Source organism: Macaca nemestrina, chromosome 2, assembly GCF_043159975.1.
Source record: "Macaca nemestrina isolate mMacNem1 chromosome 2, mMacNem.hap1, whole genome shotgun sequence".
NCBI classification, from domain to species: Eukaryota; Metazoa; Chordata; class Mammalia; order Primates; family Cercopithecidae; genus Macaca; species Macaca nemestrina.
In genome coordinates this window covers 32,073,488-32,145,576 of record NC_092126.1, presented here as the reverse complement: position 1 = coordinate 32,145,576, position 72,089 = coordinate 32,073,488, and the positions used below count along the sequence as shown (strand labels likewise).

Genomic DNA, 72,089 nt, shown 5'->3' with positions numbered 1-72,089 from the left:
CCCTGGCACTGGCTGCCAATTTATCACTTTTAGAGAGTCAACGTGATTAATGGCCGAACCATCACCTGACATTTCTAGTGGGTCGGGGGAGAGCCCACTCCTGCCCGGCTCATGCCTAACTACCTATAACAGTTGGGCCAACTCTTAGCCTTCCATTTTGCAGAGTGGATTGTTGCAATTTGAAAACAGCTGAAGTACCTGGGACAGCAGACAGGATTTCAGACACTATTGGGGAAGACATGATAAGAGCTGAGAGGGCTGACCGAAGAGGATTCTGAAGGGAACCAAGATGACTAACAAGGAATTTGAGAAGTCTTTGCTGTGTGGTGTATGAAGTCAATCTCCTTTCCCTTCCCTTCACGAAAATCTTCAGTAAATTACTTGTTTCGTTAACATATTGTGGATCTGTTTTGAGGGATCCATCAAATGCTGAGTTCTGTTTTTAGGAAGGTTTGGGATGAGAACAGATACTGCCCAAGGGAGCCACATTTAGCATACTAGCAAACAAAGGAAAAGCTAAGTAATGAATGGATGGATAAATGCATCCTAGAATTCCTATAACCTTCCACTGGCTAATCATAACCCCTGGCAAACCTGGAATCACTTCTACCTAGCCTCCAAACAAATTCTGGAACTGGCCATTTCTGATCTCTTTCTATCGCAACTTCCCTTTTGCTTGTTTTTTCCCACTTTCACATTGTGAATTTGAGAGTTGAGATAGTTTTTGTAGCATCAACTCTCTGTTTACTTATTCTTTAACTCTTTGACGTGTATTGAATGCTACGTCAGATGCAGTGCTATGTGCAGTGAAGAATTCTGTGAAAACGTGGAACTCATAGCCAGCGGTAAAACTGGAAGAAGCAGTGCCACAGACAAGGCAAGAATCAAATGCTACAACTGTTCAGAGTTGGGGTGTCACTGGGGACAGTGGAGGGTAGAGGGTTGTGAAAAGCTTCACAGAAATGGTGGGCATCTAAGCCAAGCCTTAAATAAAGAGTGACATTTACACATGAAGAGATAAAGATGGGGGTTTTGAGACTGAGTAAGGAAGTAATCCCTGGCCAACCCACTCTGCCTTCCCCATCAAGGTACTGCTGACTTTTACCCATGCCCTCTTGGATCTTTCCTTAGTGTTTTCCTGGCCCCAAAGGCAGCTAGCTGCATTGACATTTTAATAAAAATGGCTCTAGGCTTCTCCATCCACATATCCCTCAAGGTTCCTTATCTATTATAATCTAGAAACAGCTCTCCTATTGAAACAGTCAGTAGAATGAATGGCACTAGTAGAGGCCTGGGATATGAGGAGGGAAACTGAGGTCCAGAGAAGGAACACTGATGCTGTGTTTACTTACCTGTTCTCAACAAATAAATACATTCACGTGTATGTCTGTTTGTTTCACCCTCTAGACTATGAGCTCCTCGAGGGCATGAACTGAGTCTCACCCATCTCAGTACACTCAGCATAGAGCCTGGAATATTGTAAGTGTTCATATTTGGTAGCTGAAATAGCATTCTAGAGCTTAAGGCAGTGATTCTGAAAGTATGATCCTTGGACCTATAGCATGAGCTGGGAACTTGGTGGAAATGCAAATTCATGGGGCCTCATCCCAGACCTACTGAATTAGAAATTATGGAGACAGAGTCCAGCAACCTGTGTTTTAACAAGCCCTCCAGGAGATTCTGATGCAGGTTAAAGTTTGAGAATCTTTGTTTTAGGATATTTGAGCCTAGACTAAGACTTGCTCTGGCCCCCTTTGGGACTTCAAGAACTAAGCTTCTTTTTATCTTTTAACAGACACATCCTTATTTTCTTCTTTTATCTCCTGTCCTTGACAAAAGAAAAATGATAGAAGGAAAAAGGAAAAAAAATACCATAAAGGTATTGCCAGTGACCAGGGAAAATAAGTAAGTAATGGCAAGTTGCTTTCCTTCCTGAAAAAAACAGACCCTTTGCCTGTAAAAAATGTATTCAATGATTTTAAAAATAGGCTTTTTATAGAATAGGAAGAGAGCAAATAAAAATGTAAAAAAAAAAAAAAAAAAAAAAAAAAAAAGCCCTTTGGTTTTATGTGAAACTGTTACTTCTCCCAGACAAAACCACATGCTGATTCTCCTTGTCAATCTCCATTGTCATCCCTGATAATTCCCAGAAGCTGCCACCAGAATGTTTCTTTCTGGAGTGGAGAATCTTATAAAATTCATTATTTTCTTGGGCACTCACAATGCTCCCAGACTTATGGGACAGTCAGAATTGATGGGATCCTCTGCCGTGCGCATGCTTGTACCTCGCAGATAAGGACAACAAATATCCATACAAGATCAATCCCCATGTAACCTGGATCCTCGCTATGTGGTCAATACTGAGGCTGGCTTTGTACCAGCATACATATATAGTTGTGATTTTATTCATATCCTCCAGGAACCCAAAATCTTGTGGGATGGCGTGATAAATACACACAAAATAATTGACTTCACCCTTAGATCAGGGCTTCTCGAGTTTACACAGTGTTTTCACATACAGTTTCATTTGATCCTTAGAGCAGTTCCTGGGAGCAGCACATGGTGGCTGCAGCAAGGTGAGTCCCAAACTTGGATCTGTAGAGTGACTTTGTAATAATCTAAAAGGAACTCTTCCTGACTTACGATTGTTCATTGGGTGGCTAAAGAGGTTAGTGTAGTCTCAGGAAGGCAAGAGGGGATTGTGACTATATCTAAGAGAGTTGAATCCAATCAGTTGTACAAGACATGATTTGAAGGCAGAAAAAAAGAATGTTTATGAAATGTGTCCTTTTAACTGACCCCCACTCAGGGAATTATTACAATAGTGTTTAATTTATAGGAGACAATATTTACTGCGTCTTCCAATGCTTCTAGTGAAAACATACATCAAACAGGGTGGAAGGCATCTAACAGTGTTAGTTACTATCTGCCAATTTTCGAGTGTTGACAACAGACTCAAAAAGTTTTAATACTCCACATTGTCCAAATGAAACCACCAATTTGCAACCCATGCTCTAGAATTGATAATGAAGGAGAAGACATCCTGAAAGAAGACTAGCCAGTTTAGCAGTTGTGCTGTCTTCTCTGTAAAATATACTGATGAATATCCACATCTCTATAATCTTCTGATAGTCCAGTCTCTCCTATGCTCAGCACTTCTGCTCTGACCAATTATGTTACGTGCTTTCTTCCTAGAGTCAGTTGAGTTCGTTCCCAAAAACCTGCTTGTGCCAGTTGTACTATTTTATAATTATACAGCTAAATAAAATCCTAGGCCAACCAATTAAATAATAAGTGCAAAAAATGAGTTATTGCCTTTATGAAAATTAAGTTGGATGCTAGGAAAAAACTTGACAAAAGTGTTTTGATTAAAATGAAGTTGCACGCTGGGTGCAGTGGCTCATGCCTGTCATCCTAGCACTTTGAGAGGTTGAGGCGGGCAGATCACTTGAGCTCAGGAGTTTGAGACCAGCCTGGGCAACATGGCGAAACTCTGTCTCTTTAAAAAAAATACGAAAATTAGCTGGGCATGGTGGCTTGCGCCTGTGGTCCCAGCTACTTGGGAGGCTGAGGTGGGAGGATTGCTTGAGCCCAGGAGGTGGAGGTTGCAGTGAGCCGAGATTGTGGTACTGCACTCCAGCCTTGGTGACAGAGTGAGACCCTGCCTCAAAAAATAAATATATATATAAAATGAAGTTGCTATTGAATAATATGTAAGTGAGACAATGGTGATTATGGCAAGAATTGTAAAAATCTGTAAGAATTCTGCTCTCAGGTTGTTTCACAAGGGTCTTTATATTCTTGATCCACTTTAAAGAATTTCAATAACTGGAAATTATAGATGATACCTTATTGGTGGGCTTTATGTAAGAGAAATAAAGTCAATTTTAAAGAAAAGGCCTTATCCCTATATTTAAAAATTGTCAACTAAGGCCGGGCACCGTGGCTTACGCCTATAATCCCAGCACTTTGGGAGGCTGAGGCAGGCAGATCACCTGAGGTTGGGAGGTAGAGACCAGCCTGACCAACATGGAGAAACCCCGTCTCTACTAAAAATACAAAATTAGCCGGGTGTGGTGGTGCATGCCTGTAATCCCAGCTACTTGGGAGGCTGAGGCAGGATAATCGCTTGAACCCCAGAGGTGGAGGCTGTGGTGAGCTGAGATTGCAACATTGCACTCCAGCCTGGGCAACAAGAGCAAAACTCTGTCTCAAAAAAAAAAAAAAAAAAAAAAAAAAAAAAAAAAAAAAATTGGCAATTAAGGTACAGTTAAATGCTGCAGACTAAAATGTTAAACATATTCTTTTTTATTCCCTCATTTTTTCCAATTAACTTTTTTTGAATTTAGTTTTAAAAATTCTGTTGACGACTGGACGCGGTGGCTCACGCCTGTAATCCCAGCACTTTGGGAGGCCAAGGGGGCAGATCACGAGGTCAGGTGTTCCAGACCAGCCTGACCAACATGGTGAAACTCCATCTTTACTAAAAATACAAAAATTAGCCGGGTGTGGTGGCATGCACCTGTAAGCCCACCTACTCAGAAGGCTGAGGCAGGAGAATTGCTTGAACCCAGGAGGCGGAGGTTGCAGTGAGCCGAGATCACACCACTGCACTCCAGCCTGGGCAACAGAGTGAGAGTCCGTCTCAAAAAAAAAAAGTTCTGACAAACTACATTTCTCAATTTTGTTAGACAAGAGGACTTGTACTGAACTACATCTGCATGGATCTTAGACAAGTAAGAGACAAGGCTTCAAGAGAATAAAAACTTGGTGGTGTTCTCCAGTGCTGACTTGAATAACTGTCCCTTGGAGCTTTCTCTAGTGGAAGGTATGGTTGTTTGAGTTCAATGACATCATGCCATTGATGTCATTGGCCACAATGCTTTGTGTGAACCCTGAAATACAGAGGTACTAACATCAGGTAGCACAGTAGACAGCTGCACCAAGGGGAGTTCTGCTTGCCTTCTATGATACTTCAATAGCTAACAGCAATGAAAATTATTGATTATTGGTGTTTATCATGTATAAGTTTAATTAATTGAATGCATTTAAAATGCATTTAATTTTGGCCGGGCGCGGTGGTTCACGCTTGTAATCCCAGCACTTTGGGAGGCCGAGGCAGGCGGATCACGAGGTCTGGAGATCGAGACTATCCTGGTGAACACGGTGAAACCCCATCTCTACTAAAAATACAAAAAAATTAGCCGAGCATGGTGGCAGGCGCCTGTAGTCCCAGCTTTTAGGGAGGCTGAGGCAGGAGAATGGCATGAACCCGGGAGGCGGCAGAGCTTGCAGTGAGTGGAGATCGCGCCACTGCACTCCAGCCTGGGTGACAGAGCGAGACTCCGTCTCAAAAAAAAAAAAAAAATGCATTTAATTTTTACAGCAAACTTATAAAGAAATTGAGGCTCGAAGATGTGGGCAATTTACCCAAGGTCATATAACTAGTAAGTTAGAGAGAATAGGATTCAAATTCAGATTTAGCCTGACTCCAAAGTCCTTGCCATTGACCACCTTGAGCATATATCTCTCAGTTATAGTAACCACCTGTTGAGTGTAGTAACCACTTGTCTTGTATTCGGCACAATGCTAAATACTTCATTTATATTAACATACTAACATATGTGATTATATTTCATTAAGTGCATGTAGAGTGTTCTAGAACACTTTGAATATCCCTTGGTTACAGCTGGTTCTTTATTTGTTGGTTAGAATAGCATGATGGAGATGCAAGGATTTGATTTTAGCCAATGTATTTTGTAAGTTACCAAATTTTAGAGACACAATGTAATATAGGGCAAAAATGTGGTCTTCGTAGTAAGACTGCTCCATTTGCATCTTGGCTTTGCCACTTTCTGGTGAAGTAGCCTTTATAAATTGTGTTACTTCTCTGGGCCTCAGAGCCCTCATCTGTAATAATGAAGATGATGGTATTTGCTTCGCAGAGTTCTTGTGGAAACAAGAGGTGATACTTCTAAGGCCTAGTGAAGCTTTTGGAACATTATAGGAACTCAATAAATGAAAATTTCGGCCAGGCACAGTGGCTCACACCTGTAATCCCAACACTTTGGGAGGCTGGGGTGGGTGGATCACTTGAGGTCAGGAGTTCAAGACCAGCCTGGCCAACATGGCAAAATCCCATCTCTACTAAAAATACAAAAATTAGCCGGGTATGGTGGTATGTGCCTGTAATTCCACCTACTGGGGAGGCTGAGGCACAATAATTGCTTGAACCCGAGAGGCAGAGGTTGCAGTGAGCCAAGGTCATGCCACTGCCCTCCAGCCTGAGTGATGGAGTGAGACTGTCTTAAATAAATAAATAAATGAAAATTTAAATGTGTGATACATTGCATGGCTCATTGAGGGCATTTGAGGAATGGTAACCATTATAGTTGACACCTGTGTTATAATTGTTTGTTGACTTTTCCCCTCACTTGGTTGATTGATTCATTCATTCAACAAATATTTATTCACTACCCACTGTATGCAGGCACAGAGGTAAGTGCGACATAAATTAGTGTGATTAGGTAAACATGTTTTTGTCCTCAAGGAGTTTACATTCCAGTGAGGAAGACAGAAAATAAAAAAATGTATTAATATATAAAATTTTGACAGTGCTGTAAGGAAACCCAGGATGTGCTGAGATGGGAAAGTGGGTTGGGTAAGTGGACCCAACTGAAATAAGTGGTTGGAAAAGCCTCCCCTGAAGAGGTAACATTTAAGCTGGTATCCAAAGGATGGGAAGTGTGGGATAAGCTTCCCAGGAAGAAGGGAGCCTGGAGGCCTGAGGACTGGAGAAGTGATCTGTGTGGCAGGAGGAGGAGGGTAATGGAGCAGAAAGGAAAGTTGGAGACAGACAGGGACAAGATCTTGTGGGGCTTTGCAGGCCATGGTGAGAGGACAGGATTTTACTCTGAGCACCATGAAAATTCACTGGTGAATTTTAACAGGTGCGTGGCATGATCAAAATGGTATTTTAACAAGATCACGTTGTTTGTTGTATAGAAAATGGATGGGAGCAGGGCAGGAATACAGCAAGGCAACCTGTCAGGAGTGGCTATTTGTAGAGTTGTGAGTGAGGAATGATGGTGCCTCAGACTAGAGTGACCCGCAGAAGTGGAGAAGTGGATAACTCTCAGGTACATTTTAAGATTGTGCACGACTCAAGGGCAGGAACTGACTCAGATTTAATTTGGGGTCACAATGAGTAGTGAGGTGCTTACATTGTGGCCATTCAGTAAGTGTTCTTGAAATTAGATAGTAGAAATTAGTTATTCTGTGATAAGACCAATTATCTGTGCTATCATATAAGCTTCCAGTGTAATATAAACTTAAGAGTGTGGGCTTGGAGTTTGGCAGACTCCCACTTACTGGTTGTGTAACTCTGTGTTTTATTTTCTTCATCTGTAAATTAAAGATATTTGTTGACAAAGATGAAATGACATGATGCACCTAAAATGCTTTAAAATGTGCCTGGTACACGTAAAACGTTCTTCACCTTAATTGAAATTCAGGCAGGTCTCCCTTTCAGTACACTTGTAGCACTTGTGAGTACAATTAGCTCATTTTCCCTTTTCCTATTTGCCATGGAGTCTAGGAGGATTTTATAAAAATCAGTCTCCTGTCAATTCTAAGTCATTGCTCCTCCTGTCTCATAAAAATAAGCAAGATAAACAAGTGAGAGAATATTTCTCCTTTCAAGCAAATACCATTTGAACATAGAAACCTCTACCCTTCCTGGCCATTTCATATTCTTCCTGATAATGCACACACATATTTTATGACCTAACTCCTCTTTTCTTTGAATTGGTTTTGCTGAATAAAGCAAGCAATTTATGCTACATGGCTGGCTCCTTCCTGAAGATGCTCAAATAATTTATTTTGAGGAATCTGGTCTCTGTAATGTTAAAGCAAGTAAATTATGAATACTGTAAGGTGTCATGATAATGATAATTACAGTTTATTGAGGCTACTCTGTGCCAGGCACTTTACTAAGCACTTTATATATCCTGTTTGATCACTTTACTTCAATTGTATGAGGTATATAAACAGTTACCAGATATCCCTAAAAACTCTAAGCCAACATAGGAATAAAGGTATGATTTCCATACATTGATTGAAGCATAAGTGGAAAGAAACTGTAGGAAAGAGGGATGAAAAAAAAAATAAACCAGTGGAGCAGAATGGATTCCCAGAAGCAGCCCCATGCATGGATGGGAACTTTATATGCAATAGATCTGGCATTGTAGATCGGTGGAAAAAGAGGGCCCATTAAATAATTGATGTAAAGAAAATCAGATGTCCATACGAAAAAAATTGGTCCTACCTCACACCTTACCAATAATCGATTCTAGGTAAATCAAATAATCTGAGTGTGAAAAGCAAAACTTCAAAACTTTTAGAAGAAAAATAAGAGAATATTTGTCTGACGTCAGTGTAGGAAATAATTTCCTAAACAAAGGATGAAAAGTGCAAACCATGAAGGAAAGTATTGTCAAACTTAGCTCTGTTAAAATCAAGAACTTGTGTTTATTGAAAGCTGGCAGAAAGAATGTGAAAGTCAGGCTATGACCTGGGAGAAGAAATATGCAAAACATATAACAAAGAAATTTTACCCAGAAAAAACGTATATTTTATTTTATATATATATATATATTTTTTTTTATATAAAGTCTCACTCCGTCACCCAGGCTGGAGTGCAGAGGCATGATCTCGGCTCACTGCATCCTCCACCTCCTGGGTTCAAGCAATTCTCCTGTCTTAGCCTCCTGAGTAGCTGGGATTACAGGCACACACCACCTTGAGCGGCTAATTGTTTTTTGTATTTTTAGTAGAGATGGGGTTTCACTATGTTGCCCAGGCTGGTCTCGAACTCCTGACCTCAGGTGCTCCACCCACCTCAGCCTCCCAAAGTGCTGGAATTACAGGTGTGAGCCACTGCGCCCAGCTTATAATATATATTTTTATACATGACACATAGATGCATTTTATAACAAATGCATGTATCATGCAAACAAATATATTAAAAATCAATAAGAAAAAGTCAGTAGAAAAAACACACAAAGGGCATTGCACAGAAGAGAACCAAAGATGTCCAATAAACAATAGGCAAACATGCTGAAGCTCATTTATAATCAGGACAATGCATATTAAACCAGAATGAGAGACTACTTTATATCCCCCAAATTTATAATTTTTTTTTTCTTTCTTGAGATGGAGTCTCACTCTGTCACCCAGGCTGGAGTGCAGTGGTGCAATCTCAGCTCACTGCAACCTCCATCTCCTAGGTTCAAGCAATGCACCTGTTTCAGCCTCCCGAGTAGCTGAGATTACAGGTGTGTGCCACCACACCCGGCTAATTTTTGTATTTTTAGTAGAGACGGGGTTTCACCGTGTTGGCCAGGCTGGTCTCGAATCCCTGACTTCAGGTGATTCACTGGCCTTGACCTCCCAAAGTGTTGGGATTACAATCATGAGCCACCACCCCAAGCCAATAAGATATTAAAAAAAAAAAAATTGTTGGTAAAGCTATGGAATAACAGAAACTCTTATACACTGTTGGTAGGAGTATAAATTATTTCAACCACTTTTGAAAGTAATTTGGCATTGTGTAATCAAATTGAGTATAGGCATAAAATGTTCCATGAGCCAGCAATTCCTAGGGATGTGTGTGTATATGCACAAATGCATGCATGCACACACACAGACCCCTTAGACCAACTCTTGTACATGTGCAACATGAGCCATGTGCAAAAATGTTCATAATAACTTTTTTTTTTGTAGTAACAAAACCAATAAGAAACAATTTAAATGGCTATTGATAGGAGAATGGATAATTTTTGCTATACTTATTCAATGAATACCTTGCTTCACTGAAAGTGAATGAACTTCAGCTATGTGTATCAATATGAATGAGTTTTTCAAACAAAATGCCAGGTGAAAAAATCCTTACAGAAAATATACACAATGTAACATTTATATAAAGTGTAAAAACAGGTAAATGTAACCATTTGTTGTTTAAGGTGTGTGGCAAAAGTAATGGGATGATAACACAAAATTACTTTTGGGAGAAGAGAAGGCAGGAGAATGGCACAGAGGAGGGGCATAGAGGGGATTTCAAAAGAACGGATATCATTATCTTTCTTGCATATATCTGGGGGGTTCACATTGTTATTGTTAATACTTTATACATTTTATACATTGTTGTAAGTATGAAATGAGGAAGAAAAATGGAGATAAGAGATGAGAAGATGACTAGAATGAATGGCTGTATATGTAATAACCCAAAGAAGCAATATCCTTTGAAGATACCAGCCCAATATTCACTTTTATCTTCTCTATAACCCTTTCTCATTCCTTCTGCTTTCCTCTACCAAAAACAAAAACAAAAAAGGAAATCAAATAAATAACCTATAATAAAGGTACAATCAATCATTTAAAAAGCAAATGAAATACTGATCTGTAAAATAAAAATAACCAAATAGAAGATGCCCTTCTGAAGGCTGAGGGAAATGTTCTACAATGACATTGACTCTTCATAGCCAGGTTGTATTAGGTCATTCTTGTATTGCTATAAAAAAATACTTGGGGCTAGGTAATTTATAAAGAAACAAGGTTTATGGCTGGGTGCAGTGGCTCATGCCTGTAATCCCAGCACTTTGGGAGGCTGAGGCGGGCAGATCACTTGAGGCCAGGAGTTCGAGACCAGCCTGGCCAACATGGTGAAACCCCCGTCTCTATTAAAAATACAAAAATTAGCCAGGCATGGTGGCACATGCCTGTAATCCCAGCTACTTGGGATGCTGAGGCAGAAGAATCACTTGAACCTGGGAGGCAGAGGTTGCAGTGAGCAAGAGAGAGAGTGGTAGGGAGGGGAGATGCCACACTTTGCAACCACCAGATCTCATGAGAACTCACTCGTTATCCTGGGACAGCACCAAGCCATGAGAGATCTGCCCCCATGACCCAGACACCTCCCACCAGGTCCCACCTTCAGCACTGGGATTACAATCCAACGTGAGATTTGGGTGGGGACAAATATCCAAACTATATCACAGGTATACCCTGTGCTGTACGATATGAACATCAGGTGGTGATAATCTGGTGAAATGTAGTTATATAGAGAGAAACCTTGGAGTCAGAGTCTTGAAGAGCTTGTTGTTTAACCCTCAGAGTAAGTGTTTTTGCTCTGAATAACTTGGAATAGCTGGCTACAAAGTCTGGAGTCTCCCTGTGCAGCATGCAGATACCTATGCATTCATCCATTTATCCATCCTTTATCTTTCCTCCAGCACTCATTGAGTTTGCCCTTTATGCCAGGGATAAGGAGGTGCTAGAGATGACAAAAAGAAAAAGTGGAGCTAATCACCGTGCAGGATGATGGTGTGAGATTGGAGTCAGGTCTCCAGCAGAGCTGGGGGTATGAGGTCACAGGTGGTTAGCTCTGCCTGCCAAGAGGTAACAGAGGGCTTCATCGCTGGCCAGATGACTCTGTGCCCTGATGTGTCTTGAAAGACAGAGGAAAAGCTTTCAGACCTGAGGTCTTCAAACGTTTATGTTTTGCTCATGGACTTCTAAAGGAAATCTGAAAAAGCTATGCACTGCATAGTTTTTATGCTGACATCTAAAATTTTGTATCGTAAGTTTAAGTAATTGTAAAGAAATTCTCTGTTATAACAAGTATTGACATTTCAAAACAAGCCCCTGATATTTTAAAAATGTTTCCAGTGGAATCTACATGCTAATTTGATATATAGTCACCCTTTTTAAAAAAAATACAAGAACAAGCTCTTCTTAATGTATTCACATTTTATATATCATTTAAGAAATGTTTCTAATGGAATCTATATACCAGGTGATATCATCATCTTTTTAGACGTAGCAGAACAAGCTCTTCTTAAATTTTACATCATTCTTTCTTCTCCTTGGATTTGTATTTCCATGTCTTTACCTTGCAGAACTTTATCCTATGAAACATACCTTTTGTCATATTTCTCTGTAACGATGAACAAGGGTATACAGTCTACAAAGCTCTAAGTGTTAAAACATCTCTTCTGCATTGAGTTATTATGATGATTATTGGTATACAATTGGTCAAAACAACATAAATATATGTTTTGATGATTATGAAATAAAATTTTTATTGGAAGTTGATCTCTTAATTAGGTAGAGTTTTTTCTTTTCTCTTTTTTGGCAATTATATTTATTGTTGACTATTACTGCTAGAATGAAATAGTATTCAGCATCAATATTCACCTTATTTTTTTCTTTTTTTAATTAGATATAAATGCTGAGAAATTTTGTTCGTATTTAAGCAGTGGAATTGGAAGTGTTGTTTAGAAATATCATTAAGGCTGGGCACTATGGCTCACGCCTGTAATCCTAGGACTTTGGGAGGCCAAGGCAGATGGATCACCTGAGGTCAGGAGTTTGAGACCAGCCTAGCCAACTTGGCAAAACACCATCTCTACTAAAAATACAAAAATTAGCCACGCATGGTGGCAAGCGCCTGTAATCCCAGCTACTTGGGAGGCTGAGACAGGCGAATCTCTCAAACTCAGGGGCGGAGGTTGCAGTGAGCCGAGATGGTGTTGCTGCACTCCAGCCTGGGTGAAAGAGCAAGACTCTGTCCCCCCCACAAAAAAAAAAAAAAAAAAAGAAATATCATTTAATTATTGAATTCTTTTTGAGTTAAAAAGCAAAAATTATTTAGTGATTTTTCTCTTAAAATTATTTTTTAAACAGCTGTTATTATAATTCATATCTCTTGCAACTTTGTTGACAGCAATGACTCAATACCAGTTGACTTGTGAAAGTATTTGTAACCAGTTATTAGAGTTAGTAACTTTCTCAACTATAACACCAGTAGATCTAAAAGGAAGAAGCTAAGACAAAATTACTATAGAGAGTTTATTTGGGCCAAGGTTGAAGACTGCACCCCAGGACACACTTCCAGGTTGCCTTGGAGAGTGCTCTGGGGAACATAGGAGAGGCTCAAGTTTTTAAAGATAAAAGGAACAAATCAAGAGAGTGGGTAATTCTTCAGGAATTCTCATTGGTTTACAGAAATAACATTTGTTAGTGATTGGCTATACCTTGTCGAACTGTAGAATGTATAGCACTTTATGGCTACTTGGCATTAGTCTAGAGCCTGCATAGCAAATGGCTTCAAAAGGTAATTAATTATCTAGCTCAAGGAGGAGTGAGACATGACTACTCTTACATCTTCAATGCCTCTCTGGGCCTGATAATTTAAAGGCGCCCACATACCTCAGATAAAGGTATCTTATCTGAGGTCGGTTTGTTTGTTTTTTGTTTTTTGTCATTCCAATATTTCAAATTGTTCGTTTGCTTGGGAACCTGGAGGTGTCTTCACCCTGAGGCAACAACGCACCACTGTAAGATGTGGGATGGAAGAGAGAAAAGCCTTTCTTCTGTAAAGTGGGAAGAAATCCATTGTAAAAGGGCAGCTTACAGCTTGACCTCACTGTCTCTTAGATTTTAGGAAAGAGTACAAATAAGCTTTGAGGATCTTGAAATTGATTTCCTTAAAACTACTCAAGATTCCACATGTAAAGTTTTCCAAATTGTTGCTACTTTTAGTGTGGTCTGTGGGCCAGCAACATTGGTATACCTGGGAGCTGTTGGAAATGCAGAATCTCAGCCCCAGCCTAGACCTCCTGAAGCTAAATCTGCAAAATCCCGGGGCGATTCACTAGCACATTAGAGTCCAGATTGTTGCCACTTCCTTCCCCTCAAAACCTTGTAGTGCACACATTGGCTGTTATGCAGGTTCCTTCCCAGTGTAGGCCGTCATTTACATACCTCTTGAGCATCCTCTGCTCATGATTTTGGCTTTGATTCTCCAAGAAGTCACTTGTTTTAGTTTCCAGCAGTCTGTGAGGCCTACTGGGCTGGGCTTTCTGACTCTGCAAATAATTTAAACACTGCTTATCACGGTCCCTAAGGAACCCTCCGTAAGTGGTAGCTGATAGTTATCATTTTCCTCTCACTAATCGTCAGATTTGGGTAAGAGATCCTTTTTCCTCCATGAGTGTCACTCGAGCCTGTGATTCTGAATTACTGGATGTTAAGATTGGCAAGACCTGTGTGTGTCATGGAGAGGTTTCCTCCTATCATCCCAGTGAACATTGTGACCTTGTCATTAGGAGAGCTATAAATAGAAGAATTTTTTTTAAGGAAAATAAAAGCCTATTCAAACACAGCATCAAAAGCTGCTGGTTCTAGCAAGAAGAAAATGGCTGATTGTATTTTTCGAAATGTCTTTGCCTTTCCCTGTATTTTTGCTGTGTTGACAGTTGTGCCATCCAGGCTTGACCTAGCCCTCGGCCCTCCTTCTTGGCTCTGCATTCACTTTTTGTATATGTGGGATTCCAGATCTGTAAACAAGGGGACTCAGTGCCAAAGCCTCCTTCTTGGGTGCAAATACCCAAGTGTCAGTGGTGTTTGGAAGCAGAAGAGCAGTCCGTGGGAGGAAGCATTCCCCTACATTATTCTCACTTTGCGCCCCCAACAGGAAATCCTGCAGTATCCTGGGAAGAACGAGGACGCTCAGTGTTCAAATTCTGCCTGGTTACCTAAACTCCCTGGACTTCTGTGTCTCTTTCTCTAAAATGGTCATCAACTCAAATGACTATGGGAAAATTAAATGAGACTGAGCACATGTGCAGATAAGTGGATGCTCTAAAAAAGTGATTTTCCTCCTCCTTTCAAACAAATGGACAGTGCTTCTTAAAATCAATGCTTCATAAAATCATAGGCTCTTAGGCTGGGAATATTCTTTAAAATCATGACTTTTGCTGTAGAAGAAACTAGAGGGAAAAAAGTGAACCTACACTGATGAGCTAAGTTTCAGAATTTACAGTAGTGCCTGTGCACTAATAATAATTTAAGATGATGGTGTCCAGGAAGGGACCCATTTCTCTACAGCTGATTAGCCACAGATCAGTGCTATGAATTATAGAACTAGGAAGGCAGAACATGAATAGACAGAGAGATAATACGTAGAGCAGAAGGAGCACAATACTGAGTCCTTGAATGCACTTTATTTGCTGCTTTGAGCAGCACTTTGAATAGCAAAATTATGCATTAATATCAGTGGTTCACAAAACGTGGTCCCTGATCAGCAGCATCAGCATCACCTGGGAACTTATTAGAAATGCAAATTATCTGGCCTCACCCCAGATCTGCTGAATCAGAAACCCTGGGAGTGAGGCCAGCAATCAGTGTTTTAAGCAGGCTTTGCATGTGATTCAGATGAACGCTAGAGTTTGGGAATAACTGGTTTACATTTTAACAGCTTACAACCATCTTTTCCAATGCAAAGCAAAGTGGAATCATAAATGTCTTAGCATTTTAAATTCCTTACCTCCTTGACATATACTGTGAAAATTCCCAGATATTTTTGTCTTCTGATTCTTGGAGAGATATGCATGAGCACAGTCACCAGGTAGAACTTCCTCAGTTGCTTTGGGTGGCTGTTGTTTAATTATGAAGCAGCAATGTAAAAGAAGGATTCTGAAAATTAAGCAAATGAATCTGCTGTCACTTCTGTTCTTTAGAAATACCTTTCCTAGGCTGGATGCAGTGGCTCATGCCTGTAATCCTAGCACTCTAGGAGGCTGAGGCAAGAGGATAACTTGAAACCAGAAGTTTGAGACCAGCCTGGGCAATGTAGTGAGACCCCATCTCTAACAAAAAAACCCCAAAATTACCTTTCCTCTAGAGTTACAATATATTTATAACCTTATAACAAATTATATACAAATCACTATGTTTTTATTTCTACACCTTCACAATCCTATCTCTAGAAGCGGTTACACCAAAGCCCTGTGTTGTCTGGAGGTGTGATAACAGACTCTCTGGGCCCCTTCGAAGGATGTCATCACTCAGGCCCAACTTCTGCTTATTTTGAATTTCCTGTTTGATGGTTAAAAGTCAAGGAGAAGGCCAGAAGTTAAAAGCTTGTACCACATTCTGTCTCTTATTCATATTCTCTGTCATCATTGGTTGTTTATGTGTCTGCCTCAGTCTCCCAGATTGGGGCTAATCAGGGGCAAGAGTCATCTGTCTCATTCCCCTTCTACAAAATAGGCATGCAGCAGATGTTCATGGACAGGACTGACACCGAAACCAGCAAGGCTGAGTGGCTCGTGGAAGGCCGGGGAGCTCTTCTGAGCATCCACAGCTACTCTCTCCTGCTCACTTTATTACACCATCTCTGTTTATCAAGTGTTTGTTACTTACTTGATTTCCACGTGTCATTATCTAGAGACTTTGTAAGTGTCTGACTGTGTTCACCCCCAAAACTTTGCAGAAGTCAGGCTTTGTAAATATACTGGAAGAAAGGAGATTCACAGCTAAAAGCTTCCTAATGAGGACACTGCGAACATGTTATTTTCAACATTCAACTCCTAAGTTTGAATAATTCATGAAAAAAAAAATCTGTTGAACTAGAAGTGACTGGGCTATTTTAATGAAAGTAGAGATTTGGAATGTTTTAGAGCTGGAGATCGACACCCTCAGTTTTCATGAGAGAACTGAAGGCAGGGAGAGGAAATGACCAGCCCACAACTCAGTGAATTAGCGAGCTCAGGTCTTCTGTGTCCCATGCCCTCAAGGTCACATAGTGGCTAGTGGCCAATCTGAAACTAGAACTCAGGCCTTGAGATTCATACACCCAGGTCTTTCCATGGAGCCACCACAACTTGTCACAGGGACACCAGAGAGTAGGCAGGCCCAAGGTCCCTCTCTCCTGCACTCTGGGTCTCAGAAGACACGGGAGATCATATTTCCTTTCCTTTTCCATCTTCAATGATCAAGCCCAATTGCTTTCCGCTCTGACTGCATAATAGACCCCCTGGGGAGTTTTTAAAAAATTCTGATGCTCAAAACCCACCCTAGGTCAATTAAATCAGTCTGGTGGTGGGGCCCAGGCCTCAGTGTTTTAAAGCCCCCTAGGTGGTTCCAACCTCTAGCTAAATCTGAGAAACACTGGGTCTAGCCCATTCCTCTCGTTTCTCCTACTCTCTTGAAGGCCAGCATCCTTCCCTTGCTCCCTCTGTTACCTTTTTGCTAATCCTCAGGTTATTTTTGTTTTGTTTCGCTTTGTTTTGGAGAGGGAGTTTCACTCTTGATGCCCAGGCTGGAGTGCAATGGCACAATCTCAGCTCACCGCAACCTCCGCCTACCAGGTTCAAGTGATTCTTCTGTCTCAGCCTCGCGAGTAGCTGGGACTACAGGTGTATGCCACCATACCCAGCCAATTTTCGTATTTTTAGTAGAGACGGGGTTTCACCATATTAGGCTGGTCTCGAACTCCTGACCTCGTGATCTGCCCGCCTTGGCCTCCCAAAGTGCTGGGATTACAGGCATGAGCCACTGCGCCTGGCCTAATCCTCAGGTTTTAGCACTGCAATCACATGGTTAAGTTCAGGCTGCTGCCATTCCAAGCTATTTAAGACATTAGCCAAAAATTTAGCTTTGTGGTCCCCTTCTCATCTACTCCTCTCTCACTCAGCTTGGCTGGGTCTTTGCTTCCTTTACCACTGCTTCCTCTCAGCCCCCACTGAGGCCTCACTCTCCCAGGAGGGGCTACCATTTGTAGCCCTTCTCTCAAGACCTCCGTCCTCCTTGGCTTCATCCCCAGATGACTGTGAGGCTGGACTAGAGGAACTGGGAGCTCAGACTGGATGGAAAGCTTTGGGGAAGCTGCTCCTATGATTATTGGTCCCAGAGGAGTAATTCTTCCAGCAGCTCTGCTTTTTTTCTTGCTGGCTAAGTGTGTGGGTGTGCAGCAGGCATTTGCTAGGGAACGTCGGCAAAAAATAAAACTTTTCAAGCTTCAATTCTGCAGACAGATTGAGAGGCCTCCCAACAGTTCAGAATTGCTGAATCTGGCTCCATCCACCCACTTACCCCCCCAGGAAGTGGTAGGTCGAGTTCGATGTGTTTTGATTTGTTAACAGTGGCCTAGCTTATGGGAATTTAACTCATAAGGGTGATGCTTTAGAATAAACTAGTCAACGAATAGTTATTGAACATTCATTGCATGCAGGGCACTGTGCTAGGCACTGATAAAGCCCAAATGGAAAGTCACATCTGCTAAAGGCATTTTGTGGGCAATGGAAGGAGACAGGAAGAGAGGGGAATAGGAATAGGAATGAAATAAAAATCCATAAAAGGGAAAAGGGTTAGGGGTGGCAGGATGATAGCTGTGTGTTTAACTTCCCAGGACTTAAAGTCCTGAACTATCTGTCCAGTCCATTCTCACCAACCATATTGGAGCCACCATATTGTTTTAATCTTGCCATTTGACCTCCAAGGTACTTGGGGGGCCCCTGAGGGAGCTTAGCAAACATTATCTTAAGACAGCTGCAGCTTCTTTCTCAATCCGTCTCCATCTCCTTCTGCGCGTGTGTCTTTTCGTCACTTTCTAACTCCTACACTTTATCTCCCTTGCTATCTCTTGGATACATAACATTTTTTTCATGAATACATAAAGAAATAAATCCAAGCTCTCAGCCATTTATCAAACTAATAGTGAATATTACTGGTAGAAATGACCAACACAAATTAACAGCTAAAACTACACATAGGAAAAAATGGTTATTGATGGAAAATTGCCTGAAGAATCAAATCTTCTTGACAAAATGTAGACATCCAAATATGATCCAGAAAAATTGGATTTGGTAGAAATAATGGCCAGAAAGTAAAATCCATGAAGACAGATGTTGTGATTGGTAAAATTTGACATGGACAAAAACTTGATAATGAATCCAATTTTGTCAGAAAATTTAAACAGAGGAAGGAGGATTCCTTGAGGCCAGGAGTTCAAAACCAGCCTTGGCAACATAGTGAGACTCCATCTCTATTGAAAAAAAAAAAAAAAGAGGCCCGGCGCAGTGACTTACACCTATAATCCCAGCACTTTGGGAAGCTGAGGCGGATGGATCACTTGAGGTCAGGAGTTCAAGACCACCCTGGACAATATGGTGAAACCCCATCTCTACTAAAAAAAATACAAAAATTAGCCAGGCGTGGTGGCGGTGCCTGTAATCCAAGCTACTCGGGAGGCTGAGGCGGGAGAATTGCTTAAACCCAGGGGGCAGAAGTTGCAGTGAGCAAAGATCATGCCACTGCACTCCAGCCTGGGCGACAGAGCAACACTCCATCTCAAAAAAAAAAAAAAAAAAAAAAAAATTTGATACCAATTAGGATAACATCAATAAAATATATATAAAATGGTAAAAACTGGAAACTGTACTGTATGAAAAATTGATCAGTGAATTTCATTACTAATGACATTTGTTCTAGAGGCTCACTTTCTTGATGGAAGTCTGTCAATGTTGGCATAATTCTGATGAAAATATTTATAGTCAGATTTCCACTGAGGTAACAATAACAGTGAAAAATATCATGACCCCACAGGAGCTGCCTGATGAACAGGCGGCAAGGTGAAAGCTAGATCACCACCCACAGAGTGGGACTTAGGAATCTGTATTTCTTTAAACAAAAACAAAAACAGAAAACCTCCATCTTTTGAGCTATAATGTAAATGAACCAACTATTAACAAAATGTTTGGGGAACAACCAGAAAAATTTGAACATGGACGGGATGCTAAAGAATATTAAGCCATTATTATTATTATAGGCATGATGGTGGTGTTGTGGTCATATATTTTTATAGTCCTGTTGTGGACTGAATTATATTCCCCAAGATTCATATATTGAAGCCTGAAACCCCATCATGATTGTATTAGAAGAAGGGCCTTTCAGGAGGTTACTGGGGCTAAATGGAGGGAGGTTACTGGGGCTAAATGAGGACCTAATCTAGTGGGAGTGGGATGGAGTCCTAACCTACCTGTAAGGACTGGTATCCTTATAAGAACAAGAGCCATGGGGTAGGGCACTAAAATAAAGAAAAGGCTATGTGGGGACACAGTGAAAAGGTGGCCATCTGCAAGGCAAGGAGAGAGGCCTCAGGAGAAACCAACCCTGCCAGCACCTTATTCTGGACTTCTAGCCCCTAAAAGTGAGAGGAAAAACATTTTCTATTGTTTTAGCCACCCTGGCTCTGGTATTTGTTATGGAAGCACTAGCAAACGAAGGTGAATCCTTATATACTAGAGATACCCACTGAATTATTTATGAGTGGAATAATATGACGTCTCAAATTTTGCTTTAAAATACTCCAGAAATAAAAATTGAGGATAGCAGATAGATAAAACAAGACTGGTTAATGTTGACAGTTACTGGAGCTAGGTCACAAGTACTTGGAGGTACATTGTACTATTCTCTTCTACTGTGGACTTTGTTTGAAAATATTCAAATAAGTTTTAAAAAATTGACAAGGACAAATGTACAGGTGATTTTTATGTATATTCAAGTAGATAATTACCAAGAAAAGGTTTCCCATAATCTTGTATTCTAACCTGGGCTGCTGTGGCTTGGAATAAAATGTGTTACAAATATATATATATATATATATATATATATATATATATTTTTTTTTTTTTTTTTTTTTTTTGAGACGAAGTCTGGCTCTGTCGCCCAGGCTGGAGTGCAGTGGCCGGATCTCAGCTCACTGCAAGCTCCGCCTCCTGGGTTTACGCCATTCTCCCTCCTCAGCCTCCCGAGCAGCTGGGACTACAGGCGCCCGCCACCTCGCCCGGCTAGTTTTTTGTATTTTTTAGTAGAGATGGGGTTTCACCGTGTTAGCCAGGATGGTCTCGATCTCCTGACCTCGTGATCCGCCCGTCTCGGCCTCCCAAAGTGCTGGGATTACAGGCTTGAGCCACCGCGCCCAGCCTACAAATATATATTTATAAATAAAACATTCACTAAATATAAGGGAAAAGGATAAAAATGCCTACTGCAAACAGCGGAACTGTGGGCAAGGGGCAAGCAGAGTAGGAGGAATCAGCATTCATTGAGTGCCTAACACATACCAGATGCTTTGTAAACATTGTCTTTGGATACTCACATAGGTCTATGAAGTAGACTTATCATTTTCAGTCCTTTAAAAACATTTTAATATGAAGAAACTAAGGCCCAGGGAGGATGAATGAACTCCTAAGATCACACACTAGGAAGTGGCTGAGTTGGGATTTTAATCCTATCTGTCTGCTTCCAAAACTTGCATTCTTTTTTCTGAACAACACCTTTTCCCTAAATATTGCCGAATACCAGATCATAAAGGACAGAGGAATTCTGAAGAGAATAAAATCATAGAGAGAACATTACCAAAGGAGTTGGACTTGGAGGTAAGTCCTGGAGGTGGAGAAAAGACATGCAAGCAACCAAGGAGTGGGGAGGATGGCAAGATGCAGAAACTTGGTCGCAGGTGGAGAATGGGGTAAGAATGAGAGGCCACCACTGCAGGCTCATATTTCTTGAATGAAGGGGTAAACCAGATGATCTTTCAAATCTAAAATTCTATCAACCCTCACCTGAGCCTCTCCACTAGGATGTTCCACCTTCATCTCCAGTTCTACATTTTCAAAACTAGATTCATTACTTTGTCTCCTCCCCCGCTGAAACAATTTCCTCCTGGATTCCCTCACCTGCTGATGGAGTCATCGTTTTCCCACCTACGTTTAACACCTGTCATCTTTACCAATCTTGTCCAGGCCGAAGTCTTGGGACAGCACTGGTAAAAGAATCCTGTTAAAAGGTCGTGTCCCTCCTTTGCTCAAAACTCTAGGAGCTCTCCTATCTGTTCTTTGAATACCTAAGCCATGTTCTGGCCTCAGAACCTTTGCACTGGCAGTTCTCTCTACCCAGAAGGCTCTTCTGCCAGATATCCATCTTAATCTCCTTTAAGACTTTACTCAATGTCACCATCTCAACGAGACCTTCCTTGACGACCTATTTTAAGTTGCACCTACCTCCATCTTCCCCGCTGCATGCCTAATCTCTTATACTCTGGTCTACTATTTTTCCCTCAACACTTGTTTCTTTTTAACACACTATTTGTTTTTCTTTTCTCTTAAAAATTGTGTATCTCCCTTCATTAGAATAGAAGTCAGAAAGGGCAGGGCTTTTGTCCAATTTGTTCACTTCTCTAACCCTAAGAATTAACAATGCCTGGGTACATAGAAATTTCTCAATGAATGAATGAATCTATGTTTTATAAATGAAGTACAGCATAACATGGAAACTAATAAATAAAGACATGGATAAAGTTCTGGGGAACAAAAATGGCTGTCAGTTCTACCCACCTGGGAGTGTCAGGAAAAGTTTCACACAAGGGGTGCCAATTGAGCTGAAACGTAAAGGTAAATCGGCCAAGGCAGATGGGGTAGGTGAATTATGGTCCCCAAAGAGATCAAGTCCTAATCCCTGGAGCCTGGACTTATACGATGTATTAGTCCATTCTCATGCTGCTATAAGGACATACACAAGACTGGGTAACTTATAAAGAAAAGAGGTTTAATTGACTCATAATTCTGCAAGGCTGGGGAGACCTCAGGAAACCTTACAATCATGGTGGAAGGGGAAGCAAATACATCTTTCTTCACATGGTGGCAAGAGAGTGAAATGAGAGTTGAGTGAAGGAGGAAGCCGCTTGTAAAACCATCAGATCTCATGAGAACTCACTCACTATCATGAGAACAGTATGGGGGAAACTGCTCCCATGATTCAATCATGTCCACCTGGTCCCGCCCTTGACAGGTGGGGATTATTACAATTCAAGATGAGATTTTGGGTGGGGATATGTCTGGAATTTATTCATTAGAGTGGGTTCTTGGTCTTGCTGACTTCGAGAATGAAGCTGTGGACCCTCGCAGTGAGTGTTACAGCTCTTAAAGATGGTGTGTCTGGAGTTTGTTCCTTCAGATGTTCAGATGTGTCTGGAGTTTCTTCCTTCTGGTGGGTTCGTGGTCTCGCTGACTTCAGGAATGAAGCTGCAGACCTTCACAGTGAGTGTTACAGTTCTTAAAGGTGGCACGTCCAGAGTTGTTTGTTCCTCCCGGTGGGTTCCTGGTCTTGCTGACTTCAGAAATGAAGCTGCAGACCTTCGTGGCGCGTGTTACAGCTCATAAAGGTAGTGTCGACCCAAAGAGTGAGTAGCAGCAAGATTTATTGTGAAGAGTGAAAAAACAAAGCTTCCACAGCAAGGAAGGGGACCTAAGCAGGTTGCCACTGCTGGCTCAGGTGGCTAGCTTTTATTCCCTAATTTGACCCTGCCCACATCCTGCTGATTGGTCCATTTTACAGAGTGCTGATTGGTCCATTTTACAGATTGCTGATTGGTGCATGTACAGTCCTTTAGCTAGACACAGAGCACTGATTGGTGCGTTTTTACAGAGTTCTGATTGGTGCATTTACAATCCTTTAGCTAGACACAGAGTGTTGATTGGTGCGTTTTTACAGAGTGCTGATTGGTGCATTTACAGTCCTTTAGCTAGACACAGAGCGTTGATTGGTGCGTTTTTACAGAGTGCTGATTGGTGCATTTACAATCTTTTAGCTAGACACAGAGTGCTGATTGGTGCATTTACAATCCTCTAGCTAGATAGAAAAGTTCTCCAAGTACCCACCCGACCCAGAGGCCCAGCTGGCTTCACCTCTCAGGGACACAGCCAAACCATATAATATGACAAAAGAGACTTAACAGATGTGACTAAGCTAAGTATCTTGAGATGGAAATATTATTCTGTATTATTCAGCGGGACCATAAATGCCATCACAAGTATTCTTATAAGGGAGAGATAAAGCTAGGTTTAGCAGCAGCAGCATAAGCAGAAGTTGATGTGACAGTGGAGCAAGATGCTGTGCTGCTGGCTTTAAAGATGGAGGAAGGAATCATGAGCCAAGGAATGCAAATAATGTGGCTCTAGAAGATGGAAAGGGCAAGAAAACAGATTCTCTCCTCCAGCTTGTGGAGGGAGCACAGCCCTGCTGACACCTTGATTTCAGCTCAGTAAAACTGATTTTAGACTTTGACCTCCAGGAATTACAAGAGAGTAAATGTGTATTGTTTTAAGCCACCAAGTTTGTGGTAATTTGTTACAGCAGCCATTAAAAACTAATACAGCAGGTGAGGGCATCCTATTAAGAGGGAATAGTATGTACAAATTGTGAAAGTGATAGCACTTTCAAGATACCCCGGGAAACTTACTGTACTTGGGTTAAGCAGTAGGGAGTGGAGAAAGATGGGGTTGGAGATGTGGCAGGGGCTAGATTGTGAAGGGCCTTGCATGTCATGTAGAGGAGTTGGGTGGTATTCTATTGGTATAGGGAAATGTAATGACCTTCAGTCCTGAATGGCATATTTTCCTGGCTGCAGGGAGTGCTGCTGGCAGATAGCCCTTACTTGCAACTCTCTTCTGGGATCTCTTTTTTATGCATGCAACTGTCTATCCCAAGCTCATACCAGCTTCCTGGGGCAACCAATCAGTGGACTACACAGAAGTATACTCTGTCATTTCACTCCAATTCAGAACTCTGAAAGGCCATCCCAACTTCAGAGCTTCCCAGGAGGTTAGCTAAAGCTTTGTTGTGGTGACTTTGGAGCTCAACTTCCCTGTGTGTCCAATCCTGCCTCCTTCTCTCCCTTCTACAGGTATTAATCCCAAGAGCCCTCCCTAATAAACACCCTGCCTGCTAGTCTCTGTCTCATTCGGCCTCCCTGGGAACTCACCCTGCCAATGGGGGTTAAATGGTCTTTAAGTAAGAGAAGGAAAGGTAAGATTGGTTTGGGTGGTGATAACTCAGATCAGTGTGAGGATGTGCTAGGCTGGGGAGAGACTGTAGGAGAGATCAGTTAGGAAATTGGCGCAAGATTCCAGGTGAGAGATGATGAAATCCTGGGCAAAGGTAGAGGCAAAAGCAACTCTATGCATGGTCGTCAGTTTTCCTGTGAATAGCCTCTTGGAGCCTAGTCCATAGCATGTTAACTAAAGTAAGTTCTTCCTCATAGGCAACACAAGGGAAAATAGACAAATTAGATTACATTAAACTAAAAGGCTTCTGCATAACAAAAGAAAGAATCAACAGGGTGAAGAGACAACCTATGGAGTGGAAGAAAATTGCAAACCTATCGGATAAAAGGTTAATATCCAAAATATATTAGGAGCCCAAACAACTCAATAGCAAGAAAACAACCTGATTTTAAAAATGGGCGAAGGACCTGAATAGACATTTCTCAAAAGACAGCATACAAGTGGCCAACAGATATATGAAAAAATGCCCACATCACTAACCATCAGAGAAATGCCAGTTAAAACCACAATGAGATATCTCCTTATACCTGTTAGAATGGCTATTATCAAAGACAAAAGATGTTGGTGAGGATGTGGAGAAAAAGAAACAATTGTACGCTGTTGGTGAAAATTTAAACTAGTACAGCTATTATGGAAAACAGTATAGAGGTTTCTCAAAAAAATAAAAATAGGACTATTATATGATTCAGCCATCCCACTACTGGGTATGACATGATATCAGTATCTTGAAAAGATATCTGCACTCCCGTGTTAACTGCAGCACTGTTCACAATAGTCAGATATGGAAATAACCTAAGGGTCCATCAATGGATGAATGGATTTAGAAAATGTGATATGTTTATGAGGAAGGTATGTTGAAAACTGAGATGGGCCAAAAACTAAGCCTCTTCCACCAGTTAGTCAACTTGTAAATGCAAAGGAAAAGTTCTTGAAGGAAATTGCAAGTACTACTTCACTAAACACATGAATGGTAAGAAAGTGAAACAGACTTACTGTTGATGTGGAGAAAGTTTGAGTGGTCTGGATAGAAAATCAACATTCCCTTAAGCCAAAGCCTAATCCAGAGCAAATCCTAAGTTTCTTCAATTTTATGAAGGCTGAGAGAGGTGAGAAAGGTGCAGAAGAAAAGTTGAAAGCTGGCAGTGGTTGGTTTATAAAGTTTAAGGAAAGAAGCCATCTCCATAACATAAAAAAGTGCAAGGTGAAGCGCAAGTGCTGATGTAAAAGCTGCAGCAAGTTATCCAGAAGATCAAGCTAAGATAATTGATAAATAACAAATTTTTAATGTACACAAACAGGCTTCTATTGGAAAAAGATGCCATCTAGGACTTTCATAACTACAGAGAAGTCAATGCCCGCCTTCAAGGTTTCAAAAGATAGGCTGACTGTCTTGTTAGGGACTAATGTAACTGATGACTTTACCATTGACACCAGTGCTCATGTCTCATTCCAAAAATCCTAGGATCCTTAAGCATCATGCTAAATCTACTCTGCCTGTGCTCTATAAATGAAACAGCAAAGCCTGGATGATGGCACATCTGTTTACAGCGTGGTTTACTAAATATTTTAAGTCCACGGTTGAGACCTACTGTGTAGAAAAAAGACTCCTTTCAAAATACTAATGCTCATTGACAATGTACATGGTCACCCAAGAACTCTTATGGAAATGCACAAGGTGATTAACGTTGTTTTCAGGCCTGCTAACACAACATTTATTCTCTAGCCCAAGGATCAAGAAGTAATTTGGGCTTTCAAGTCTTATTATTTAAGAAATACTTTTAGGCCAGGCACAGTGGCTCATGCCTGTAATCCCAGCACTTTGGGAGGCCGAGGTGGGCGGATCACAAGGTCAGGAGATTGAGACAATCCTGGCTAACATGGTGAAACCCCATCTCTACTAAAAATACAAAAAAAAAAAAAAAAAAAAAAAATTAGCCGGGTGTGATGGCAGGCACCTGTAGTCCCAGCTACTTGGGAGGCTGAGGCAGGAGAATGGCGTGAACCTGGGAGGCAGAGCTTGCAGTGAGCTGATATTGCACCACTGCACTCCAGCCTGGGTGATAGAGCGAGATTCCGTCTCAAAAAAAAAAAGAAAGAAAGAAAGAAAAAGAAATGCTTTTAGTAAGACTATAGGTACCACAGATAGTGAATCCTCTGATAGATCTGGGCAAAATAAATTAAAAACCTTCTGGAAAAAATCCACCATACTAGATGCCATTAAGAGCAGTTGTGATTCATTGGAGGAAGTCAAAATATCAGCATTAACAAGAGTTTGGAAGAAGTTGATTCCCCTCACAAATGATTCTAAGGTGTTTAAGATTTCAGGGGAGGAAGTAAGTGCAGATGTGGTAGAAATACTAAGAGAATTAAAAGTGGAGCCTGAATATGTGACTAAATTCCTGCAATCTCATGATAAAACTTTAATGGATGAGGAGTTACTTCTTACGGATGAGCAAAGAAAGTGATTTCTTGAGACGGAGTCTACTCCTGGTGAATATGCTGTGAACATTGTTGAAATGACACCGAAGGATTTAAAACATTACATAAACATACTTGATACAGCAGCAAAGGCTTTGAGAGCACTAACTCCAATATTGAAAGAAGTTCTGGCCTGGCACGTGGCTCACGCCTGCAATCCCAGCACTTTGGGAGGCTGAGGTGGGCAGATCATGAGGTCAGGAGATTGAGACCATCCTGGCTAACATGGTGAAACCCCGTTTTTACTAAAAATACAAAAAAGTAGGTGTGGTGGCATGTGCCTGGAGTCCCAGCTACTTGGGAGGCTGAGGCAGGAGAATCGCTTGAACCCTGGAGGTGAAGGTTGCAGTGAGCCGAGATTGCGCCACTGCACTCCAGCATGGGCGACAGAGCAAGATTCTGTCAAAATAAAAAAATAAAAAAAAGAAGGAAGATCTACTGTGAGTGAAATCTATTAAATCACTCTATTAAAGCAAATATCACAATAAAGTGAGTCATACAAATTTGTTATTTTCCCAGTGCATACAAAAGTTATGTTTACAAAAGCTATCAAACAGCATCACATGCTACAGACAAATCTTTCATAAAAGGAAGAGTCCATTTATGTGGCAAACTTCATTGTTGTCTTCCTTTAAGAAATTACCACAGCCACCCCAACCTTCAGCAACCGCCACCCCGATCCAGTCAACAGCTGTTAACATAGAGGCAAGTCCCTAAACCAGCAAAAAGATTACAACTCAATAAAGGCTCAGATGATTGTTAGCATGTTTTTAGCAATACATTTTTTTTTTTTTGAGACACAGTCTTGCTCTGTTGCCCAGGCTGGAGTGCAGTGGTGTGATTCCGCTCACTGCAAGCTCCGCCTCCTGGGTTCACACCATTCTCCTGCCTCAGCCTCCCAAGTAGCTGGGACTACAGGCACCCACCACCACGCCCGGCTAATTTTTTGTATTTTCGGTAGAGACGGGGTTTCACCATGTTAGCCAGGATGGTCTCAATCTCCTGACCTCGTGAGCCACCCGCCTAGGCCTCCCAAAGTGCTGGGATTACAGGTGTGAGCCACGATGCCTGACCTAGCAATAAAGTATTTTTAAGTTAAGCTATATGCTTTTTTTAGATGTAATGCTATTGCACATTTAATAGACTATGGTATTTTATATATATATATATATATACACACACACACGTACAGTGTAAACATAACTTTTGTATGCACTGGGAAAATAACAAATTTGTAAGACTCAATTTATTGTGATATTTGCTTTAATAGAGTGATCTGGACTTGAACCTGCACTATTTCTATGGTATACCTGTATTCTTGAAAACCCCTGACAATAGATTTTAAGTGTTCTTGCCACAAAAAAATGATAAATCTGTGAGGTAGTACATTTGTTAATTAGCTCAATTTAGCCAGTCCACAATTTATACATATTTCAAAACATCATGTTGTACAAAAAAAGTTTTTACTTGTCAATTAAAAAATAATTTAAAAAAGAAGTCCTTTATTATGGCCCAAGTCTGTTCATTTTGTCCCTCATTTCTAATCCAGCTTTGTGGATTTTCTTTTTTGTCTACTTTCTTACCAAAAATACCTTCTCTGTTTCCCTGGCGAACAGTCAGCTTCAACAAGCAGCAGGTTTGATTAACCATTCTTCTCAGAGCAAGAAACCTACCATACTGGGAATTGTTCTTCTTTCCATTTCTCCTTGAATATCTCCAGTGTCAGACAGCTCATTATCTGACAAGGCTGTGTATTCTCATTGATGTAGTTTGGCTGTGTCCCTACCCAAATCTCATCTTGAATTGTAGTTCCCATAATCCCCATGTGTCATGGGAGGGACCAGGTGGGAGGTAATTGAATCATGCAGGTGGTTACCCCCATGCTGCTGTTCTCATGATAGTGAGTGAGTGCTCACAAGATCTGATGGTTTTATAAGGGGCTTTTCCCTCTTTGCTCGGCATTTCTTCCTGCTATCATGTGAAGGACGTGTTTGCTTCCCCTTCTGCCATGACTGTAAGTTTCCTGAGGTCTCCCCAGCCTAGCAGAACTGTGAGTCAATTAAACCTCTTTCATTTGTAAATTATCCAGTCTCAGGCAGCTCTCTATAGCAGTGTGAGAGTGAACTAATACGCTCATTCTCAGCTGAAAGCCTTATACTAAGCCTGAAACTGCTCATAGCTTTCACTTGGTTCTAGTTGAGACATATCATCAGAATGGAACGTGTTTAGAGGTCCTAGTTTTGGAGTCAAACAGACATTGGTTCAAATCCGGATTCTGCTACTTAAAGTGACCTTGGTCCTTTTATGTCAACTAGTTTGCTCAACTGTAAAATGGGGACAAAAATAGAATCGACCTCATAAAGTTACCATTAAAAAAATATGTTGGCCTGGCACGATGGCTCATGCCTGTAATCCCAACACTTTTGGAGGCCGAGGTGGGTGGATCATGAGGTCAGGAGTTCGAGACCAGCCTGGCCAACATGGTGAAACGCTGTCTCTACTAAAAATACAAAAATTAGCTGGGCGTGGTGGCACACACCTGTAATCCCAGCTACTTGGGAGGCTGAGGAAGGAGAATTGCTTGAACTTGGGAGACAGAGGTTGCAGTGAGCCGAGATTGTGCCACTGCACTCTAGCCTAGATGACAGAGTGAGACTCCGTCTAAAAAAAAAAAAAAAAAAAAAAGAATATATTTAAAGCATGATACCTGGCACGCTGTAAATACTTAATAAGTGCTAGATATTATTATGGATGTTAGACGTCAATTGAATATGTCTCTCCAAAAGACATTTCATTATGATATGTGCCCTCTTGAGGGGTGGCAGGGGAAGCAGAAAAAAGAAGTTCTGTCTTCTTATTGAGTTGTGAGTAGATATGCACCTGCCCTCTTTGAACAAAATGCATGTTAAGCACAGTAATCGTGTGTAGACTCTCATTCAGACATGAGGCTATAATCAAGGTGTCTCCCATGGCTTATATCTGCCTACTTAGGAGGAAAAAGAATTTGTTTTCCATTTACCAAATAGCAGCCCTGCATAATAAGAAGGGATTGATTTTTCCAGCATTCCATTAGCTGTGAGTATTTCAAGAGAGCATAATGCATTCCAGTGGGGGACATGAATTGCATCATCAGGGAGCTGGAAAGGGACCTGGAGACGAATCAGGCTGGGGTAGCAGCTTTCAAAGGGAATAATCCCACTCTTCTCCACATTTTCCTTATATGTTTTTTCAAAATCTTTGAAGTGTGGCATTTTGTATCCACATTTCTGATCCAGACACATGTTTCATAACCAGCTCAACTGCTGACCCAGTTAAATAATAATGAGCGGATTCTCATAAATCTCAACTGTTTCTCTCAGAAGAACCCAGTGGAAGAGGCTACAGAGTGGTAGCTGTGGGAGAAGTCATCATTGGTGATGTCAAAACCCATTGCTTGATTGGTGGTGCTAAAGACGAGCTGTCTGCACATCAAAACCACCAGTAGGAGAGAAAGAAAATTTAGTTAATCAATCTATTGGTTGTTTTGTCTACCTAGTATTCACACGAGTAAAAGAAACAGAGAAGAAAATACTGTCTTCCACAGAATGGAGTGATTTTTTTTTCCTCATAGAAGACAGGTTGCTTCCTGGAGGTTTTTATGGGAAATATAGTATAACCAGTAGTGTGATGGCAAATGTTTAACACAGACACTAGTAGGAGAAAGGAGCCTGAGTTGGTAGGAAGTGCTCATTTTTGTGGTGTATATGTTCTCACCATAGTCAATTTCAAGCTACCAACACAACGTCACTGAGTGCAGTATTGGGAGAGATGAGCAGAAGCTCACCATTCTGTAGTGTTTCCACCATCCCTAACCTGTGAGACCACTACTCACTCACACACTCACTCAGTCATTCATCTTTATTCAACAAACATTTATTGAGCACCTGCTGGGCACTGGAAATACTGAAATAGACAAGAGGATCTCGAGATAGACAAGAGAGCTGATGACTACAGGGGAATGTAATAAATACATGACAGAGTTAGGAATGGGCATGGTGACTGGGAGGAAGAGAGGCCTCTAGGACTGGCCATTCAGTCCTCCAGCTGCTTCACTGGAGAGTTTGACAGTAGATCCTTTTCCCCAGCTTGATATACTCTCTTTCCTTGGCCTCCAGGACACTATTCTCTCCCGGTTTTTCTCCTGTCTTGTTGGCGGCTCCTTCTCAGTCTCCTTTGTTGCTTCCTCCTTAGCTCTGTGACCTCTAAATGTTGCAGTGTCTCAGATTCCAGTCCTTGGACATCTTCTCTTTTCTACCTCCCTCACCCAATGGTAATTTATCCAGTGTCAAGATTGTAGATCATCCATGGCCCCCAGCTGTAGATCCTCCCACAACCCTGAACACCAGACTCATCTGTCCAACTGCCTATTTGAAAACCCCCATATGGCTAATAAATGTCTCCAACTTAACATGCTCAAAGTTGAACCCCTGACCTCTGTCCTCTGAAACTTGCTCCTCCTCCATCTTCTCCACCCTAGGAAATGGCCACTGTACCCCTCCAGTTATTCAGGGGCTCAAAACCTATTGAGTCATTCTTCCTTTCTCTGATGCCCCAAATTTAATCCATTGGCAAAGATTGTGGACTGTCTTCCAAACATCCAAGAGGAAACCGTGTCTCACCCCCTCTACCATCCTCACCGTGGATCATGCCACCATCGCTCACCTGAATTATTGTATTACCTCCAAACACATCTTCCTGCCTCCACTCTTGTCCACTGCTGCCCCACCCACAACACACACCTATACTCAATTCTCAACCTAGCAGCCCGAGTGGTCCTGTTGAAAAATAAGTTAGATCCTTTCATTAACCTCATAGGATTGTTATGGGTATTGCAATGTCTGGCACATGACAAACATTCAATTTTTGTTAGCTATCATTGTTGCATTTCAATTTAGAGGTGATTCATTATACTATGTGATTTCTTTTTCGTTTGTTTGTTTTCTGAGACAGAGTCTCACTCTGTCACCCAGGCTGGAGTGCAGTGGCGCGATCTCGGCTCACTGCGAGCTCTGCCTCCTGGGTTCATGCCATTCTCCTGCCTCAGCCTCCTGAGTAGTTGGGACTACAGGCCTCCGCCACCGCGCCTCCCAAAGTGCTGGGATTACAGGCGTGAGCCACAGCCCCCGGCCTATACTATGTGATTTTTAATATCCGATTTTGTTAGTTCTCACAGACAAGTGGCTTGTGCTTTGAACATAGCACCCACAATCATGAAGATAGCAGGTCTTCAGTTTCAGAGCAGAGATGTTGAGCTGCAATACAAATGACACCCTCAGAAGTTCTATTTTAATAATGGAGACTAATTTAGTTTAGAAAGCAAAACATTCCCAATTTGGCAAATTAAGTATAATTATGCAGTAAAAATCATGCTTTTTTTTTTTTTTTTTTTTTTTTTTTTTTTTTTTGAGATAGGTCTTGCACTGTCACCCAGGCTCAAGTCACCTCTTCCTTCCAGGTTCAAGCTATCCTCCCATTTCAGTCTCTTGAATAGCTGGGACTGTAGGTGCACATCACCACGCCCAGCTAATTTTTGTATTTTTTGTAAAGATGGGGTTTCACTATGTTGCCCAGGCTGGTCCTGAACTCCTGAGCTCAAAGGATCCCCCCACCTCAGCCTCTCAAAGTGCTGGGATTACAGGTATAAGCCACTGCGCCTGGCCAATTTATCCTTTTTAGTGTACAGTTCCATGAGCTTTGACAAATGCATACAGTCAGGTAACTGTGTCACAGGTACTTTATCACAACTTGATAAAGTTTACATTTCTCTTGAGTAAAATTGGGATTGCTGGGTCTACCTGTGTTGTGGGAAAACTTACATTTTAGATTATTCTTGAATAAATGTAGAACTATTACTCTCAGATTCATGATGTGAAAATACGTAATTCAAAATCTAAGCTGTTGGAACTATAAAATATTTTCAGCCTTAAGGGAATGTGATTATGGGACCTGAGTCACAAAAACAGGCAGCTATAACTTTTTGTGTCTCTGATTATAGATTAGCCTTTTTTCCTTACCTACATTATTTTGTAATATGTTGGAAATTACTAACAGGCACCAAGGTAAGACCCCTTTCCCTCTTAATTATTCATCTTTGTCATTGGTTAACTTCCCTCTTTCTTCTATCACACAGACTTCTTGACTATCATGTTGTCTAAGATGAAATGTTAAATATATTATTTTAAATTGGAAAAGAGAAAAAAAGCTGGATATAAAAGAAAAACTGTAACTAATTAAATTGTTTTAACTCATAAACCAACCTTGTATAGAAAATGTTATAATCCTACTAAATTGTTTTTGTTTTCTGCCTATATAAGCAAGACCTTAATTTTTAACTTTGGAGTACTGACCCCATTCCTTTGAAGCCTGTGTTATCCAAATCCAAATGGCCATTCTCAGCTTTGTGCTTGAATAAACTCTTTTAAACTTTTTTTTTTTTTTTTTTTGAGACAGGGTCTCACTCTGTCACCCAGACTAGAGTGCAGTGGCACGATCTTGGCTCACTGCAACCTCCACCTCCCAGGTTGAAGTGATTCTCCTGCCTCAGCCTCCCGAGTGCTTGGGATTACAGGCATGTGCCACTACCCCCCAGGCTAATTTTTGTGTTTTTAGTGGAGGCGGGGTTTCACCATGTTGGCTGGGCTGGTCTTGAACTCCTGACCTCAAATGATCCACCCGCCTTAGCCTCTCAAACTTCTGTATTTACAGGCATGAGCAACTACGCCCACCCAACAGATTCTTTTAAACTGAATTCTGGTCCTTTTGATTATTTCAGGTTGATGATGTAATGGTTGATTTTATACATCAGCTCTACTGGGCTAAGGGATGCCAGATAGTTGGTAAAACATTATGTCTGGGTATGTCTGGGAGGGTGTTTCTGGAAGAGGTCAGTGTTTGAATGGAGAAACTGAGTAAAGCACATGATCCTCCTCAACGTGGGTGACCATCATCCAATCCTTTCAGGCCGTGGATAGAACAAAAAGGCAGAGGAAGGGCAGTGAATTTTTGCTCTATTTTTGAGCTGGGACATCCATCTTCTCTTGCCTGTGAACATCAGTGCTCATGGTTCTCCAGCTTGCAGACAGCAGATCTCCTGGCCTCCATAATTGCATGAGCCAATTCTTACACTAACTCTCTCTCCTCACAAACTCCTCTCTCTATATATATCATCTGGGTTCTGTTGCTCTGGAGAACCCTGACTAATACATATGACAAACACTGATGTAAAGGGTAAAATCATTCTGTGCCTTGGAGGATCTTCTAAGTGTTTCAATCAGTAGGAGGAGTGATGTGTCAATTAGCAAAGTCATCATTTGCAAATGGCTCTATTCAAAATAATTTTATAAGTACTTAAAAATAGTTTGTTGGCCTTCCTTCTTAAGAAAGATAAACATTTCCTTTATTTACACATATTGATTTGCCTTATAAGCAAATCTACTGAGTGCAGTTTCTACTGAGAGTGCAAAAGTCCAGCCTGCTTAAACACTGTGATTACCTTGTAGTGCATGAGGTCTTGCCATGCTCTTCCGGGTCACTATTCCATAACCAAATTGGGCCTAGGGACTTAATCCAGACTAAGGTGTTCTCTGCTCATTTTAATTTGTTTTAAAATTATCAAAAAATTTTTTATAGCAAGCTTTTTAAAAAAGAAATTCGCAAAAAAAAATTAAAAAATAATTTAGCTCTCTGCTTGTTAAACACAACATCATTGAAAAAAAAAGTTTTGGGAGGTCTTTCCTTGGAAGGGTGGGCAAAGCTGGAGGTAGCCTACTATAGGAAGAAGATCCGAGGCCTGAAGTTAGAAGACATGTAGTAGTTTGGCGGGCGCAGTGGCTCACGCCTGTAATCCCAGCACTTTGGAAGGCCGAGGCAGGTGGATCACGAGGTCAGGAGATCGAGACCATCCTGGCTAACACGTTGAAACCCCGTCTCTACTAAAAATACAAAAAATTAGCCAGGTGTGGTGGCGGGCGCCTGTAGTCCCAGCTACTTGGGAGGCTGAGGCAGGAGAATGGCGTGAATCTGGGAGGCGGAGCTTGCAGTGAGCCGAGATAGCGCCACTGCACTCCAGCCTGGGTGAAAGAGCAAGACTCCATCTCAAAAAAAAAAAAAAAAAAAAAAAAAAAAAAAAAGGCCATGTAGTAGTTCTAGCTCTGATCACAACTAGTTATGTTAAGTTGGCCTCTTTGGGTATCAGTTTTGGATAGGGACAAGGGTAAAGTGAGAGGGATACCTAGGCTGGAGAATTTAAGGATATGCTCTCAGGACTGACTGCACTTACTTTATCTTGAAAATGAGTGCCTGCTTAAATTTTGTGCCTTAGTTTCTCGTTTGTCTTTCTCTAGCCCTAGGTTTGCTCAGTTTCATCTGTAAAATGAGCAGCCCGGCTTTGTTATCTCTGTAGTCTTTACCAGGGCTAACATTTTATGTCCCAAACCTAAAGCTTAGGCCAACATAGAACCAGTCAAAGTAAGGCACGTGTAACTATCCAGTTGAACTTGGTCAATTGTCCAGCTAAATAATTCAGGGCAAAAGTACCCTCTTTTTCTGCAATAGGAGGGTGGATTTTCTTTGCTCTGCAGTTTAAGAAGGTTGTAGGAACAGTCCTAAGTTACCCTCTATCTTAATTATATCAACAGTCCTAGCTCACTGGCTCCATTGCTTTTTTCTGACATGTAGCCCAGGCCATCCACAAATTGCCATGCCATCTCTTGCCCTGTGATGATACATTCACTTGCGCAATCCAAAAATTCTCAAATGTGTGTGTTGGTGAGGGAGGGTAGTGTTAAGGTGTGCAACTAGCTGTGCCCCCTAGGGGTGATATTTATTTTATTTTAAACTTCACGTAACTTGAAAGGAAGGCCTGAGTCAGTGGCATGCAGAATCCACTCCTACTGGTTGGTGAGAGGGACTGTTAAAATTTCAAGAATTTAGCGAGCTGGATGTTGAACACAACATCATTAAAAATTAGATAAACTTATAATTAAATAGATTATATTAAGAACGAAGGTAATAAATAGAAAAATTTCTTTACTTCCTAATTGTTTTACTACATTTAACTATTATGTTCTTGAGGTTACTTACATCTATTATATATGTACAGTAGAAATACTTAATAACCATGTGCTACTGCACAACTCTTCTCAACTCTATATTCCGTCACATCATATGGTAGCTGGAAATTAGACACACTGGGAGCATTTACACCATGGAAACTGACGAATGCTTTGCTAGAACTTTGCCAGGGATTTTCACTTGCTTGGGTTAACTAAAAAGTTGAAAAATATGTTACTTGTGATTTATCCTTGCCCTCTCTATATAAAGCAACTTCATATAGTGGAGAGAGCTCTGCATGGACTGGTTCTGCTAATAATTTGAGAATACCATCTCTGTCCTTCAACTTCCCCCCTCTCTAGAGCAGGCAAAAGTATAATATTTTCCCTTGTTATTTCATAAGATTATTAGGCTAACAAATCATCATTTTAAAACAAAACTTTATTTTTTAACTCTGAAAAATAATTATGTAGTTTATGATTTGTAGTTTAATAAAATGGCTTCAAAAAAGTGAATACCTTTGTCTTTGTCCTTTTTGTGCTGCTATAACACAGTATCACAGCCAGAGTAATTTATAAACAATCGATTTTGTGTGTGTGTGTGTGTGATGGAATCTTGCTCTGTTACCCAGGCTGGAGTACAGTGAAATGATCATGACTCACTGCAGCCCCAACCTCCTGGGCCCAAGCGATTCCCCCACCCTGGCATCCCGAGCAGCTGGGATCACAGGTGTGCGCCACCACACCCAACTAATTTTTTAATTATTTCTAGATACGAGGTCTTGCTGTGTTGCCGAGGCTGGTCTCAAACTCCCAGGCTCAAATGATCTCTCATCTAGACCTCCCAAAGTGCTGGGATTACAGGCATGAGCCACTGTGCCTGACCAACAATAGAAGTTTATTTGGCTCATTTTTCTGAAGGCTGTGAAGGCCAAGATCAAGGGGCCACATCTTGTGAGGGGCTTCTTGCACCATCGTAACATGGCAGAAGGCATCGTATGGCAAGAGAGTGCATGTCAGAGAGGAAAGAGAGGCAAACTCACTCATTGTAAGGATGCTGCTCCCATGATAATGGCATAAATCCATTCATGAGGGCAGAGCCCTAATGACCTAATCACCCCTTAAAGGTCCTACCTCTCAACACTGTTGCTTTGGTGATTAAATTTCCAACACATGAACTTTGGAGGACACATTCAACCCATAGCAATCTTATATAAACACAAGGCATTGCTGCAAAAGATCACACAGTCAAAAGAGAACGGTTAATAGTTATGAAGGCACAAAGCTAGAAAATAAAAAATAAAAAACGCATCAGTAAAATGGGTTATTAACAACTCAGAATTTTATGTTAAAATTATTCATTTGTACGCATTTTTTTTTTCTCCACACACAAAAAATGTGTGAACAAAATGTAAAGGGATTCATTTAGCACCTAATGCTGTGATTTATTTGTTGGAGCAAACGGGTAGAGTGCCACCTTACCTCCTTCCTCAATTCTCACACTTGATCTGCAGTTGTGAACTGTAAGCTTGGGCCAGAGAGGGACAATATCTACTCTCTATTTCTGCCCACTTGTGGCCATTACACATAACCTTGAGTGGTCTGAACCCAGCTGTGGACTATAAACTCATGCTGTGGGGGTGGGGGTGGGTCACAAAGTTATGATGCAATAATAAGAAGTCTGAATTCATTTCAATCCCAAAAGCTTTGTCTGTAGAATAAAGAATGATTGTTTTTTAAATGCATCTAGACACTGTTGTTATGAATCAAACACAATTTCACTTCAAAGCCCTACTGAATCCGTAGTGTCTTTCTGTTACCAGGGCTAAAGCTGAGCTCTAGCCAACAGCACCCAGCTGAGGGGCCTCATACAAGGGCTGGAAGCTAGTCACAACTCTCCTCCATGAGCCATTTGTCCTACTTTGGTGCTGAGTCATCCCTGAGAGGAAGTGGTACCATTTTCTAATGGATCCACATAATTGATTCTCTTTTACTTCATTTCATAAAGCCATGCAAATAGTGGCAAGGACTCTGTAGGAATTATGTATGTTCTGAATCGACCGGTATTAACAAACCACCACCAGAGTACAAGCGTTTTTGCTGTCAGCAAAAGAGGTCTTTATGTCCAAGAGGTTTGGAAAACCCTGGGTTGAGATTTTTGAGTCTGTCTGGACTAATATTTCCAATTCTCCTCCGAAGTGTTTGTCTGCTTGTGTGTGTGTGTGACAGAGAGAGAGAGAGAGAGAGAGAGAGAGAGAGAGAGAGAGAGAGAGATCTATTTATCTATCTATCGAGACAGAATGAGATTGCAAAGCTCACCCCCTAATAGAGATCAGGGTAACTGGATTTTACTGGTCTCTGTTCTTCCTCAGACTCTGATGAAGATTCTGCTAATATTATGGTTGTCATAGATCCATCCACAATCTACCAGTTAGCTTTTACTGCAGCGTAAGACACCTTAAAATGTATGTGAAAACAACAAACATTTATTATTTCTCATAAATTTGTGGGTCAGCTAGACCAGCTCATTTGGGGCTAGGTGGTCTAGAATGGCCTCACTTAACATTATCTGGTGGTTGGCTGGGGCAGTGGGGATACTTGGCCAGTAGTTTTCATCATCCACCAGGCTAGCGTGGGCTTATTTACATGGTAATGGTCTCAAGGCTCCCAAGAGCAGCCAGAGAGCAAGCCCTGATGTGTAAGTGTGCAAGCAGTGTGACATCCTCTGCCTGCATTATGTCTGCTAAATTCCCATTGGAAAAGTAACGCATCCAGCCCAGAGTCAGAGTGGGAGGACACAAAAAGAACATGGATAGAAACTGTGATCAGGATCACAAATTATCACGCTTATTGATTTTAAAGACATTAGGGAACAAAATCCTATTTCCAATTTCCATTAGAGATAAAGAACTGTTTTCTGCTTTGCCTAACATTATGGCTATGTAATTTTGAATTTTCTATAACAATAAAAAAGGAAATAAAACAGATAGAACTAATTTTATAATGTATTTTATGTAAAACAATGTATTTATGTAATTCAATGTTATTATTTCAGTATGTAATCAATATAAAGACTTAGGAGGTCTTTTTCCTTTTTTTATATGAGCCTCTCAAACCTAGTGTGTATTTCATACTTACAGCATACCTGGATTTGGACTTGGAACATTTTAAATGCAGTGGACCCATGCGGCTAGTGGCTACCACACTGGATGGCACAACTTGATAATATAGACTTCATTTCTTTATGTACATGAGAAAATTGAGGCTTAGAGAGGATAAGTAGCTTTCCCAAGGTCACATGGCTGTTCAGTGGTTGGGCCAGAATTCAGCTCCAGGTTGATTTGACATGGAAGGCTTTGCTCTTTCCGTTATACCACGTTGACTGCATCAGCAAGCTTTTAATGAGATGGGGAAAAGCACTTGTGTCACACTCCTCCTTTTGAAATGTAAACTACTCGCCTTTCCCTTAGTCTGCTGGGTCCAGTTCTTTGACTTCAGGGGCCTTCCACAATTTAGCCTTTATCCTATTCATTCATTCCAGTCTCCTTTCCCAAAATATATCATACTAACCTGGGAATTGGAAGACATGTTTCACTCCTGTACTACCTCCCTTTGGGCCTCCGTTCATCAACACTTTGATATGTATGTGCTCTTCTTTCTTTCTTGGTGGTTCTCAGGAGCAAGAGCTATGTCAATGATTTCTCTCTTATTCTCCTACTCCGTATGCTTATTCTTGTACTTTGTACGCTCAAATATATAGTATTTTGTACAGTTCTTTTTTGGGAGTAGGAGCTCAATAAGTCAGTGACCCATCTGAGCTGACATCAGAGAAAGGACCAAGGCTGCTCCACAGAAGGATCTATGTCCCTGGGGATGTTAGATGATGGCCTCCAAGTGCCTGCTTCCTCTGGAAGGAAGGAAGGAAGGAAGAAAGGAAGGAAGGAAGGCAGCTGGCTGCCACATGGCTATGCCATGAACCCGGGGCAACCTGGCACATCACAGGCCCTCAATAGATGTTTGTTGGAAGAATAGATTGCATGTACTTCTAAGTTGATTTGAGCTCAAAGCAAGGTGAGATTGACACACTGTCCTCCATCCTCACAAAACTGATAAACATAACATTTTTATAACAGCAGGTAAATTCTGAATGTAAACCTAGTGGCAGAATACAACTGGATATTATTGATTGACAATTAAGATAGCAATTAAAAACTGCCCAGTCTCTAACTGATCTTTTTCAACATTACATCTATTTTTCCATCTGAACAGAATATGTATATTTTTCAGCTTCTTTTGTGTTCCCCTGATGAAAAAAAAATAGCAGTTAAAGACTGCTTCACTCTAATATTTTACCTATTTTTCTGTTTGAAGAGACTGTATTTTAAAGCTCCCTGTGTATTCCTTTGATGAAATATTGGAGCAGTTTTGGTTCCTGAGGTTTCTTTTTTTCTTTCCATTTAATTAAGCTGATTAGTATCCCATATGGAGTGGAAACAATTGTTTTCAGATATGCTAGCGTACAGTTACCCAAGGAGCTGCAATTGTTTACATGTTTCTCATTTCCTTATGGAAATTCTTAGACTTTGTTAGATAAAGATCTGGCAGACTCTAATTTTGAAGATTACAGCCTTTGGTTATTAGACATGGCTATATCCTGTTCAGTGGCCTCTGGGATAAAATAGTGTATTCTACAATTTTCATTCCACAGAATGAACTTTGAAAAGCCTACCCAGCATCCATTTCCTCTTGCCTGTTTCTAATAGCACTCTGATTTTTGTTCAGGAATACCTCTACCCGCATGCAGAGTAAAGGTTTAGGGAAGCTGACCCTGCCTCCAGCTGCAGTGTGGGCCTCACTGGTCTACCGGTAATTCTGCTCCTTTGCCACAGCGGAATCCAGACCTTAGATAATCTATGGGTGGCATTCTCAAGTCAAGGGGATTGGTTCAGGAATGGGCATGTGACCAAATTGTGACTAACAAGATGGAAGGTTTTGTAAGAGTTTCAGGATAGGAGATTCCTAAAGAGGGGGGTTACTGGATGAGATGGTCCCTCTTCCTGTGGACATTGTTATGGCAGGAAATGCTACTGTCATCTCGCTGGTGGCCTGAGTACATTGCCAACCCACAGAAGAGAAAGGGGCCAAGCAAATCACAGAGAGGCAGATTTGGAGGCTGACGGAGCCACACCTGACAGCTACCCAGCATCTGGACTCTTTCAGTTAAATGAACCAATAAATCCCCTTTAGGGTATGAGCCAGTTGGAATGGAGTTTTCTATTACTCACAGCCAAATGCATCCTTGCCAATATAGACAATTTCACCAAAGAATTGTGAATCATAAAATAAGAACTCAGTCCTAGGAAATAAAACATAAATGTGTGAGTGAATACAGAAAAGAAAATACAGAGCAGGCCTGGATGTAACACAGTCCTCCTTTCTTCTGTCTTCCAAATGAAGAAACAAGTTCAGAGAGTTCTGACGAAGCTTGCAAGTTACAGAGCCAGAATTCCTGCTAGGCTTATAAGTCATACACACATACACACACACACACACACACACGTATATATATACATATGTACACATACCTATATATATACATATGTGTACACACACACACACACACACACAGAGCTATACTTTGACAAATTCCTTCAGAGAAACCCAGTGGGCAATCTGGTACCAGACCCTCCCTTGACCTAATCAAACAGCTAAGCCAAAGCCTTGCTACTCTTGCTATAGTTCTTACGAAATATTTGAACAGAAAATAGTTCTGTATATCTTCTTATTTTGCTACACAAGGTTCTGTCTCAACAACCTCACCATTTTTCTTTAAGTGGCTCGGCTTTTTTTTTTTTTTTTTAAACAAGTTATGTTCTGATTGCTTTATTTGTAATGCATAGAGCCAATCAAAGGGGTTAATGAAAAGAAGATAAATAGAAACTGATTACAGCACAAATTGAGTGTGTAAATAAACATCATAATCTCATCTTGACATCCCAGGCTTGTGGTCAGGTATCATGGTCATATGTCATCCATCTTTGGTAGGCAGTTCAGCAATCTCCAGTCATTCCCTAAGTGGGCTCAGTAGTGACCATCTGGCACTGGTGGACCACCCAGCAGATGCCTGGTTGATGAACATTCCCATCATGCCTCTTCCAGGCCCTGAGACCTACACCTCTCTCAGAGCAAATTTAAAAATCTCTGGCCTGGTATGCCAGGTTCTTGGTATCCTCATTCCACTCTCCTCTCCAGCTGGCGGAAATGATTTTATTCTCTCTCTCTCTCCCCCCACCATCTATTTCTATCTCTATCTACCCTGTCATACTTCCTCTCTTCTAAATGCCATGCTCTTATTTTCCTATGCTTCTCATTCTTTTTTTTCACCACTAAAGATCTATCCTTTCTTCTGTCTGTCATAATAAGACTACCTCTTACTGATTTCATAATGAGAACTTCCAACAACCTATTTGTCCCTTTATCTCACCCTTTTTGGTTAAACAAATCAATTTTTTTTTGAGACAGAGTCTCGCTCTGTTTCCCAGGCTGGAGGGCAGTGGCACAATCTCGGCTCACTACAAGCTCTGCCTCCTGGGTTCACCCCATTCTCCTGCCTCAGCCTCCTGAGTAGCTGGGACTACAGGTGCCCACCACCACGCCCAGCTAATTTTTTGTATTTTTAGTAGAGATGGGGTTTCACTGTGTTAATCAGGGTGGTCTCAATCTCCTGACCTTGTGATCCACCCGCCTCGGCCTCCCAAAGTGCTGGGATTACAGGCCTCAGCCACTGTGCCCGGCCGACAATTCAATTTTTAATGTTAGAACATCTCAATATTTTCTTAAGATGATTCAGGTATTTAAAAGTAATTTCCCTAAACAATTACGGAATTTTTAAAAGTCTCTCTTTTTCTCTTTTCTAATACCTTCCAGAATTGGAGAATTAGAAGATGTTTTTGAGTTTTTTAAAAAATTCTATTTTGTTTAAAAATTTTATTTTTTAGGCCGGGCGCGGTGGCTCATGCCTGTAATCCCAGCACGTTGGGAGGCCAAGGCGGGCGGATCACGAGGTCAGGAGATCGAGACCATCCTGGCTAACATGGTGAAACCCCGTCTTACTAAATATACAAAAAATTAGCCGGGCGTGGTGGCGGCGCCTGTAGTCCCAGCCACTCCACTTGGGAGGCTGAGGCAGGAGAATGGTGGGAACCCAGGAGGCGGAGCTTGCAGTGAGCAGAGATCACGCCACCGCACTCCAGCCTGGGCGACAGAGCGAGACTCTGTCTCAAAAAAAAAAAAAAAAATTTTTTTTATTTCAATAGGTTTTTGGGGAACAGATGGTATTTGATTGCATGAATGAGTTCTTTAGTGGTGATTTCTGAGATTTTGGTGCATCCCTCACCCAAGCAGTGTATACTGTACCCAATGTATAGTCTGTTATCCCTTGTCACCCCCCTCTACCCTTTTCCCTGAGTCCCCAAAGTCCAAGGTATCATTCTTACGCCTTTGCGTCCTCATAGCTTAGCTCCCACTTATGAGTAAGAACATATGATGTTTGGTTTTCCATTCCTGAGTTGCTTCACTTAGAATAATAGTCTCCAATTCCATCCAGGTTGCTGCAAATGCCATTATTTTGTTCCTTTTTACAGCAGAGTAGTATTCCAAGGGGGGGGGTGTGTGTATTATATATATATATACACACACACACATATCACATTTTCTTTATCCACTCATTGGTTGATGGACATTTGGGTTGGTTCCATATTTTTGCAATTGCAAATTGTGCTGCTATAAACCTGCATGTGCAAATGTCTTTTTCATATAATGACTTGTTTTCCTCTGGGTAGATACCTAGTAGTGGGATTGCTGGATCAAATGGTAGATCCACTTTTAGTTCTTTAAGGAATTTCCACACTGTTTTCCATAATGGTTATACTAGTTTTCATTCCTACCAGCAGTGTGAAAGTGTTCCCTTTTCACCACATCCACACCATCATCTATGTTTTTAAAAATTTTTTTGATTATGGCCATTCTTGCAGAAGTGAGATGGTATTGCATTCCACTTGTATATCTTCTGAGAATTGTCTATTCATGTACTTATCTCACTTTTTGGTGAGATTCTTTGTTTTTTTTTCTTGCTGATTTGTTTGAGTTCTTTGTAGATTCTGGATATTAGTCCTTTGTCAGATGTATAGATTGCGAAGATTTTCTCCCACTCTGTGGGTTGTCTGTTAACTCTGCTGATTATTTATTTTGCTGTATAGTTTTTCAGTTTACTTAAGTCCCATCTACTTATCTTTGTTTTTGTTGCATTTGCTTTTGGGTTCTTGGTCACAAAGTCTTTGCCTAAGCCAATGTCTACAAGGGTTTTCCCAATGTTATCGTCTAGAATCTTTATGGTTTCAGGTCTTAGATTTAAGTCTTTGATCCATCTTGAGTTTATTTTTGTGTAAGGTGAGAGATGAGGTCCAGCTTCATTCTTCTACATGTGGCTTGCCAATTATCCTGCAAGCTTTTTTTTTTTTTTAAATGAAGAAATGGTAAAGAAGATAAGTCCTCCACTAGACTAAATATGAGCATGGCACCCTGATACAAATAATGTAGTCAAATTTTTATCTGGACTTGTCTACCCCCCAAGCAATTTGTCAAGTTATTTTCCTAAATACAGAGTTTTCCTGCCAATAATTCTGGTGGCAGTTGTTAGGCAATAAAATCGTAATTTTCTGGCTATAAATGAATGGTCTTTCCACTGACAGATGACATCATATTGTATAGATTCATTCTTGGAGAATCTATTGCAGCCTTAAAGTACTAGTACCTTTACCTTTAAAAGGGGCTCTGAACTTTCTGAAGCTCAATAACTAGAAGGATATTTTAAAAACTTCAATAATGGGTATCATGTCATTATTTACCATGCAAGTGTTATTGTGGCACATTGCAAAGCATTGGTAGTATGGCCATCGCAGACTTATACTTGCCTAATCATTTAATCCTAAGGTTTCTTTTTAAAAATTGGCTCATGATCCACAAAGACAGAAAGCACATAAGATTTCAGAGGAGAAAACAATCACTATAGCCTAGAATAACTGAGGTTTCAGCAGTGAAATAAGAGTTGGCCAAGTAGGATTCAGCTGGGAGAGAGGAAGCAGAAAGGTACTCTTGTCTAGGTGAATAGTGCGGACAAATGTGCAGTGGTGAGAATGCATAAAGCATGCTTCAGGAAACAGTCAGTTTAGTAGTCTGACTGGGGCAGAGGATAATGTCGTAGAAAATCTTAAAACCCATGCAAGATAGTTTGCATTTTTTCCTTCTGTGAATACATGGGAACCTAGCACTGGAGGGTAGGAGGGAGGGATGAGAGCTTTAAGAAGGTGAACCTGATTGCAGAGTGCGTGGCTCTGGAGGCTGGGGGCCCATTTTAGATAAAATGAAGTTGTCCATGTGCAACTGCAACAGCTTGACGGAAGGAGTGAAGGGGAGAGTGGAAATGATGAGTCAGAGGGGGAGATGTTAGGAAAAAAAAGAATCAGCAGTTCTTGGGGACCAACTGGAAAAGGAAGTCCAGATGGAGAGGGTGTCCAAGATAATTCCAAAGTTTGCAGCCTCCATCATGGTGGAAGAAACTACCCTTGGAAAAATCCGGAAAGAAAAGGGAGCCAGGATTAGGAGGTAAGAAAAGGAATTTGTTCCCTCATAGGCTGAGTTTGAGGTGCCAGTAAGATAATGAGGTGGTGCTGCTCAGGAGGCAGTGGGAAGGAAGTAACCGAAGTTGAGAAAACCAGTCAGGGCTGGAAATAAGGATCTGGGAGCTGTTGCCTCCTCAGAACCGTCTTCTTTCCTTCCTAATAGAATCCCACCTGTGTTTGGGTTGCCATGTGCCCAGATGGAAAGGATAAGCCATGACTGGCCAAACCCCATATATGGTAGTGTTTCCCTTTGATTGGTTAAGGGGTGAGAGTGTGATTCAGTTCTGGCCAATGAGGCTAAAGGGCTCTAGGAGGGATTTTTTTTTTTTTTTTCCTCCTGGTAAAAGAGACTGCCATAAGGCGGAGGCCTGAGCGTCCCTCTTCCTCCTTCCTGCTAGTGAGCTTGGCCGGGGTGGGGGGTCTTGGAGACTTTGGAGCGGGGCTGACTCACAGATGATGACTAAACGGAAAGATAGTAAGAGCCTCTGGTTCCTAGTGGCCTTGTGGATCTGCTGAACCAAGTCTTGAGGTCCTGACCTTTGTAACATTTATTAAATGTCTTTATTACTTAAGTCACTATCGGTTGGTATTTTATGATTTTCAGCTGGTTATCTTAACTGATACCGATATAATTACTAATGCTTGTGAGAATGGATGAGATCTGAGAGGAGGGAAGAGAAAGACAAAGCCTGAAAACGTTTTTTAGGAGATGGAAACCTTTTGCTAATTAAACTGTAAAGTTTTTAATTTTAAAAGCTACACGGAAAACTTGTTTTAGTTTTGAAAACATAATACTCCTCCTCCCCCAACATGCACACCGGACAACCTCTCTCCTCGAACCACTCCGGGTGCATTTTCCAGAGAGCATATGTTTCAAATGAAAGGTCAAAAAGGAGATCGGTTTCAGTGTGGAGCTAAGAGAGGGTGATTATTCCTCTAATGTGAGCTGCTTCCTGTTGCTAACACACAGCCCCTTCAAATGAGATTGTTTGCTAAGTGAGGCATCTCCTTCCTCTTTCTTCCTTGGATGAATTAGCAAGCAAGAGGAGTCAGTCTGAGGCTCCTCACTGTGACGGACTGAGAAGCTTTATTTACTCCCTGTGGATAGTGGCCTGCCACCGGAGAGGCCACAGGCCGCAGTGATGGAGCTGACTCATAGGGTAAGGAGAAAATGGCCTGGATCGTTGACAGAGGTAAGCAGTGTCCAATTCCTCCCAGGCAGGGGAGGGAGAGGTTATGGCAAAGAAAGCTGTTTCTATTCCACTGGGCAATTAATGCCACTATTTTTCTCGAAAAAGCATTTTTTTTTTCTTAAGCCGTTGAGGATAATTTAGCCCCCATCTTGACAGGACGTACTAATGACCGCTAATGGATACATTCTTTTAATAAATGGAGAGGCACAAGAAAATTGCCAGATATTAAACAGAGTCCCACATGTCTTATCTGAGACTATAATGGCCCTATCAAGTGACCTAAGTGAAAGAAATGTGACTCTTCAGAGGTTAAAGGAGTCTATTTTTCCTTAGTGCAATATAAATTCATGGCTAGAAAGAACAGTAATTCATTAGTCTACCCTAGGAAATGTTTAAAGGGGGCTGTATCTCAAGTTAAATGATGCATTTTCTATTGGTAGTAAAGAAAATATGAAATAGGTACCTCTGTGCACTGTGGATTTATGTAAATGGCTTTTTACCAGGTAATATGACCTAAACCTCTGTCAAGATTCTAATGCTTGGAATTTTTGGCAAAGAAATGAAATAACCTGTAAGTTATTATTTTGTTAATTTTTTTTTTCAATACCTTTCAGGGTGTGGTCTTTTTGTTTGGTAATTTTAAACTCCATTCTTGAAAAAGTTTCTCAAGATTCAAGCAGTTCCTAGGACTGTACACTTGGGAACGTTTCTTAAAATACATAAAGAATTCAAATTAATAAGAAAACGACAACCCAGAAGAAAAGTGGACACATGAATGAATCACAGATTCAAGAGGAAATGTCCAATAATCCTGTGAAAAGGTGAATGATGTGTATGGTGGTCTTCTGCAACCTGCCTGTCTTCCTTCCTTCCTTCCTTCCTTCCTTCCTTCCTTCCTTCCTTCCTTCCTTCCTTCCTTCTCTCTTTCTTTTTCTTTCTCTCTTCTTTCTTTTCTCTTTCTCTCTCTTTCTTTTTCTTTTTCTTTTTTTTTTTGACAGAGTCTCACGGCTCTGTCGCCCAGGCTGAAGTGCAGTGGCATGATCTCGGCTCACTGCAATCTCCGCCTCCGGGGTTCAAGTGATTCTTGTGCCTCAGCCTCCTGAATAGTTGGGACCACCGGCCTGCACCACTACGCCAGCTAATTTAAGAAGGTGAATCTGGTTTCAGAGTGCATGGCTCTGGAGGCTGGGGGCCCATTTTAGATGAAATGAAATCGTTCATGTGCAACTGCCACAGCTTGACTGAAGGAGTGAAAGGGAGAGTGGAAATGATGAGTCAGAATGGGAGACTTTTGACAAGGTTTTGCCATGTTGGCCAGGCTTGTCTCAAACGCCTGGCCTCAAGTGATCTCACCTTGGCTTCCCGAAGTGCTGGGATTACAATCGTGAGCCACTGCACCCGGCCCAACTGCCACTTTTTTTTTTTTTTTTTTTTTTTTTTTCCTGAGACGGAGTCTCACTCTGTCACCAGGCTGGAGTGCTGTGGCGCGATCTCGGCTGTTTGAAACCTCCACCTCCCGGGTTAGAGGGATTCTCCTGCCACAGCTTCCTGAGTAGCTGGGACTACAGGTGCACGCCACCACGCCCGGCTAATTTTTTGTATTTTTAGTAGAGATGGGGTTTCACCATGGTGGCCAGGATGGTCTCGATCTCCTGACCATGTGATCCACCCGCCTGGGCCTCACAAAGTGCTGGGATTACAGGCGTGAGCCACCGCACCCGGCCCCAACTGCCATTTTCAATATAACACTATGCCTCTGTGCTTGATCCATCCACGGTATCGCATGTAGCAACAACGTTGTCACTACGGTAATTATTCAGTGGAGGAATATTCCACAATTTTGTTCTCCCTACATGTAGCATGAGTCCATATTTAGAAAGCTCAGAAACAGCTTAAAATTATAAAATGGATTGTGTATGGATATATACATACCTGACAAAACTACTTAAAACAAGCAAAATCACAATAAAACAATCTTCAAGATAATGTGTACTTCATGGAGAGGGAGACTGACACTGGGGATAGGATGGGAATTGTATCAGTTATCTATAGCTATGTAAAGACCCACCCAAAAATAGTGGCTTACAACAACCAGTTATTGTTCATGATTCTCTGGGTCAAGACTTCAGGCAAGGCTTGGCGGGGATGGCTTGTCTCTGGCTCACTCATGCGTCTGCGTTCAGCTGTGCTGGTGGGTACAACATGGCCTCACCCTCAAGGCTGGGGCCTTGGTGCTGTGTATTGACTGGAGTTCCTCAGACTTCACGTGGCTTCCTTCTTCATGCAGAGTTTCATCTTTTGTTCCATGTTCTTTTCCCTCCAAGAGGTTAGCCTGGAGTTCTTTATAAGGAGAAAGCATCCATATAATATTTGTATAACTAAAACTTGATGGCAATTAAAATATATTAACAAAGGTGTGCTCTGTGGTCCAGTATTTTCAGGAAATGTGACATATGGCATCTCCTTGTGGAACTTCCAAACAAAACAGAAAGCTTTTTTGTTTGCTAAAGTCTCTGAGAGGTCTCGCATGGAGCAAAGAAAGACAAAAGGCAGAGATACTACATCTTTTTTCCAGGGATATATAAAGGAAGGGCTGGGTTAGATACAGCGAGAAGGCTTTGGCTTGCCTTATGAGAACCTCATCATCATCTTAACTCTTATTCCTGTACCCATCAGAGTGCTGGTATAACTGCAGGTAGCTCCAACTGCCAAGGCCTCTGAACACTCCTAAAACCTGTAGGGAGTAGCCACAAGGCCAGAGGGTCAACAGTGCTTCTCCCGGAGTCAGGTCACTTATGTTTCTGCCTCTCTCCACCGTCCTGCCAGTGGCCTTGTCTTGAATTAGTTCACCTACTTAATTCCTATCTCTTGTTTGCTTTACCTCCCATGACCTGCTTTGATCAGTTATCAGCTTGTCCCTGATGCTTGATGACCATAAGTTCCTTGGATTCTTTCCTTTGAAAGTTAATCCAAACTCCAATAATACCAAAAAGCGAAAGCCTTGCCGTGTCTATTTCAATCCCCCAGTCCCATCATTAACAATTGAGCAGTTCAGTTTCCTTCTAGATGATTTTCCATGTTTATGTAAACGCATGTGCATATATATTTGAACAAAATGGGTATCAACATGTTCAATAGTTCTGTATCTTTTTCATTTAATATATCATGCATATTATTACATGTCAGTACATATAGATTGATCTCTTTTTAATAGTGTCAGTGGGTGGACGCACATCTGTAATCCCAACAGTTTGGGAGGCCAAGGAGGGAAGATTGCTTGAATCCAGGAGTACAACACCAGCCTGGGAAACATAGTGAGAGTCCCTTCTACAAAACCATAACTAAAAAATTAGCTGGGCATAGTGGCACATGCCTGTAGTCCCAGTTACTCAGGAGGCTGAAGCAGGAGGATTGCTTGAGCCCAGGAGTTTGAAGCTGCAGTGAGCTATGATTGTGCCACTGTACTCCAGCCTGGGCAACAGAGTGAGTGTCAAAAAAAAAAAAAAAAAAAAAAAAAAAAAGTGTCATGACGCTAAAGTATGGAAGTTCCTTTATTTATTCTGCTATTTTCCTCTGGATCAATGTTCCTGTTGCTCCTTACTTTTTTTTGCTATTGTAAACAATGTGGCTGTGATGGCCTTCCCACCCACTCTATGTACCTAAATCTTTGTACATTCATGCCAGCTAATGTTCTGAGGAACATGTTTTCAGAAGGGCAGTGCTGGATCTTAAGGCATGCCTAGCCTTCTCTGTCTCATTATCCTTTTGACCCTGATATCCTGGAGACCTCTGTTGTTACCTGCCTGCCTGCCCAGATCAGTCTGTGGTTCACTTGTTCCAGGGCTCCTCAGAGAGTCAATCGCTTATCACATGCTCTCTGAAGCTTTGTCCAGGCAGCCTAGGTTGCTCACATCAGTTGACAGCTATGCTCAATTACAGCACTTGCCACATTGTGTTATAATTGTTTTTCTGCTTGTCTAATTTCTCCACTAGATTGGAACTTTCCAAAGGCATCATCAGTGTCTGGCACAGGGCTTGGCACTCAGACCAAATTCATTAGCAAATTTTATTGAACTCACACTGTGTGCTAAACACTAGCACTGTGTACATAGAGCTATGGACACAACCAAATTCCCTGCTTGAGTGGGCAGAGGCACACAATCAACAAACAATCATAAATAATTGGTTAGATGGAAAGTGCTATATAAAGAAAAATAAGGCACAGTACAGCCTTAGAGAATGCTGCTGTTCACAGGTGGCTTATATTTGAGCATGGATCTAAATGAGGTGAAGGATGGAGATGGCTGCTTGGGGAAGAACTTTCTAGGCAAGAATGAATGCCTGAATGGAGCATCTCCATTCCCTGATATGAGAGGAGATGTAACAAAGATTCCCCCAGAACCAAAAGGATCCGAGATAAGGTTAACTTGATTAAGGAGCTTAACATGAATGCCACACTTTGGGTTTCCCAGGAAGAAGACTCCCAGATGAAGACCAGTGTTTAGGATGCTTGTGGGAACAACACCTGTTGGGGAGGAAAGGCAGCAAGATTGGGCAGAGGACAGAGTTGGGCTATGGTGCAGTCTCAGTGGAGGTTTCCATTGGTCATCGGGAGTTCTGAAGCTGGGCTGGCCCTTCGGAGTGGTCCCAAGTTGGGGGCTGGATCTTTATGCCTCGCCTTAGTCCATCATTAGATGTTGGCCACACCAGGAAGGAGTATGATCTTGGGTGAGGTGGCTCCCCTCTGCCACAGTAGTCCTTGGCAGCTGAGGGCTACTTTAATGATTTCAACTTCTTCCTTTCATTCCCCCAGCACCAGGAGTGATGGTTCCTCAGCAGTGGAGGGAGGGAGTCCTTCCTTCCTGAAGGGGATCTGGGTGGGCTGGCTCATTGTTCATCACTGTGAGACAGGTGGCACATGGTGATGGGGAGCACAACATGCTGGGGTGGGTGGGGGTGGTTAGTCAATAGACACAGGTCTAAACCTTGCTGCATTGAAGAGAAAAAAAGAAAGTTGCTGAGATGGTTTCCTGAGCCTATTTGCTCTCAGAGTCCTTTCCTTTTCTTAGCTTGCTCAATGGTGCTGATACCTTCAGGCTGCATCTCTCAAGCTCCCCATCAGTTGGTTTCTGGCAGGTTTGACCAGGAGACACCACTGATCAGACATACGCAGGAGGAAACCAGAGAAACCAGAGTATTTCCATCCTTCCTCTTTGCCTTGGGCTGGATATCCATTAGCAGCTTGTCTTCTTCCTTGTTCTAACTGTCCTATGCAGGCTCGCTGTGGTTCTAGCTCCCATAAAGGAATATCTCAGTCCCTGGCTGTGGCCACACTACTGTGGTAGATGTGAGGTACTCAAGTCCTCTGTGAGGAAGGACTTGCTGCCCAATGGCAGATGGTGCAGCCAGCATCCAGCTGTCAGCTCCTACAGGGTCAGCCTTACTTGCAGAGAACCACCTTGCTCGAGGTCATGCCCTTCCTGAAGCAGCTGGCATCCGGTGACTGGAGGAGGTGGGGTGTTGAATGCCCTGCCATTCTGGCTTGTTGGAGGACACAGGTGGTCTGAGGTTTCATTGGGTCTGTATAACTGTGTGGCTTCTGCCTCTGCCCATTCTGTTGCTTCTCCTTCCCCTTCCCAGGTGTTGACCCCTCATAAATACCTTGCACTCCAGTATATTTCTGAGTGCTTCTGAGAGCCCAACCTGCAACACCACTTCTCCCCTCTGCCTCCAGCCTAGAGATGGGAATGGCTTCCTGCTGGTGCTAATCTCTAGGTGGCCTCACCATGTCCCATTTGGGCACTCTGCTCTTGCATCACCCAGGTAATCAATTAACTGCATTAAATCCCCATCTCTTTAAATAAGGTTCTGACACAGCCAACATTACACTGAATGGGGAAAAGTTGAAAGCGTTCCCCCTGAGAACTGGAACAAGACAAGGATGCTCACTTTCACCACTTCTATTCAACATAGTACTGGAAGTCCTAGCCAGAGCAATCAGACAAGAGAAGGAAATAAAGGACATCCAAATAAGTAAAGAGGAAGTCAAACTGTCACTGTTTGCTGAGATATGATTGTATACCTAGAAAATCCTAAGAACTCATCCAAAAAGCTCCTAGAACTGATAAATGAATTCAGTAAAGTTTCAGGATACAGAATTAATGTACACAAGTCAGTAGCACTGCTACACACCAACAGTAACCAAGCTGAGAATCAAATCAAGAACTCAGCCTCTTTTACAATAGCTGCAAAAAATAAAATAAAATACTTAGGAATATACGTGTTACCAAGGAGGTGAAAGACCTCTACAATGAAAACTACAAAACACTGCTGAAAGAAATCATAGGTGACACAAACAAATGGAAACACATCCCATGCTTATGGATGGGTAGAATCAATATTGTGAAAATAACCATACTGCCAAAAGCAATCTACAAATTCAGTGCAATTCCCATCAAAATATCACCAACATTCTTCACAAAGCTGGAAAAAGCAATCCTAAAATTCATATGGAACCAAAAATAGACCAAAGCAAGACTAAGCAAAAAGAACAAATCTGGAGGCATCACATTACCTGACTTCAAACTATACTATAAGGCCATAGTCACCAAAACAGCATGGTACTGGTATAAAATAGGTGCATAAACCAATGGAACAGAATAGAGAACCCAGAAATAAAGCTGGATACTTATAGCTAACTAGTCCTCAACAAAGCAAACAAAACAAAGTGGGGAAAGGACAACCCATTCAACAAATGGTGCTGGGATAATTGTCAAGCCACATGTAGAAAAAAATGAAACTGGATCCTCATCTCTCATTTTATACAAAAATCAACTCAAGATGGATCAAAGACTTAAGTCTAAGACCTGAAACCATAAAAATTCTAGAAGATAACATTGGAAAAACTCTTCTAGACATTGGCATAGGCAAAGACTTCATGACCAAGAACCCAAAAGCAAATGCAACAAAAACAAAGATAGATAGGTAGGACTTAATTAAACTAAATTTATTCTGCACAGCAAAAGAAATAATCAGTAGAGACAACCCACAGAGTAGGAGAAAATCTTTGCAATCTATACATCTGACAAAGGATTAATATGCAGAATCTACAAGGAACTGAAATCAGCAAGAAAAAAAACAAAGAATCCCATCAAAAAGTGGGCTAAGGACATGAATAAGCAATTCTCAAAAGATGTACAAAGGGCCAATAAACACGAAAAAATGTTCAACATCACTAATTATCAGGGAAATGCAAATCAAAACCACAATGAGATGCTACCTTACTCCTGCAAGAATGGCTATAATCAAAAGATCAAAAATAATAGATGTGGGCATGGATGTGAAGAAAAGGGAACACTTTTACACTGCTGGTGGGAATGTAAACTAGTACAACCACTGTGGAAGACAGTGTGGAGATTCCTTAAAGAACTAAAAATAGATGTACCATTTGATCCAGTGATCCCATTACTAGGTAACTACCCGCAGGAAAATAAGTTATTTTACGAAAAGATACTGGCACATGGATGTTTATAGCAACACAATTCGCAGTTGCAAAAATATGGAACCAGCCCAAATGCCCATCAATCAATGAGTGGATAGAGAAAATGTGGTCTGTATATACCATGGAATACTTAGCCATAAAAAGGAATGAAATAATGGCATTTGCAGCAACCTGGATGGAGTTGAAAACCATTATTCTAAATGAAGTAACTCAGGAATGGAAAACCAAACATTGTATGATCTCACTCATAAGTGGGAGGTAAGCTATGAGGACGCAAAGGTGTAAGAATGATACAATGGACTTTCAGAACTTGGGGAAAAGGGTGAGAAGGGGGTGAGGGATAAAAGACTACACACCGGGTACAGTGTACACTGCTCGTGTGAGGGGTGTACCAAAATCCCAGAAGTCACCACTAAAGGACTTATTCATGTAACCAAACACCATCTGTTCCCCAAAAACCTATTGAAATGGAAAATAAATAAATAAAGTAGGTCATGTTTTTCTGGTTAGACACTGCCTGATATACTGAGTTTTACATCTAAACTTCAGTTTATATTCTTATTTCCCTTGCTAATCTAGTATTTTATAAGGGGGCCCTCAACTCACAAATATATATTTATATATATATGTTTGTGTGTATATATTCCTCATCTGCAACCAAACGCAGATAGAAAATATAGTATTCTTGGAATGTGAAACCCATGTATATCAAGGGCCGACTTTTCATACCTGCAGGTTCCTCAGGGCCAACTGCAGGACTTAAGTATGTGGAAATATGTATATGTAAGGGGGTCCTGGAACCAATCCCCTGTGGATACCAAGGGATGACTATATATTTGCTCCAACAGTGGAGATGCAGCATACATAAGTGTTTTGCCACGACTATGCCAAATGTCATACTTGGGGTCAGGTTGAAGCCCATGCTGAGGTCCAAGGGGGTTAGGTGGATGGGCACATAGCTGTAAGAACATTTGGAGGGTCGTAAGCAGGTGAAATATAGGTTTATTCAGCAGCTCTCCCATCAGCAGCTCTCTCACCCGGTCTGCCTTTATCTCGGCTGTCTGCTCTGACTCTGCAGCTCCTCTCAGCTGTCGGCTCTGCAGCTCTGGCTGCTTCCACACACAGATGTATGGCCAGCTTTCCCTTGCCTTCAGGGTCAGCAGCTTAACTCTTTCCCTCTGGGCACAAACCGGTTTCTGGCTCCCCTCTGCCTGCTTTCAAGGCGACTGGCTCTCCCTTACAGAAGCCAGAAGTGTTACTCTCTGGGCACCAATATGCACGCTGTGTTGAGCCATGTTTAGCCATGCCCCAGAGTGCCTGTACAGTGTCAGCAGGGCAGTTATACCTTTTCCAAACAATAGTGGCTTCGAGCCAAGTATAAGCTTACACAAACAGGTTATATAACAAGTAGAGTATGCACCTGTACCCTGAACTCACCGAGTCATGCAGGCCTGGATGTCTGCCTCAGCCTAATCCTTGACCAAAGTACATCTATGTACCTTACAGTAAGTAAGCCCAGCAAGCAGCAGATGATCCATAACCCATATGATCCTCAGGCAGGTCCTCAGCCAGCACTGCTCCTCACCGCCACTTGCTCTCAGCTATCCCTGTGACCCCAGCTCAGGTTGGACATGTTTGGCACCAGCAATCCCCAAGCTGGCCTCTGGATATTTTGCACTGACCTTCCTCCTTCTCCTTCCATTATCTTTGTGTCTGGCTCTGGCATCACTTCCCTGGATTTCTCCTGAGGGCAGAGATGGGAGTAGGCTGAGGCAAGACAGGAGCCAAGGGCACACAAGTTAAGGACACATTCACTTCTTAGGTCGTGCAAGTGCAGGTCAGGCAGTTCTTTTCTTTGGAGGGTTAAGATGGGAAGCTGTTACACAGAAGGCTGAGTCAGGAGGACTGCTTGAGATCAGGAGTTTGAGGTTGCAGTGAGCTATGATTGCACCACTGCATTCCGGAGTGAGACCCTGTATCTGTCTTAAAAAAAAAAAAAAAAAAAAAAAAAAGAGAAGCTGGGACTGAGCCTGAGGCTGCCTGGCCAGAAGCAGAGGTAGACGGTAACCCTTGTATGTCAGGGTACAATCAGGAGACATATCACACCACTTTTGTTGTTGTTGTTTGTTTTAACAAGATTTAATAGAATTAATTGTTAATTAGGTAACTGAATAGGCAAACTTGATAGAACTCTAAGGTATCATGGAAGTAGTAACTGTAAGAAGTAGCCACCACTCCTTGGGATAGGGGAGCAAAAGGAGGAGGTGGGAAATATTAAAACGGAGAGGGTCCTGAGGGCTGAGACCCAAACCTCTGAGGAGCAGGTGCTACTCTTCTGGTGCTGGTGTCTCAAGGAGCACCATGAGGCTGGTTCTACAAGTGTTGAAATTGCAAGCTAGACTCAGCAGCTGCTACGGGAGCTGCTGCAGCTGGGGTCAATGTTGCTGGGGTAACACTCATAGAAATGGGAAGAAATGGAGACCGACAAGGAGGAAGTCCCTGCTTCCCCCTCCAGTCCCGTGGTCTCCCTCTAACGCCCCCTATCGGCAGAGCCTAGCAAGGAGTCACAGACAAAGCAGGAATTTGGTTTGCAGAGCCCCGGCCCCAGTAGAACAAAGCTGAACACAGAAGGATAGGTTTGGAGCTCTCCCTACGCTGAAGTGGAGGGGATTGCACAGAGACATGAATACAAGAATTAGGGGCAGATTGGGAGCCATTTTAGACGCTGCCTGTCACAGTTGCCTTTCTCACTATGACCCTGGCGATAGTTGCATTGACTTTTTTAAGAGTAGTAGATAGCCATTCTGCACGAATAACAAACTATGAAGGCTCAATTCATGTTGAGTCTCCTGTTCTAACCAAATTACACTTTATAACAAAGTTAATTTAAGGCACATATAATGATACACATAAGCATTGTGACACCATATGGTAATTAGGCATCGTGTGGCAGAAAGCTCACAGAAATGACTGTAATTAGTATTACTTCTATGCAGCCAAACCCATTTAACTTTTTATAGTCCCATTTGTTTGGGTCGCCAGTATCAACAGCCTCCACGTTGATAGTTTTCTCCAGTACCACCTACCATTTAATTATCACCCCACATACAAACTCTGACACTCACATAAACTAAATTACAAAGATCCTAACTAGTATCATGCAATCACTGGGTGCTCTGCCTCTGCCTCCTTCTTTCCAGTGTTTTCCATTTCTCCCTATTCCCCAAATGAAAATTGAGCAGGAGGAGGCCTGAGGTAGTAACAATTGGATCAGGAGGCTGTTCAGAGGTGACAACATGCTAGCAGCCCTCTCTCTTGGCGCCTCCTTGGCCTTGGCGTCCACTCTGGCAGCACTTGAGGAGCCCTTCAGCCCGCCACGGCACTGTGAGAGCCCCTCTCTGGGCTGGCCGAGGCCAGAGCTGGCTCCCTCTGCTTGCGGGGAGGTGTGGAGGGAGAGGCGCCGGTGGGAACTGGGGCTGCGCGAAGTGCTGGTGGGCCAGTGCGAGTTCCGGGTGGGCGTGGGCTGGGCAGGCCCTGCACCCGGAGCAGCCGGCTGCCCCGCCATCGTAGCTGGCTGCAGGCAGTCAGGGGCTTAGCACCCAGGCCAGCAGCTGCAGAGGGTGCGCCAGGTCCCCCAGCAGTGCTGGCCAGCCGGGCGTCGGCTGCCTCCCCGTGGGGCAGGACCCGGGACCTGCAGCCCGCCATGTCCGAGCCTCCTCCACCGCCGTGGGCTTCTGCACGGCCCGAGCCTCCCCTACAAGCGCCATCCCCTGTGCCACGGCGCGGGGTCCCATCGACTGCCCAAGGGCTGAGGAGTGTGGGTGCACGGTGCGGGACTGGCAGGCAGCTCCGCCTGCAGCCCCGGTGTGGGATCCACTAGGTGAAGCCAGCGGGGCTCCTGAGGCTAGTGGGGACTTGGAGAACCTTTATGTCTAGCTAAGGGATTGTAAATACAGCAATCAGCACCCTGTGTCTAGCTCAAGGTTTGTAAATACACCAATCAGTGCTCTGTATCTAGCTAACCTAGGGGGACTTGGAGAACTTTTCTGTCTAGCACTCTGTGTCTAGCTAAAGGATTGTAAACGCACCAATCAGCACTCTGTCAAAATGGACCAGTCAGCTCTCTGTAAAATGGACCAATCAGCAGGATGCGGGTGGGGTCAGATAGGGAATAAAAGCAGGCTGCGGGAGCCAGCCACCTGTAACACCACTGTGGTCCCGTTCCACACTGTGGAAGCTTGGTTCTCTTGCTCTTCATAATAAGTCTTGCTGCTGTTTACTCTTTGGGTCCATGCCGCCTTTATGAACTGTAACACCGCTAAGGTCTGCAGTTTCATTCCTAAAGCCAGCGAGACCACGAACCCACCGGGAAGAACGAACAACTCCGGACGCACCACTTGTAAGAGCTGTAACACTCACCGGTAAGGTCTGCAGCTTCACTCCTGTCAGCGAGACCACAGACCCACCAGAAAGAAAATGCTCCAGACACGTCTGAACATCTGAAGAAGCAAACTCCGGACACACCATCTTTAAGAGCTGAAACACTCACTGTGACGGTCTGCAGCTTCATTCTTGAAGTCAGCGAGACCAAGAACCCACCAATTCCGGACACGCTGTGACCTGGATTTCCTTAAGAAAGGTGCTGATATATTAAAAGGCCTGGTAAGAACAGTTTAAACTACTCTCATTTCAGAATGGTGTACTTAAATTATTAAAGCAGGCAGCCCATAGGTCTCGCCTCACAAGTTGCAGATTGCTTGGGGGTAATTTTAGTAGGGAATAAAGTCTTTCAACTTTCAACAACAACGAAAAAGTTGGCTGGGTGCGGTGGCTCACGCCTGTAATTCCAGCACTTTGGGAGGCTGAGGCAGGTGCATCACGGCATCAGGAGATCGAGACCATCCTGTCCAACATACTGAAACCCCGTCTCTAATAAAAAATACAAAAATTAGCTTGGGTGTGGTGACGCATGCCTGTAATCCCAGCTAATCGGGAGGCTGAGTCACGAGAATTGCTTGAATCCAGGAGGCGGAGGTTGCAGTGAGCCGAGATCGTGCCACTGCACTCCAGCCTGGCCACAGACACTCCGTCTAAAAAAAAAAAAAAAAAAAGTAAATATGCAAATCGAGGCAAGAGAACATGATAGTATATAATGAGCTCCAATTCTTTGGAAACTGTTGTTAGATCCTTTCTTGTATTGATGAGGAAGAATTAGGGCCAGAAGATGGGGAAACGAGAAAGGAAATCACCAGGGGCAGGGATGGGGTGGGACAAATTGGGGAACTGTGAACTAGAGACCTACAAGGTAGGGTTGCCAGATAAAATACAGGATAGCCAGCCAGATTTAGCAAATAAAAAATATGGGACTCAGTTAAATTTGAATTTTAGTTACACAGTGAACAATATTTTAGCATAAATATATCCGATACAATACTTGGGACATACTTATTCTAAACATTATTGTTGTATATCTGCAGTGCAAATTTAATAGAGAGTCCTGTATTTTTATGTGCTAAAGCTGGCAACCTTACTACAAGGTTGACTTCTCACTTTTATCCTGGAACTTGTTTTGTCATTATCTCTGAGGGTCATGTTACTGTGGGTCCAAAGGGACTTCATGCCCTTTTGGATAGCCATGGGTCTGACATTCATCCTGCCCTCACCTCTCTGCCTCCTGCCTCTGGCCCCTCAGGCCTCAGGCCCCTATGCCATCAGACACAGGGCAGCATGATGCGGGAGAAGATTCTGCATACTTATTTGAGGCCCGCCTGACCCTGTCTCCCTCACGTGTTCAATAGCACTTGGCCCCACCCTCACCTTCTGGAATGTTGTGCCTCCAAGTCTCTAAGCACCACAATATGTGTGTAAATCTAGCATGATAGACAGATTTTGAGACTAAAGGGGGACTCTGGGTATGGATTTATACATGGGCAAAATTTTTATTGCTGAGCAGTTTGTGTTAAATGGGATTTAGTTTGCTCCTTGGTGATCAGTGTGGGAGAGTAGTTGGAAATCTACCCCTGATTATCCTGAATGGGTATACTGGGCTTCTCCTGAAGTTGCTCTTTCAGATTTTACAGTATCATGGATCCTATTTTAGTGGTCAAGTTTTGGGGCTAGCAAAGCAGATAAGGCTACACGGAATATTCACATTTTCTTTGTGGAAGGAGAAAACAAAATTTGTGACTCCAAGATTTCTAATAAACCAGGAAAAAAAAATGGGTTCCATTAAATGCTAATCTCTTCATCTATCTTTCTCTCTATCCTATCTAATTGCAGTATGGGTGAAACTATTGCCCACTACTGGCAGAAGGCTGTTTTCTTTGCCAGTTGTCCAAACAATGGAAATTTCCTGCATTCTTTGCTGTAGTTTCTGAAAGTTAATGGGCATATGCTGACTTAAAAAAACTAGCTGTTACTAGGAGTGAAAAGAGTTACAAGAGAAAAAATGCTTACCTTCAGACTCTCCAATGTAGGCAAAAAATTCTTTCAAAAGAAATGAATACCAATGACAAAAATGCCCATGCTGTTCTTCATAAATTTGGACCCTGGTTCTCATACTGCAACTTACCGGATCCCAGATGTAATGCCAGGACAGGGAAGATAAAAGGAGAAAGGCAGGATCTAATTATTAGTGGTTCAATGTTATACCAAATGGTTCCTACTGCCGGGCTAACCTCATCCTCCATTTCTCCCTCCTTTTCCCTCTGCTCTGACAACCTGAGCTGTTCATTGCCCTCTGAGTACTGAAGCTGTTTCCCCGCTCTGTGCTCATACCCTTGCTGCCCTCCCACCATTTTTTTTTTCTTGAGACAGAGTCTCACTCTGTTGCCCAGACTGGAGTGCAGTGGTATGATCTCTGTTCACTGCAACCTCCACCTCCCAGGTTCAAGCGATTCTCCTGCCTCAGCCTCCTAAGTAGCTGGGACTACAGATGCATGCCACCGTGCTCAGCTAATTTTTGTATTTTTAGTAGAGATGGGGTTTCACCATGTTGGCCAGGCTGATCTCGAACTCCTGACCTCAAGTGATCTGCCTGGCTTGGCCTCCCAAAGTGTTGGGATTACAGGCGTGAGTCACCGCACCTGACCCATTGCTGCCCCATCTGTTCAGCTATTCCCATTTCATTTAGCTGACTACTTCCTAACCTTTAACATTCAACATGGGAAATGTCTCGTCCAGGCAATCCCCCATCCTGGCCCTTCCAAGTTGAGTAATGTGTCATTCCAATGTGTCCTCCATAGAGGTTGCTGTGTGTTCCCATAGCAACCTCTGCCAAGCTCCATCATGGTGTGAACCACAGTATAACTACTTGTTGGTTTTGGTCTCCATCTCCTTTGTGGTGTCTGAATACCTTGAGGTCAGAGGCTGTGTCTTGTTCATCCTGGGGCACCTAAATCCAGTGTAATGCCTGGTTCACATCAGGCAGGTGGGTGCTCAGTGGATAGCTGGGGTACAATGACTTTGAAATCCTTGATAATAAATTCTAACATGTTGGCTGGAGGACCTCAACTTAATCAAGCCCATCTGAGGTTTGTGACAATAGTAACATGGGCCTGTGCACTATTTTCAAGATTTTCAAATGACCATTGGATATCACACATTTACCTGGGGTAAGAAACTTTCTTGATAAAAATGGCCTCTTGCATTATTTCTGACTAGAATTCTATTAACCCTCTCTGATGACCCCAGTTCTTTTTTTTTTTTTTTTTTCATGAAGAACAGTAGATGTAATTGGCTGCTAGTATATACTTGTCCTTTAAAAAAAAAGTCCAAATGATCACTTAAATGCAATTTTGGGGGGGAATGGGGAAGAGTAAGTAAAATCACCACTAGGTTGCACATAACAAATAAATGTTTTCTTTGGTGGTGAAAAGTTGAGATGCCAACTTTATGTCATCATTCGTTTACTTACTCAAATTTATTGAACACCTGTTACATACCAGGCATGGTGTCAGGAGCTCCAGAAATGTACGTGCTCCATATATGTTATTGAATAGTGAGTGATCCTCTGCCCACCATTCTTCTTGTCTAAAGTCAGGGCAGTTCTTGCCAGTGTGGATCATAGGGCTGGGGAGGAGAGAGAGGCAAAAGCTGATTTCCTTGCAGAGTCTGGCAGTGAGAAGAGGGTTCAGGGCCTCAGGGACTGGGTGAGTGAGCAGCATGCCTCAGCCACCCCTTTCAAGGCTTCATGTTTGGGCTGTTTATTTTCTGTGCTTATGGGAATCTGAGAACAGACTTGGTTGAATTCATTCTTATCTCTCAGCTGCACAATAATTTCTGGGCAAAAGGAAGCTTCTAATTAAGAGTTCAAATCCCCCAGAAGCCATATGCCAAGCCACATATGTGACAAAATCCCTGGCTGCCTTCTCTGGTATAGGGACGATAACAGCTAACTGGCGTGCTGCTCTGGGCCAGCTGGGCCTTTAACTCAAACAAAACAACAATCACAACAACTACAAAAATCTGCTGCAGCTGCTGGTTTAAGGGATGGGTTATTCAAGGGCCCATCTCCCACCAGCTGCTTTGCATCTTCTCTTTTGTTAGGACCTGAGATATTTAAGGTCATTGAAGACTCTGGGCCTACTTTATATCAAATATCTAAAATTCTGCTCACATTCCACATTAGGTATAGTATATTTTGCTCTTGCTCTAAAACATTTGAAAGAGTTTTGTTTCAGTTAGCTAATGCTGTGTAACAAGTCACTTCAAAAACATAGTGGCTTACAGCAACAATGTATTATATTTCATGGCGTGGGTTTCTTCAGCTTCAAGTGGTGTTAGCTGGGAACAGTGGGTGACTGCATTCATCCCAACTTTCAATCAACAGCTCAGCTGAGGTGGAAATGTCTAAAATACCTGGGCTTCAGGAGTCAGATGGAGCTTGACTGGGATTTCAGCTGCAGGCCTTCATTCTTCTCCACATGGGCCTTCCCATGTGGCTGCCTGGGCAACCTCACAGCATGGTGGCTGATGTCCAACAAGAACTGTTCCAAGAGCAAGCATTCTAAGAGGGAGGAAGCAGAAGCTGCCAGGTCAATTAAGGGCTAGTCCTGGAATTGGCATGGTACCGCTTCCTCTATATTAGTCAAGGCAGTGGCAAGCCCAGCCCACAGTCAACATGGGAGGGAACTATACAAGGGCATGAATACTGGGGAATGTGTTCATCTGGATCATCAAAATAACAGTCTGTGGCAAGTTTTTATTATTTTGGTACTTAAAAAAAAACCCAGAATTACCATGTGCCCCAACAGTTCTACTTCTGGGTGCATACCCAAAAGAACTGAAAGCAGGGATGTGAACAGATATTTGTAGACCCATGTTCATAGCAGCATTTTCACAATAGCCAAAAGGTGGAAACAACCCAAGTGTCCATTGCTGGATGAATGGATATAGAAAATGTGGTATTGTCTTAGCCCATTCAGGCTGCTGTAACAGAATACCGTAGACTGGGTGGTTTATAAATAACAGACATTTGTTTCCCACAGTCTAGAGGCTGGGAAGTCCAATATCAAGGCACCAGCAGATTCCGTGTCTGGTGAGATCCCTCTTTATAGAGAGCCATCTTTTCTCTGTGTCCTCACGTGGTCGAAGGGGTAAAAGCAATCTCTCTAGTGTCTCTTATATTAATATGAGGAACCTAATCCCATTCATGGCCCTTACGATCCAATAACTGCCCAAAGGCCCCACCTTCTAATACCATCACCTTAGGGGTTAGGGTTTCAGCATAGGGATTTGTGAGGGAGGCAAGCATTCAGACCATAGCAGGCACATACATACAATGGAATATTGGTCAGTCTTTAAAAGGAATCCAATTTGGACACATTCTACAACATGAGTCACCCTTGAAGACATTATGTTAAGTAAAATAAGCCACACACGAAAGGACAAATATTGCATGATTCTACTTATATGAGGCACCTAGAGTAGTCAATTCATAGAGACAGAGAGTGGAATAGTGGTTGCTAGGGGCTGCGGAGAGAAGAAAATAGGGAATTATTGTTTAATGGGTACAGAGTTTCATTTTGAAGAGATGGAAAAGTTCTGAAGATGAATAGTGATGATGGTTGCACAACAGTATGAATGCGTTTAATGCCACTGAACTATAATGCTCAAAATTGGGTAAAATGGTAAATTTTATGTATATTTTTATCACCATAATATTTTTATTTTGAATTTTATAAAAATAAAATATTCATTTTATTTTATTTGTTTTGAGATGGAGTCTCTCTCTGTCACCCAGGCTGGAGTGCAGTGGTGCAATCTCGGCTCACTGCAACCTTCACCTCCTGGGTTCATGCCATTCTCCTGTCTCAGCCTCCTAAGTAGCTGGGACTACAGACACCCGCCACCACGCCTGGCTAATTTTTGTATTTTTAGTAGAGACAGCGTTTTGCCATGTTGGCCAGGCTAGTCTCGAACTCCTGACTTCAAATGATCCACCTGCCTCGGCCTCTCAAAGTGCTGGGATTCCAGGCACGAGCCACCGAGCTTGGCCATTCATTTTATTTTCTTGTATTTTTATTTTTATTATATTTATAACTATGTAAGAGTTCAGTTGAGCTGCAATTTACTATTTCTTTGCTATTCAAAGTCCAGGGACTAGAAGCATTGGCATTACCTGGGAGCTTGTTAGAAATGTAGACTCTCAGGCCTCACGCCAGATCTACTAAATCATAATCTGTAGTCCGACAAGATCCCCAGGTGTTTTGTATGCTTATTAATGTTTCAGAAATGCTGAATTACTTGATATCATCCTGGTTTTGTAAACATTTAAGTAAACATTTATTGATTTTAATTATGTAATTTTCTGTTTTTCAATTTGGGGTCATTATACATTTTTCAAGCCCTCAAAATTTTATAGGATTTTGAGACGCTCTCAGGCCCTAGACACCATGTCTAGAATGCCCAGGAGATGAATTTCATAAATTTTGCACATAGTCACATCCCTTTTGTCTCTAATTCCTGACTTTCTCTTCCGTAGTTACAGTTCTTCAGATCATCTATCAGGTTTTTACACGAGTTCTTCTCTGAGATGCTGCTAAGATGGCTCTCTAGGCTTTTAGAACTGCAGCTCATGGAAAAGGGAGCCCCGCCCTCAATGCAGACCCAGGTTTCTCTCTAGGATGCCACATCCCAGACCCGTATAACCTTATTGCTGCAGTTACTAATTACTAAAATCAATCGTAAAGCTTCCTACTGAAGAAAACTTCCTAGTTCATTTTTTCTTTATTTACTGAAGCATAATATACGTGCAGAAAAGTGCGGAAAAAAAAAAAAAAGCTTACAACTCAATACATTTTAATACATTAGCACTCTCTTATAACCAACCTTCAAATCAAGGAATAGAATATTAACAGTACCCAGGAAACCCTCTGTGTCACTGCTACTCCATCTCCTACAAATTAACCACTATTTGGACTAATAGCATAGATTACTTTTAACCAGTTTTTTTCTTTATATAAACACAATGCCATAATATATTCTCTTGTGTCTAACTTCTTTTGTTCAGCTTTACATTTATGAGGCTCATTCATATTGTCGTTTGTATTCTTATTGTTGTATAGTGTTCCATTGCATGAATTTACTACACTTTAAATTCATTATATTATTGATGGGTATTAGGGCAATTTCCAGTTTGGGGCTATTACAAATAGTGCAGCTAGGTACATCTTAATACTTTTGTCAGGGAAACACATGCCACATTTCTGGGAATTAGGAGCGAGATTGCTGGGTCATAACGGGGTGTGCGTGTTTAGCTTTAGTGATACTGTCAAGCAGTTTTCCAAACTAAGCTTCATTCTTAATGTAAAAGTGAATGTTCCTGCCCCTGTTCTATCCCTTCCTAAGAGTTTGACAAATCTCAAACAGGACATTATTTTCACATAGAAGCTTTACGAATTTCTGCCAAAACATTGGTGCTCACATTTCAGAATAAATAAATGCATCTATGCAATCCTCACCAGCGGCAGATTGAAAAAGCAAAGAATCCAGACGACAGCCATAATGCTGAGATGCTAAGATGGTTTTCTTTGTTGCCTAGAGCACTGGGAGTCTTTTGCAAAAGCTGCTGCCAATCAGGCTTGCCTATCTTTGCAGGGCTAATTAACAGCACTTGGGCAAGCAAGGGGGCGGACGCCTGCACGATGATGCGAATGGAGCCATCCCAAGGCTTATGACTAATTATAAACACAAAGCACTTAAGGGCCGAGATTAATAATGAAAAAAAAAAAAAAAAAGCCAAAACAAAAAGCTGAAAAACCTCTTCAGAATTCTAATGCCAGCATGTTTGTGGTTGCGTGGCTCAGGGCAGGGGTGCTGGCAAAAATCTCCGTACTAAATCATACAGTGCCTATGTCATGCAGCCAGCCTCCTAGTCATGTCACAAAGGAAGGGCTTCCTTTGTGTCATGCAGGATTTCAGGGGTGTGTCAGCTCCATTTCCAGGGTGCGCTAGGCCCTAGCATGATAAATCTGTTATTCCCTTGCCCTCCTTCAGCGTGGAAGAGCAGATTGGGGTACTCCAGGCCCCTACAGGAGTGGGTGGGGTGGGGTTGTATGTGCAAGCTCTGATCCCCTTAGCTACAAACCACAAATAATCCATAAAGTATGCAAATTAGCTCCCAATTAATAGCACTTATTAACATCTTGAACTGTGTAAGGAGAAGCTGTGTTTGCCAGAGAGGAAAGTAACACTCGTGTGCCTCATTGCAAAACACGTCTGATCGGGCGAAAAACCCTGTACTTGCTGGGAGGGAAGAATGAAGTTGAAACTGAAAGGCTGCTTTGGTGCCCTCAGGTCATCTGGAAAAGTGTCCACACAGTTCAGGCTTGAGGAGTAATTTGATGTGAGATGAGGAATCAGATGAGAATGAGTTTCCCTGCTTCCTCTTTCCTTTTTTTTTTTTTTTTTTGAGACGGAGTCTCGCTGTGTCGCCCAGGCTGGAGTGCAGTGGCGCGATCTCAGCTCACTGCAAGCTCCGCCTCCCGGGTTCACGCCATTCTCCTGCCTCAGCCTCCCGAGTAGCTGGGACTACAGGCGCCCACAACCGCGCCCGGCTAATTTTTTGTATTTTTAGTAGAGACGGGGTTTCATCGTGGTCTCGATCTCCTGACCTTGTGATCCGCCCGCCTCGGCCTCCCAAAGTGCTGAGATTACAGGCGTGAGCCACCGCGCCCGGCCAACCTGCTTCCTCTTTCCTTGGGGCACTGCTTGGTCCAGGCCCTAATGAGTTCTGAATGTACAACAACATGTCCTCCCACCAGCCTGTGAGAAGAGAACAGGACAACCCAATGCCCCCAGAAAACAGGAAGCAAGGGTCAAGGGTTGAGGCGAGGGTGGTGGGGGAAGGGAGGAGAAAACTATTACTTTAAAAAAGTGGTGAAAAATTGTTTGCCGTTGTCTGTTATTTTTTTCCTTTTTAATAATAGCCATTCTAACTGGCGTGAGATGGTACCTCGTTGTCATTTTGATTTGCAATCTCTCTGATGATTACTTATGTTGAGCATTTTTTAACGATTGTTGGCCACTTGTATGTCCTCTTTTGAGAAGTGTCAGTTCATGTCTTTTGCCTACTTTTTAATGGTTTTTTTCTTTTTTTTCCTTGTTGGTTTGTTTAAATTCCTTATATATTCTGGGTATTAGTCCTTTGTTAGATGCATAGTTTACAAATATTTTCTCCCATTCTATTGGTGTCTGTTTACTCTGCTGATAGTTTCTTTTGCTGTGTGGAAGCTGTTTAGTTTGATCAGGTCTCGCTTGTCAATTTTTTTTGTTTCATTTGCTTTTGAGGTCATCATAATTTTTTTGCCTAAGCCAGTGTCTGGAAGAATATTTCCTAGGTTTTCTCCTAGAATTTTTGTAGTTTGAGATTTTACATTTAAGTCTTTAATCCATTTTGAATTAATTTTTGTATATGGTAAATGGCCCAGTTTCATTCTTCTGCATATAGCCAGTTTTCCCAGCACCATTTTTTGAATAGGGTGTTCTTCCTCATTGTTTATTTTTGTTGACTTTGTTGAAGATGAGTCGGTTGTAAGTGTGCAGCTTTATTTCAGGGGTCTCTATTCTCTTCCATTGGTCTATGTGTCTATTTTTGTAGCAGTACCATGCTGTTTTGCTTACTGTGGCCTTGTAGTATCATTTGAAGTTGGGTAATGTGGTGCCTCTGGCTTTTTTTTTTTTTTTTTTCCTTAGGATTGCTTTGGACTTTTTTTTTTTTCGGTTCCATATGAATGTTAGAAAGTTTTTTCTAATTCTGTGAAAAATGACATTGGTAGTTTGATAGGAATAGCATTAAATCTTGTAGATTGCTTTGGGCAATATTGGCAGTTTAATAATATTGATTCTTCCAACCCATGACCATGGGATGCTTTTCCATTTGTTTCCATTTGTGTAATCTATAATTTCTTTTAGCAGTGTTTTGTAGTTCTCATAGAGATCTTTCACCTCCTTAGTTAGATGTATTCCTAGGTATTTTATTTTATTTTTGTGTGTGGCTATTGTAAATGGAATTGCATTCTTGCTTTGGTCCTCAGCTTGAGGGTTATTAATGTATAGAAATGCTACTGATTTTTGTACATTGATTTTGTATCCTGGGACTTTGCTGAAGTCACTTATCAGATCTAGTAGCCTTTTGGCAGACTATAGGGTTTTCTAGGTATAGAATCATACTGTCAGTGAAGAGAAATGATTTTCTTTTTTTCTATTTGGATGTCTTTTGTTTCTTTCTCTTGCCTGATTGCTCTGGCTAGGACTTCTAGTACTATAATATGTTTAATAGAAGTAGTTAAAGTGGGCATTCTTGTCTTGTTCCAGTTCTTAAAGGGATTGCTTCCAGCTTTTGCTCATTCAGTATCATGTTGGCTGTGAGGTTGTCATAGATAGTTCTTATTATTTTGAGGTATGTTCCTTTGATGTCTAGTTTATTGAGGGTTTTTTTTTTTTTTTAACATGAAGGGATGTTGGATTTTATCAAATGCTTTTTCAGAATCTGTTGATACAATCATATGGTTTTTGTTTTTAACTCTGTTTATGTGGTTAATCACATTGATTTGCATATGTTGAACCAACCTTCATCCCAGGAATAAAGCCCACTTGATCGTGGTAAGTTAACTTTTTGATGTGCTGCTGTATTTAGTTTGCTAGTATTTTGTTAAGGATTTTTGTGTCTCTGTTCATCAGGAATATTGGACTGTAGTTTTTGTCGTTGTTGTTGTTGTGTCTCTGTCAGATTTTGGTATCAGGATGATACTGGTTTCATAGAATAATTTAGGGGGGAGTTCCTCCTCCTCACTTTTTTGAGAATAGATTCAGTAGGATTGGTACCAGGTCTTCATTGTATGTCTGGTAAAATTTGGCTATTAGTCCATCTGCTCCAGGACTTTTGTGGTTGGTAGGCATTTTATAATGGATTCAATTTTGTTACTCATCATTGGTCTATTTAGAATTTCTGTTTCTTCCTGATTTGATCTTGGGAGGTTGTGTTTCCAGGAATTTATCCATTTCCTGCGGATTTTCTAATCTGTGCACATAGAGATGTTCATAATAGTCTCTGAAGATCTTTTGTATTTCTGTGGGATTGGTTGTGATGTAATCTTTATTATTTCTGATTGTATTTATTTGGATCTTCTCTCTTTTCTCTTTGTTAATCTAGCCAGTAAAACTCCGTCTCCACTAAAACTACAAAAACTAGCTGGGCATGGTGGTGGGTGCCTGTAATCCTAGGTACTTGGGAGGATGAGGCGGAAAATTGTTTGAACCCACTAAGTGGAGGCTGCAGTGAGCTGAGATCATGCCATTGCACTCCAACCTGGGTGAGAAGAGTGAAACTCTGTCTCAAAAAAAAAAAAAAAACAAACCAAGATTCATTCATTCATCCATTTATCTATTATGAATTTACTGAGCACAGAAGAACCATGTTAGGGGTGAAACCATCTGTGATGATTCTGTGGTTTGCTGATGGCAGATAGTTGTCCACCAAGGATTTGTTCTCTCCTTCCGTATAGTAGAGTGGTTTCTGGTAGGTTGCTGCCAAGTCAGGGACCACATGTGCCTCCCCCTTGTATCTTGTAAAGTGGGGTGTGATGTTATGAGTCCTTATCAATACAATGTGAGTAGAAGTGAAGTGTCCCGGCCAAGACTTTAAAAAAAAAACTGTTTTAGAGCAGTTTTAGAGTCAGGCAAAATTGAGAGGGAGGTACAGAGATTTCCCATATACACCACGCTCCTCCATACACAGCCTCCTCCGCTATCAACATCCACCACCAGAATGGTAAATTCGTTACAATTGATGAACCCACAATAACAATTGTTGTCACCCAAAGTCCATAGTTTATATTAGGATTCACTATTGGTGGTGTACATTCTGTGGGTTTTGACAAACGTGTAATGACATTACCTATCATTATCATATTATACAGAGTAGTTTAACAACCCTAAAAATCCTCGGTATATCACCTATTCATCCTTCCCTCCCCCTAACCCCTAGGAACCACTGATCCTTTTACTGTCTTCATAGTTTTGACTTTTCCAGAATGTTATGTATTTGGAATCATAGTAGCCTTTTCAGATTGGGTTTCTTTCACTTAACTATGCTTTTTCGTTTCCTCCATGTTTCTTCATAGCTTGATAGCTCATTTCTGTTTTGTTCTGAGTAATAGTCTATTGTCTGGATGTATCACCATTTATTTATACATTCATTTACTGTATTAGTACATTTTCATGCTGCTGATAAAGACATACCCGAGACTGGGAAGAAAAAGAGGTTTAATGGACTTACAGTTCACATAGCTGGGGAGGCCTCCCCATCGTGGTGGAAGGCAAGGAGGAGCAAGTCACATCTTACATGGATGGCGAGCAGGTAAAGAGAGAGCTTGTGCAGGGAAACTCCTGTTTTCAAATCCATCAGATCTCGTGAGACTCATTCACTATCCTGAGAACAGTGCAGGAAAGACCCGCCTGCATAATTCGGTCACCTCCCACTGGGTTCCTCCCACAACATGTAGGAATTGTGGGAGTTACAATTCAAGATGAGATTTAGGTGGGGACACAGCCAACTATATCATTCTACCCTTGGCTCCTCCAAAATCTCATGTCCTTACATTTCAAAACCAATTTCCTAACAGTCCCCCAAAGCTTTAAGTCATTTCAGCATTAATTCAAAAGTCCACAGTCCATCATCTCATCTGAGACAAGGCAAGTCCCTTCCACCTATGAGACTGTAAAATCAAAAGCAAGTTAGTTACTTCCTAGATATAATGGGGGTAGTGGCATTGGGTAAATACAGTCATTCCAAATGGGAGAAATTGGCCAAAACAAAGGGGCTACAGGCCCCATGAAAGTCCAAAATCCAGTGGGGCAGTCAAATCTTAAAGAGTCAAATCTTAAAGCTCCAAAAT

General features: G+C 41.9%; 1 long non-coding RNA gene across 1 annotated transcript; it reads right to left on the bottom strand.

The window, feature by feature from the left end:
- Positions 1–11,883: 11,883 nt before the first annotated feature.
- On the bottom strand, positions 11,884–37,924 carry LOC105490413 (uncharacterized). The gene is made up of 4 exons (XR_011619337.1): positions 37,799–37,924; positions 15,389–15,537; positions 13,825–13,928; positions 11,884–11,966 (listed from the first exon to the last, which is right to left on the bottom strand). It is a non-coding gene; the product is annotated as an uncharacterized lncRNA (long non-coding RNA).
- Between the last annotated feature and the right edge of the window lie 34,165 nt (positions 37,925–72,089).